At 40.5% G+C, this 71,458-nt stretch overlaps 5 protein-coding genes across 6 annotated transcripts; 3 read left to right on the top strand and 2 right to left on the bottom strand.

Annotated features, from left to right (window-relative positions):
- The first annotated feature begins 3,847 nt into the window (after positions 1 to 3,847).
- On the top strand, positions 3,848 to 5,303 carry LOC122044290 (mannose/glucose-specific lectin-like). Its single transcript, XM_042604801.1, has 4 exons — positions 3,848 to 3,979; positions 4,666 to 4,766; positions 4,875 to 4,989; positions 5,064 to 5,303. The coding sequence occupies exons 1-4, from the start codon at positions 3,848 to 3,850 to the stop codon at positions 5,301 to 5,303; spliced, it is 588 nt and encodes a 195-aa protein (XP_042460735.1).
- Positions 5,304 to 26,066: 20,763 nt separating this feature from the next.
- Positions 26,067 to 27,159, top strand: LOC122040308 (horcolin-like). The gene is made up of 2 exons (XM_042599634.1): positions 26,067 to 26,535; positions 26,607 to 27,159. The coding sequence occupies exons 1-2, from the start codon at positions 26,268 to 26,270 to the stop codon at positions 27,044 to 27,046; spliced, it is 708 nt and encodes a 235-aa protein (XP_042455568.1). The 5' UTR covers positions 26,067 to 26,267; the 3' UTR covers positions 27,047 to 27,159.
- A 30,724-nt stretch (positions 27,160 to 57,883) lies between these two features.
- On the top strand, positions 57,884 to 60,380 carry LOC122043409 (L-type lectin-domain containing receptor kinase SIT2-like). The gene has a single exon (XM_042604003.1). It carries the CDS (start codon positions 58,124 to 58,126, stop codon positions 60,158 to 60,160), a length of 2,037 nt encoding a protein of 678 aa, XP_042459937.1. The 5' UTR covers positions 57,884 to 58,123; the 3' UTR covers positions 60,161 to 60,380.
- Positions 60,240 to 64,562, bottom strand: LOC122043410 (ribosome biogenesis regulatory protein homolog). Of its 2 annotated transcripts, none has more exons than XM_042604005.1 (9): positions 64,376 to 64,562; positions 64,178 to 64,309; positions 63,838 to 63,988; positions 62,987 to 63,038; positions 62,742 to 62,870; positions 61,559 to 61,676; positions 60,930 to 61,116; positions 60,719 to 60,832; positions 60,240 to 60,619 (listed from the first exon to the last, which is right to left on the bottom strand). In XM_042604005.1, the coding sequence occupies exons 2-9, from the start codon at positions 64,261 to 64,263 to the stop codon at positions 60,491 to 60,493; spliced, it is 966 nt and encodes a 321-aa protein (XP_042459939.1). In that variant the 5' UTR covers positions 64,264 to 64,309; positions 64,376 to 64,562; the 3' UTR covers positions 60,240 to 60,490. The 2 variants fall into 2 exon arrangements, with proteins under 2 accessions (XP_042459939.1, XP_042459938.1); XM_042604004.1 differs by having other exon boundaries at positions 64,178 to 64,300.
- Positions 64,563 to 67,684: 3,122 nt separating this feature from the next.
- On the bottom strand, positions 67,685 to 71,239 carry LOC122043408 (receptor protein-tyrosine kinase CEPR1-like). The gene is made up of 2 exons (XM_042604002.1): positions 68,389 to 71,239; positions 67,685 to 68,291 (listed from the first exon to the last, which is right to left on the bottom strand). Exons 1-2 carry the CDS (start codon positions 70,940 to 70,942, stop codon positions 67,915 to 67,917), a joined length of 2,931 nt encoding a protein of 976 aa, XP_042459936.1. The 5' UTR covers positions 70,943 to 71,239; the 3' UTR covers positions 67,685 to 67,914.
- Positions 71,240 to 71,458: the final 219 nt, after the last annotated feature.

The raw sequence follows: 71,458 nt of genomic DNA, 5'->3' as shown, positions 1-71,458 counted from the left end.
AACTGACAAACTGACTACATGCAGACAATGAAATGGAAAATACTAGAATAACAAAATGCATAAACAATGCAAACTATGCAATACAATAATGAATTTAATGAACTATGTAAAAACTGTCTCCATAACTATTCTTGAGCATCTCTGAACAACAGTTTAAACTTTATTAAATAAACTTTGAAAATTGTCTCAAGTCTACCAATCTGGAAGTCAAAGGAAAAGGGAGAATGAAAACAAAGAGCAAAGTGGAGATAAGAAAAAGGTGCATGAAAAATATTATTAAAGACGGCAAAATCATTTACCATTATCTTTTTCGTGTCATTTGTCTTTTATTCCCTTCTTAATTAATTTCATCCGTTCCCGGCCCTTAACTTCTCATTTTCCAACATTTCACATATTATTATCTTATTTTATCCGACAACCCAATATAATTTATTGAGTGGGTGAATGACATACAATATACTCATCCAAGATATGCCATATAAATAAAGGTGAACAACATACATTCCACCTAATACAAACACAAACTTGTATAAATGAAAATCTTAAGGTGAGCGACCCACAACCCACTCGAGAAAAATGCATTATATAGGTGAGTAAACGACCTGCAATCCACTCATAACGAAAATACAGTTTTATATATATATATATACCCAAAGGTGATGTATCGTATATATAAGAAGTGAATGATCCACAATCAACCCAATAAGAAATAATAAAGCATGTGAATGCACATATACAAACACATACATAGGGTGAATAGGATGAATGACCCGCAATCCATCTGAAAATGGCTCACATAAAAATAGGATGCATGACACGTAATCCATCCCGTAAAGTGTCTCACATAAAAATAGGATGAACGATCCGTAATTCACCCAATAAGGGAAATCATCTCCAATTGGCCGAAGCCGATGAACGCTTGAAAAACTTCAAAAGCCTTCTTTGTACGCGGAGCAAACTGCTCTATTATTTTCTAAATTTATTATATTCTTAATTTAATATAATTAATCCCATAACTTTTCATAGATTATATAACTAAATTTCACAACACACAAAGTCCTTGCCTTGTTTACTCAATTAAAGGATAGAAATCTTCCTACGAGTATCAAGCCAAAGTTCTCTCATATTATTCATTTATTTGTGATTGCTTTGTCATGAGCAAGTATGTTGATTTGTCATCTAGAATTTTCATGATATTCTAAATTTCAACAAAGGGATCGTACCCTAATGTTCCTTAGGTTCTTTAAATTTTATGCTACTCAATATTTTTTAATAGAGTATCGATGAGAAGATAACAAATAAAGTATAAGGAGAACAACAATTATAAGGGTATCATCAAGCAATAGAAGTAATTAATAAATTTCTCCTAATCCAAGATGTAATTTAATATAAAAGAATCTGTTCTAAATTTCCTTCTAATTTAGATCTAATTAGATTCTCAAGGAAACTATTAATTGATCACAAGTTGCATTAAGTAAAGAGGTAAGCAAACATGTATATTATTCTGCTTTTTGTTTCCCTAAATCCCTAAACGAGCATATATTATTTCTTCTCCATAGCTGTGATTTCAGGTTTAATCATGCACAAGACAGCAGCGACAAGAGCGACGACAAAAGGTTTGAGGGGAGAATAGGTGGGATTGATGAAGACTTAGGATTTGGGTTGAGTTTTAAAAAGAGGTGGAAGAAAACGGTTGACGAATAAGAAGTTCAAGAGCAGATGGGATCTTTGGTCCGCAATTTACAGATCAAAAATTAACAGGTGGAGTCCATCAAAATTAACCAATTCATATAGAGAACCATCTTTTAGTCCGTAAATTATGCACCAGAAAATTTGTCCTCATTGGAGAGAGGTGTGTTTTCATCTCACTTTTGTGAAAAAGTCCAATAAATTTTGGAATTTATAACTAGAACCTTTTCACTTTAATTTTTTTCAATGGTATAACATATGTTGTGTAAGCTGAGTTATAAGAATTTGAGAGCTAGTGAAGGATTTCCATATGCAACAATTGAGAAAAATCTACACAACACTTGTTTTCAAAATGTGGTTGCATCGCAATAGGTAAATATTAGAATTGCTGCTAATTCTGATTTTACAAATGAGATGCCCCTTCCCGCCTGTTCCAAGACATTTGGAGGGGAAGTAAATCATGGTAATCAAACAATGTCTCTTTACATGGGAAGAATTTTATTCTCTAGAAGATTATTTTTTGGAGATTCGACACCTATTTTTACGTGGCAATCTACTAGAGTACTAACTCGGCTACATGTGGGGACAAATCTTCAGCTATCAAGACAATACTTGGCTTGATTATTTGTGTATCTCTCCTTAATTTCTTCTCATTATTATTTAGTTGTTTCATTTGAAAACACTATATATAAACAAAGAGAAGGAGAGTGTACAAGAAAAATAAAAATAATGTTATGGTAGTTGATACAGTGTGTCATGGGTAGCCCTAAAAATAATGTGAGGTCGATAGTAAAGAAGATATGACAATCAAAATTAAGATGAGATGATAGTCAAAATCGAGGAGGTAGTCAGGGTATACGTAGTTGGACAGAACACTCCTCAGCTCCTAACATACAACCGGTCATCTCCAATGTAGGCCGGAGCTTCGGGACTTACCTCCCAACCTCTCATATACAAGTCTCTCAACATATAGCTTGTTGGCCTCAGCGTCGGTCGAGCATCTAGAACTCAGTTCCTCATACCTCAGGGGCAAGGCCCCAACATGTAGTCAGTCAACCCAAAGTGCCGATCAGACCTTTCGAGAATCAGCTCCCTACTCTTCAGGGGCAAGAGCCCTAGCATGTGGTTTTTCGGCCCAAAGTGTCGGTCGAATTTTCGAGACTCACACTGCAAAAAAAAATAAGTGTTTTTGAATCGATCTTTTTGAAGCGTTTGAATAACCGCATCGAATGAGTAAAGGTTTAGAAGCGGTTACGTACTTTCCGCTGCAATAGATCTTCCATAGAAGCGGTTATGATATACCGCTTCTATTTAGCACATTTAAATATGGTTTTACATTTTGCTTCTAAAATAATAATCCTTTTGAAGTAGTTGAAACCACTCCTAAAAGTAATAGGTTTTATTTTAAACAAATATAAATAGAAGAGTTCATGCTCATTTAGACATTAACAACTCACTTATTTCATTGCTTCAAGCGCAAGTCTTCCAATATACATCCAGTTGGTCCCAGCGCCTGTCGGACCTTTGGGACTTAGCTCCCCACCTCTCCTATACAAGTTTTTCAGCATATAGACAATTGGCCTTAAAGCCGATCGGACATCTAGACCTCGGTTCCTCACGCCTCAAGGGCAAGACCCTCAGTTGTGGTCAATCGGCCTAAAGTATCGGTCGGACCTTCCAGGACTTAACTCCCCACTCTTCAAAGGCAAGGCTCCCAACATGTGGTCGATCAGCTCAAAGTGCTAGTCAGACCTTCCGAAACTCAGCTCTCCACTCTTCAAGGGCAAGCCTCCCAGAATATAGCCAGTCGGCCACATCACCCACCAGACCTTTGGGATTTAGCTCTTTAATTCTCCTGCACAAGTATCTCAGTATATAGCCGGTCGGCCTTAGCGCCGGTCAGACATTAGGAGCTCGGTTCCTCACACCTCAAGGCCAAGGCGCCCAACATGTGGTCAGTCGGCCCAAAGTGCCGGTCAGACCTTCCGAAACTCAACTCTCCACTTCTCATGTGTCAATCTCCTAGCATACAACTAGTAGGCTACAGGGTAAGTCGAATTTCTTCCAGGAGACAGCAGTGTCAAAGAATCATAACAACTTGTCAGAGAATAATAGTTATTCGTCAGAGAATATTCTACTACTCTGACATATGCACGCAATGGAACCTTCCTTTGAGGGTGGTCGTACTTTTGCTTTTACTCGATATATTCTGATACCAGACATTCTCCGACGCCTCATTATTGCAGAGGTTATAAGGGTCAGTATAAATGGAATCCTCTCCGTGGGCCAAGTACGCTCACTTAAGCTATGTTACGCATGATAATACATGCACACACACGCATTTGCATTAATGTTCTACTATTCATTTCTTCGCCATTTTTTTGTCACGGTTCTGACTTGAGTGTCGAAGTATCTGCGCTAGGGACTCTCTCACTGGTTCTCGCTTTAACGTTTCCATTTGCTCTCTTTGTGATGTGCGCAGAAAGGATTGCTCGGCATCCTCTTCTTCCGGCTTAGAGTCTTTTCATGGTCACCAACATATCACATACTCAGCTCGCATCTTTTCTGATTTCAGAGATGATCAGTAGTATTGAATAGGTTAATAATAATTACTCTCTAATAGTTTTATCATATTTTTCCAGTGATTCCAGTGGATCATATGACTTCTCCGATCTATCCGAATAATTCAACTCTTTCATATCTGTAATTCGTTCGGTTGAGGAAAGAAAAATTAATAAAAGAAATAGAAGAAAAAAGGAATGGATTCAAGTTTTTTTCGATTCAAATGGATTGCGTTGACTCTGTTTATCTAATTGAATACAATGAAATGGACAGCCCTATCAACTATCTGATTTTTAAAAACACTTATGACTGATTAAATTAATCACCGCAATGATAGAGCTCTTCTTCTCCCTTCTTCTCTCTGGATCTCTTAGTTGAGATTATTATCTGCACGCAACACAATCTGTCCCTCAGCCTTGTCAATCCTCCACTGCCGGCGAAGCCTCTATTGGCCAGCCAGCCATGGTTGGCCCTAGTCTGAATTTCAACGTGGACGTCAACAAGTGCTTCAGCGGGTAACGGAAATCCAGAAGGCGGTCCAAAGCCGGCATCAAGATTGGGCCATGGGGAACCCCTGGAGCCTGCAGCTTTGACATTGCTGCATCTGCCTCCCAAATTACAAGGGTCAGACTCCACACAGGAACCGTCGTCGATAGCCTGGAGGTCTCCTACCTTGTCGACAGGAAAAACATTGAAACACGTCGACTAGGCGGCGACGGCGGTGGCTCTCATTACACGGTACGTAAAAAGTACGTCGCCAACACTCTCTATGGATTGTAAACATCGATCGTTATATCGAATCGATCTTGCAGTTCGAACTACAGCCTGGCGAATATATCAACTTGATGGTTGGGTCCGTCAATGATTTGAACGGCGAAACTTGCATTGCTAAGCTCGGATTCGCAACCAATTTCGGGAACACGCATGGGCCTTTTGGGGCGGCCGGTGGAAAGGAGTTCTCTGTTCCGGTCGTCGACGGTCGAATTGTCGGATTCTTTGGCCAGTACGACAAGTATCTGAAGGCGATCGGAGTCTATTTGGCTCCTAATTGATTAATTGGCCACTCTATGCATTCAGTATTTCAGAATCTGATCATCCATTAACTCTGTCTTCTTCACTTTGCTTCATCGTGGCGTTGACTTCAGAAAATTTGATAGTTTTCAGTAATGGATGTGTTGTTGTTTTCATTTGCTCTTGTAAATCGCCTTATTTTTCATGAGTTCTAATTCTATTTTTCGACGAGACAGGAGATGGTCAATTTTCAAAAATCTGTCTGAGTATATTTTGCATTCATGAAAATGCTGAAGACGATCTTTGTCAAAGGGTAAAAACGAAGGAAGAATTAAGAAGGGCTAGTGTTAGATTTCGAATTATTGTATCCTATTTAATTTCTTCAATGTTGTAAATTACGTTTTTAAAAGTTGAAGGAGTGATTTGGTGAATTATCCCTCGAATAACCATTTTCTGCACCAAGGCGTGTTATCTTTTAACAAATAGAGATTTTCTTTTTCCAAAAAGAAAGTGAATCTTGATCTCAGTTTTTGCAAAACTACATATGTTCGTATCTATTTCTAAACTCAATCGAATTGGAAGTTTTCAAGTGATCATGTTGACTTCTCCAATCAATCTAGACAATTAAAATTTTCCAGCTATTGTCGTGCATAATTCTACTCCCTTTAACTTCTCAACTCATTCATTGGTAAAAGATGAATATGCTATGGTGGCAAAATACGAATATAATCATTTTTATCTCAATTTTATCGAGATTTGAACCTTAAACCTCAGGATGACAACACATCAATACATCATGCGCTAGCCACTAGATCATCCGAGGAGACAACTCAACTCATTCATCATGCATAAATTCTTGATTGCTGTCCCCTCGGGGCGGTGCGATAGTTAAGACATGGGGAGTTGCCACATGAAGTCGTGGGGTCGAAATTCAGCGTGACCGAGCATAACCTCCCCCATGTCTTGGCCATTTGCACTAATGGCTAGTAGCCACCCGTGATTTACCTCCTCCGTGTTGGCCTAGGGACGAGTTGGCGGGGGCGCTGGGGGCGAACGAATCGCCTTTTGCCACATAAATTCTTGATTGCTGAGTCAAGACAATATCAATCTTGTTCGACTTTTGTGTTTCTTAATTAATGGTACTCCTCTAAAATCAAACGGGAAAAGAGGAGGAAACAACAATAGAAACATAAATAAAAGAAAAAAAGTGAAGACCTCTTCTTCTTCTTTTTCCTGGAACATAACTTTTGACTGATTCCACCAAATGATAGACTTCTTCTTCTTCCTGAAAACCACTTACGATTGACTAAACCAATCATGGAAATGATAGACCTCTTCTTCTCCTTCTCTTAATTAGTTTCATCTTTGTCTCTGTCTCTTCAGTCTACAAAAGAAGCAAATATGGATCTGCATGCCACAATCTGTCCCTCAGCCTGCAGTTAGCTAGCTAGTTAGCCATGGTTGGCCCCAGCTTAAATCTCAACGTAGACGTCAATAAGTGCTTCAGCGGGTTATGGAAATCCTGGCGTCGGCCCAACACCGACGTCGAGAGGTTGAAGAAACAGATGGAAAAGCTGAAAGCCAAACGGAACGACATCAAAAGCAAGATCGAAGAAGCCAAGCGCGGGAGCAACCTCGCAACTGCCGAAGCCAAGCAGTGGCAGCGTGACCTGGAATCACTGGAAGACCAAGTAGCTGCCATCTTTGAGGATTTCACACGCATCAGTGAGCATCGATTTTATTGGGCAAAAGAAGCATAAAATACCTCGGGTGAATAGTATGCGAGGGGTCTTTTGAAACTTTGAAGCGGCCTTAAGTACTGTTTATGAAAGACACTTTCGAGAGTTTAGAAGATACCTTCTATCAGATAAAATCAAACTTCATCGACGATAAGAGGTAAATTATTTGGGATCAGATTTTATACATTGAAGGTGCTTTCAATACTATGGCAAGCGCCTTCCATGCTCAATGAAAGAGTTTCTCGACCAAGACTTTTTACACATTACTTATACGATTTACTGTACGTCCGTTTGAAGTTCCAACTGCTCCGGCTTTTTACTGTTGCTTCAAAGAAGTCATTTTGCCACCGAATTACTTTTTCGAGTCATCTGATCATATCCAGCAGACCAATAGTCACACATGAGCATGCCCTAAATTGTTGGTACCTTTAAATAGTATTGCTATTTTTATACTACTGTTTTAAAAGGGAAGTGTAGATTGTTACATTGTCCCTATCTTTGTATTTGATTACCGCTTCTGGCGATTATGAAAGAGATGTCTAGTAAATTATCCAGCGATAAGTCCACGATACTTAAGTCTTGGAGTATGCATCATCGAAGATTCCGAACAAAGTAAAACCGACCGAGTCTTTTTTTTTGTATTCTTTTAAGTTTAGACTTTCCACTGTGATTTTACTTTAAATTTGTAAAATAACTTTATTTTCAAAAAAATACGTGATTCACCTCCCCCCTTTCACGTGCTCACGATCCAACAAGTAGGTCTAGAATTTTACTCTTACTACTATACTTTCAACCACTTGTTGGCTATTGCAACTTATTATTTTACCTACTTTTGATTCCAGAAAATTGATTACTTGTTGTCTTTTTTTTTTTTTTTTTTTTTTTTTTAATTTTCTATGTTTAAGTGTGCTATTCATTCAAATTTTAATTCAAAAGCCTCTTCCGTATTTGATACTTTTGCTTATGTGGTTTTTGAAGTTTTATTTGAAATGCAAGTTAGCTTCTTTAAACTGGTGTTAGTTGATAAGATTGAGTAGTGCTTTGCAAGGATAGTGCCTTAGAGGTGATTAATGAGGTTGGATAGCATTTAGAACCATCTTTTAATCTTTTATTTGATACTATTTGCTTACTATATGATATAGTTTTGTTTATAATATTATAAGATTATTTCTTGGCTTAATTTAGAGTTCATGGGGTATTGTGTTTGTCAATGTTAAGCTTTTTTAGTTTGTGATTTAAATTAATCAATGTGTAGTAACAACATCAGCAAGCCTTTTGTATTGTCTTATATTCCATTTTGTTATCCATACTTAGAGATTTTAGGATTCAAATTGGAAGATATTTACTTAAATATTTTTTCACACTAACCTAATGTTCATTGATTTGTGATACCTATTGCTTCGGAGCCAAAAGAATTTTTATGAATAGACTCGTTGATTCGTTAGCATTGACAACTAATTATGGATTAATCAGAGATGAACATTGATGTTGATCATGACTTTTTTACCATCTCAATTTATTTGTATTAAAAATTTTGATATTGTAAGACTTACTCGTTTCATATTTTAATTTGCTATATTGTCTCAACAAACTTGGTTGATTAATTAATCTTTACAAGAAAAGTAATTCATCTCATGAGTTTGAAGACAAGGTAGGGCAAAGGGGAAGAAATTGAAGACATCAATAGGATGGAGGAAGAAATAATTGAAAGTAAAAATAATTGGAATTCGTTATCACAAAAAGTAAGCATAGGGAAGAAAAGTTTATCAAGGAAGATAGGCAAAGAGAAAAAAATCTAAAATGATTCAAGAGATAAAAATATAAATTATTTATATCTAGGAGGGAGTGATCCTCGGTGAGCATCAAGATGATTCAAATATTTAAAATAAAATTAGAAATAGAATTTGTATTTAAAATTATTTTCATTTGGTGAACTTAAATTTATAAATTATTTTTAAAATTAAAGATGAAATATTTATCTCAAAATTAGTAATGAAATTTTTGACTAACGGATTTCTAATACAGGATATTTTGTCTGCATACATGCATGCCTGCATGATATCACTTTGTGTGGGATAATAGATTTATTCAATGTAACATTGAGCACAAAAGAATAAAAGTGATCTTACCTAGAGAGGATTGAATTGGCTAATACATATATAGCAGAGTAGTTACTAAATAATAAACAATCTTGACAAAGTCAAAAAAAAAAAAAAAAATCTCTCCTCCATATTACTCAATTATAACTTTTTAATTTATCTTCTCACAGATGGTTTTGAGAGCGGTCGTATGAAATAGTAGTGACAGATTCCACCTTTTGCTACTATCGTTGTATTACACTTATTGTGGAAAAAGTTACTACTAACTACTATCCTATGGATGAAAGAGATTGCATTACTTGGAAGAATCTGATAAGAAAAATAGACGAGTCGAGGACACGAGGAGGATAAAAAATAAATTTTTCACACACTTTCATTGATCATACATATCCTATTTATAGGCCAATATAGCACATATTAAAAAAAATTCACCAACTCCACTAACAACACAACATTAACCACTATCCTCCACCACTAACTTAACTTGCCAACTCATTAACCCACTGTCATCACATTACATCCATTACCCTATTATTTCTCTCCACTAACTCAATTAAAACATGTCCACTAACACACTAATTTTATCAACAATCCCTCCCTTAAACTGGTATTCTAAATGTAATAATTAGTTTAAAAAGAGTCAAACTTTTAAACTCCATGTAGAAACACCAAGTAGCTTTATGAGCTTTTGAAATGTAGCAAATTTGAGAGGCTTGGTTAGTATATCAGCAATTTGATCCTCGCTTCTACAGTAAATAAGATTAATGACTTCATCATTTGTGAGACTTCTCAAGAAATGATACCTCACATCTGTGTGTTTACTTCGACCATGTAGCACTGGATTTTTAGAAAGTTTTATTGTCGAACTATTGTCACAATAAATCGGAATAGATCCATCATCTTTGAAATATAATTCTGTAAGAATCTTCTTTACCCAAATAGCTTGACAAACACAAGATGTTGCAGTAACAAACTCAGCTTCCGTGGATGATGATGTAACGATTGATTATTTTTTCGAAGACCATAAAATAGTTTCTGTACCCAACATGAAAATGTACCCAGATGTACTTTTTCGATCATCTAGATCTCCTGCATAATCACTGTCTGTAAAACCAAATAGATATGACTTTTCTTTTTTATAAAACAACTCAAACTCTTTAGTACCTTGCAAGTATCGAAAAGTTCTCTTTGCAACTAAGAGATGCATTTCTGTAGCACAATGCATGTATCTAATAATCATACTTACAACATGCATAATATCATGTCTTGTCGCTGTCAAATACATTAAACTTCCCACTATCTGTTTCTAAAGTGTGGCATCAACTTTCTTCCCTCCAATATCTTTATGTAACTTCACTCCAAACTCAGAAGGAGTATTTACAAGATTGCAATCTTTCATTTGAAACCTGTCCAGAATTTCTTGCACATATCTTCTTTGAGAAATAAAAATTTCAACAGAAACTTACACCACTTCAATACTAAGGAAATAATGCATCATACCAAGATCAGACATTTCAAATTCTTTCATCATAAATTTTTAAAATTTTCCAAATATAGATGTATTATTTCTAGTGTAAATTAAGTCATCTACATATAAACAAACTATCAATATTTTTTCTCAATCATCAATGTTAATAAAAAGAGTATGTTCATAAGAGCATTTTTGAAAGCCTTCCTTCATAAAATAAGTTTCTATACGATTATACCAAGCTCGTGGGGCTTATTTTAATCCATATAGAACTTTCTTTAATCTATAAATTTTATGCTCATTACCAAATTTCACATAGCCTGGAGTTTGATCGATAAATACCTCTTCTTTCAAATCTCCATGGAGGAATACTGATTTTACATCCAATTGAAAGATAGGCCATGAATTTTGTGCTGCCATCGCTATCACCACTCTGATTGTATCATGTCTTGCTACAGGAGCAAAAACTTCCTTATAGTCAACACCAAACTCTTGTTTATAACCCTTCACCACCAAGTGTGCTTTGTACTTGTCAATCTCATCATGTTCATTTAGCTTTGTCTTGTAAACCCACTTTACACCAATAGTCTTTTGCCCTTTAGGAAGATCACATAACTCCTATGTATTATTTTTTTTCAATTGTTGTAATTTTATCATCCATAGCTTTTCTCCATTTTAATTCTTTAACAGCCACTTCAAAGATAGTGGGGTCACAATCTGAAAACAAAACAAAATGTGTAAGAGGATCATCACTTTGATCAATTCCAATCACCTCATAATCAAACATCCATGTTGGTTTTCTTCAAACACATTGTGGCCTTTGTGATTCTGCTTCAACCAAACTTTGATCTGCTATAGGAATATTTTGAGAGACTTCCTCATGTTGCTCATCCTCCATAGGCTGTTGTACTTTCTCATCATCATTAAAATCAACAGGGTTAATTTTTTTAACGTTATTTTGATTCCATGGCCAAGTGTCTTTTTCATCAAAAATAACATCACGACTTATAATGATTTTCTTAGTGCAGGGATTCTATAATCTATAAGCTTTTGATGTATTACTCATACTAAGAAAAATGCTTTTTTCACCTATGTTGTCTAGCTTCTTTCTCCTTTCATCTGGAATATGAGCATAAGCGATGCACCCAAAAATTCGAAAATGATCAACAGTCGATTTTTTCCCACTCCGGGCTTCCTCCAGTATCATGTTTTGAATAGATAATGTAGGACTTCTATTCAACATATGGATGCTCCAATTAACTGCTTCTGGCCAAAAACTTTTAGGAATATCACTTGTCGTCAGAAGACTTCACACCATATTCATAATAGTGCGGTTCTTCCTCTCGCATACACCATTCTGTTGAGGTGTGTAAGTTGTTGTAGGTTGTCTCTTGATTCCATGATTCTCACAAAAATTTGCAAATTCATGTGAGTTATATTCTCCACCACAATCTATACGCAGAACTTTAATAGAGTTGTCAATTTCTTTCTCGACGAGTACTTTATAATTTTTGAAAGTTGTAAAGGCTTCAGATTTTTCTTAATTATGTATCTTTTACCTCCATTAGAATGCGGTGTTATTGGTCCGCAAATATCTGAATGAATAAGCTCCAATGTCGCCTTTGCTCTCCAAGATTTTCCTTGTGGGAATTGATTACGGTGTTATTTGCTAATAGCACATTCTTCACAAACTTGAGAAGGAGTTGTAATTTGAGGAAGACCGATCACCATATTCTTCTGTTTTAGTGTTTTCAATCCACCAAACTTTAGAAGCCCGTAGTGAAAGTGTCATAACCATGCCTTATCATCAAATTTTGCTGAAAAACATGAATGTGGTGCAATATGAAGATAAAGCAAAAACATACGATTTGCTGTCATATTAACTTGCGCAATTAAGCACAACTTTGCATCTCAAATCCGACAAACTCCTTTAATAGAAATTTCATATCCTTTTTCTTGTAATTAACCCACACTAAGCAAATTAGGGGGCGTTTGGTTCTTTCCTAGGAATAGGAATCGGAATGGGAATCATTGTATTGTGGAATGGGAATGGGTATGAGCATGGATATCACTTTTAAAAGCAATGTTTGGTTAGTTGTATATCTTCTATCGGAATAAATCAAAGTTTCCTTTTTTACCCTTAAAGGAAAATAAGAGAAAAAATTAGATGTGTGAGAAAGATAAATGTGAGAGAAAAATATGATGAAAGAGAATGATGAGAGAGAAAGTATTATGAGAGAGAAAGTGTGATAAGAAAGAATGAAGAGAGAGAAACTGTGATGAGAGAAAATGAAAAAAGAGAGTGTGATTGGAGAGAGCATGATGAGAGAAAGTATGATATGAGAGAAAGTATGATAGGAGAGGATGAAGAAAGAGAAAATATAGTGAGAAAAATGAGAGAGAGTGTGATGAGAGAGATTGAGGAGAGAGAAAGTATGGTGAGAGAAAAAGAGAACAGTGAATATGATGGAAGAGATTGAGGAGAGAGAAAGTATGATGAGAGAGAAAGTGTGTTGAGGAAAAAAGGAGTAAGTGTGATAAGAGAGATTGAGGAGAGATAAAGTATGATGAGAGAGAAAGTGTGTTGAGGAAAAAAGGAGGAAGTGTGATAAGAGAGATTGAGGAGAGATAAAATATGATGAGAGAGAAAGTGTGATGAGAGAGAAAGTGTGATAAGAGAGATTAAGGAGAGAGAAAGTGTGATGAGAGAGAAAGTGTGATGAGAAAAAAGAGAAAAGAGAGTGTGATGGGAGAGATTGAGGAGAGAGAAAGTGTGATGAGGAACAAAAGAAGGAAGAGAGTGCGATGGAAGAGATTGAGGAGAGAGAAAGTGTAATGAGAAAAAAAGAGGAAAAAGAGTGTGATAGGAGAGATTAAGGAGAGAGAAAGTGTATGATAAAATGATGAGAGAGAAACTATGATGAGAGAGAAAATATAATGAGAGAGAATAAGGAGAGATAAGTGATATGAAAGAAAAAATAAATAAATATATTTTGATATTTGATATTAATGGAAAAAATTTTAGTTTTAAGTCAAGGGTATTTTTGGAATAAGGGAATATTTTGATTGATGAAAATAGGGTAATGGCTCATTGAAGGGGAGGTACATGGGAATGAGTCATTACTCAATTTCAAGGATTCATTCCCTTATTTGTATTCCTATTCCTATAATCCAAACATTAACAATGGAAATCAATGATTCCCATTCCCATTCCCCACTCCTATTACCCTAAACCAAACGCCCCCTTAGTCTTTAAATTTGTCACAAAAAGAACATTAGAGATAATATGGGTAGAGTCTCCTTTTGTTTGTATGGTTACCTTTCCTTTCCTATGACAGAAATTGTAGAGTTGTCGCCAAATTTGACAGAACTGCGAAATGATTCATCTAAGTCTGAAAATGTATCATTTTCTCTACACATGTGATTGCTGCAGCCTATATCTAGATACCATATATTCCATTGAGTTTTCTCTTTCTCATGACATACCATTAAAAGGGACACTTCTTCTTCTTCTTCTGCAAAGTTAGTCTGATCTCCATTTTGTTTCTTCAAATTAGTATAACATTTTGATCTATAATGGTCATACCTATGACATCGGTAATATTCAACATTAGACTTGTCTGTTGACTTTGTTCTATTAGTTGTAGAATAATGGCCTCCACGTCCTTTATCTCTTATTTGAAAATAGCTTTCTTGGTGTTAATTTTGTTGTTGGTTCTCATGATCATTGTTGTTTCTACCTCCTCTTCCTCTTCCTCGTCCTCTGCCTCTTCCTCGTCCTCTATCACTTCTACCATTTGTAGAGTGATTTTCTAATAAAGCATTCAATGCTTGCTCTTCTTTTTCACATTGATTGATTTTCTGCTCATGTACTAATAATGAACTTTGTAATTCATCAATTGAAAGTAGACTTACATCATTTGCTTCTTCAATGGCACAGACAACAAAATTAAATTTGGTGTCATAAATCGAAGAATTTTTTTGACTATAAGAACATCCTCTGTCTTGTCACCAAGGATCCGCATTTTGTTGATGATTGCCATCGTTCTTGAAAAATAATCTGAAACTGATTCTCCTAATTTCATTCAGAGCATTTCGAACTCCGAACGAAGTGCTTGAAGTTATTGCCTCTTAGCTCTTGTTGTACCTTGATACTTCTTTTTCATAGAATCCCAGATATTTTTAGCGGTATTCTTACAGAGAATGGTTTCCAAGATTGAGCGATCAATAGCTTGGAAGAGATAATTCTTTGCTTTAAGATTTTTCAATTGTGCATCTGTTAGCGCAATACCTTCTATCGGTTCTACTACTCCAGAAATCATGACCGTCCAATATTCTTTAGATCTTAAAAAATTCTCCATGAGCATACTCCAATGGTCATAGTGACCATCGAATCGAGGAATGCAAGTTGTACAAAACTTTCAGAAGACATAACTCTCTTCGAAACCTTGCTCTGATACCACTGATAAGAAAAATATCCGAGTCGAGGACACGAGGAGGATAAAAAATAAGTTTTTCACACACTTTCATTGATCATACATATGGTATTTATATGCTAATACATCACATATTAAAAAAATTCACTAACTCCACTAACACCACAACATTAACCACTATCCTCCACCACTAACTCAACTTGTCAACTCATTGACCCACTAACACCACATTACATCCATTACCCTATTATTTCTCTCCACTAACTCAATTAAAACATGCCCATTAACACACTAAGGTGGTGTTTGGTTTAGGGATTTGGAAATGAGGGAATGGGTTCATTCCCAAACCTTATGTTTGGTTGATGGGAATGGAATCAAGATTTTGGAATGAAATCCAAAAACTTGGATATAGATGAAACCCACCCTCTCCCTTGGGTTTTGATGGAATGAGAATGAGAATTAAGTTGTGGACAAAAATACCCTTAGTATATTTATTCAATTTTTCTTTCATTTCACTCTCTCTCCTTGTTCTCTCTCATCATACTTTCTCTCTTCTCATTCTATCATCACACTTTCTTTCTCAATATATTTTCTCTCTTCTCATTCTATCATCACACTTTCCCTCTCAATATATTTTCTCTCTACTCATTCTCTCTCGTCACACAATCTATACCATTTTCTCTCTGTATACTCTCCCATCACACTCTCTCTCCTTATTTTCTATCTCTTCATTTTCTCATTTTTCTCATCATACTTTCTCTCTCTTTATTCTCTTCCATCACACTCTCTCTCCTCATTTTCTCCTTTGTTTATTTTTTCCCATCACACATTCTCTCTCATCACACTTTCTCATCATACTTTCTATCTCCTCAATCTCTCATTATACTTTCTCTCTCTTCATTTTTTTCTCATCACTCTTTCTCTCTCAGCACACTTTCTCTCTCATCATACTTTTTCTTCTCAATATTTCCTATCACGCTCTCTCTCCTCATTTTCTCTCATCACACTTTCCCTCTTTTCATTTTTTCTTATTACACTTTCTTTCTTATCAAACTTTCTCTCTCATCATATGTTTATCTCATATTCAACGTTCTCTCCCATCTTTTTTTTCTCTTATTTTCCTCTAAGGGTAAAAAAGGAAATTTAGGTTCATTCCGATTGAAAATATTCAACTAACCAAATATTATTTTTAAGAATGATACCCAAACTCATACTCATTTCTATTCCATAATACTATGATACTCATTCTCATTCGGATTCCTAAGAGAAAACCAAACACCACCTAATTTTATCAACAGAATCTATTAGAAATCATCGTTCAACAAGATCTAACAGTTGAGAAAATGACGAGGCATCTATGGAGCATAAAATGAACGATGAAGATGTAAAAGAGAAATTCAATGGTTGTTAAGCGTCTTATATATCTTCCTCAACAAAATTTTCCTCGCATCTCTTCGACTTGTGAAGAATTTGTTGGCTCATAGATTAATGATGAGGATGAGTTAGCATGTGGCAAAAGGCGACAGTTCTTCAAGGATGACCCTATATTTTCTTGAAGGAAAATTACAGAGAGCTTCTCCTAGTAATAATAGCGTGTATAAAGGGAGTGAGGTAATCAACGGGGTGAAGAATGAGTTAGCGATATGCTTAATGATGCGGATGCATAATTGAGATACTTGAAGGTAGATTGAAATATTTGATAGCATCTGGATCATCATTACCATTATTATTGACTATTTTAACTATGTTGGTTAAATAAAAGATTCATTTAATTTTATTCTCTCCTAGTTGTCATGTCAAATTAATTAGATGAAATAATTAAAGCCTCGGCATCGAGTGCTATGATGTTAATGAATTGGTGGCGATGTGTAGGACTGTAAACAAGTCAAGTCGAGTCAAGCTTTGGGGTGTTCAAACTTATTTGATAAGATAACCGAGCCGAGCCGAGCCGAGCCGAGCTTAAAATGAACCAAGCTTTTAAAATGAGTGTTCAAACTTGGTTTGGTTTATTTTTTACGAGCTTGAGCTTGTTTGAAGCTTGGCTTGAGCTTGGTTCGTTTAGATGTTATCAAGCTCTCAATTCAAGATTGGCTTGAGCTTGGTTTGAGTTTGGTTCGTTTAGATGTTATCAAGCTCTCAATTCAAGCTTGTTTGATTGCTTGAAACTTTTAATTGTTTGATTGGTTATTAAGATTGATAATTTAAATTTATTTATTTATTTTATTATTTATTTAGTATATTAAAAAGAACTTTATTAATAAATATGGTTCACGAACGTTAACGAGCTGAACACATATATGTTCAAGCTTGTTTGTTTAGCTTAACGAGCTGTTCAAGCTTGTTTGTTTAATAAATCTTATGTATATTGAACGAACATAAACAAGCTCTTACCAAGCCAAACACCAAGCTTGTTCACGAACGCTTGATTCATTTACACCCCTAGCGATGTGACTAAATTTATCCATATAGGGTTAAAGAATTTACCCAAATAAATTATTTTATTTATTTATTTGGATAAATATATAAATGGTAAAAGATTATTAATTAGTTCACCCAGCATTTTCATTAATTTATCTTCAAATTAGTAGGGAAGAAATAAATCATGAATGACTATTCCTTAGATAGTTGAATAATAAATGGAGGAGAATAAATACCCGATTATTAATTAATCTTCATGATAATATTATTCGCGCTACTCAATTATTAATCCTGTGATAAATATACAAATGTAACCATAAATAAAGGAGGGTTAAAAGATATTCTACAAACATGCATGTTATTGTTTCATCGGTAAACCAACTAACTATTGCTGCCAACATATAGCATTGCCCCCATGTGCCTTTCATCCTTGCGCGCACAAGCAAACATTAAATATTTCCATAATGCTTGTATAAAACAATAATTGGCTTGATTATTGGTGTGTCTTCTTAGTTTCTTCTTATTAATATTTAATTGTTTCTTTTAAAGTATTATGTAGCACAAAGAGCGAGAGAGTGAACAACGAAAATAAAAGATAATGTTAATTATGATATATATAGTATTAAATAGGAATTTGATCATAGTGATGCTTGTGGATCATATTGACTTCTAATTGATCCAGAAAATTCTAATTGATTTAATTTATGCGATGATTCTATTCAGAATCTGAATCAGATAAAGACCAATTGAAATGATGTTGACGTTGTTGGAGAAATGACTTTTGCACAACAAACGCAGGTACGTTGGGAAGAGGGACCCCCGCGTGGAGCTCCTTGATAGTGGTGATGAAGTAGCTGGTACTTGAGCTCTACGTACACTCAAACAAGCGCACGGAGTGTTAGAGACCCAAAAACCAGGGAAAAAGTCCCTGACGAAGGCCCTCCGATGCTCAAGTTAGGTACTTTTTTTTCCAAAAGAATAGTGTACAAAAGAGAAAATGTAGAAGACGAGTGCGAGTGTGATAGTGCGCGTACCTGAAAAAGGGAGAGGAGCGCCCTTTTTATATGATGTTGCGTACCTTCTGGAGCCTGACGCGTGTCAGGAAATGTCGGGTGTCAAGGTCTGTTGGAAGAGAGAGGTTGTATGGTGATCTCCTATTGGTGGAAGGAAGGTTCCATTTGCAGAGGATAGCAGACCGCTAGAATATTCCTTGACGCATAGCAGTTATTCCCTGACAAAAGGTTGCGATTCTCTAACAATGTTGTCGCCTAGTGCTTCTTGTTCCGACTAGGTCTGGCTAGGGACCGCCTAGGACGCCTGCTCATAGGTACCATCTGACTTGAGTATTGATAAGGGGGCCAATCTATGGTGGCAAAGAAGTTACAGGTCGGGAACTAGCCTCGACTGTCTCTAACACCACAGATCTCAGCTATGTATGACGCCACAACTCTGAATCTTATCGGGAACGACAGATCTGGTCCTTCGATCAGGTACTAGCCTCGGCTGTGTATGGCGCCACAGACTTGGGAATCTGCCTTATACGGGCTCGCCTCAAAATTAGGCAGCCGATGACATATGGCGATCCAGCTCCCTCCTTCTCCTAACCGTTGAATGCCACATCGTATTGACTTTTTACTATCCTTGATGGCCACGTCCTCTTGACTTTGACCACTCTTGACTATCGCATCCCCCCCCTTTACGCACCATATCACAAGTCTCCCCTCCAAGTCTAGTTGAAGGAGGCTTAAGTCCGACTGACTAGACCCAAACCCCAGTCTCATTTACTTCGCCTTCCTGACCATAAGTGTTGCTCCTTTCCCCTAGGTATTGTAACTCGCATAATCATCCTCTGGTTAGGGGCCAATTTATTTCCTGCTGTGGTTGCTTCCTCTCCTCGCCGTCCTTGAAGGGGGTTGACATCTACTCCCAGGTATGTACTTTCCTTTATCTGACGACACCCAATCATGGCGGCCAACTCTGAGTTGGATGAATGGCAATACCTTCGTCAGCAGCTGGAGCTCATGACCCAACTACATTCTCAAAAGGATACCGCGTTATCTGAGATAATACAAGAGAGGGATCTTCAGTCTTCTCTTCGTAGGTAGCTTGAGGAACTCTGGTTGGCCGCTAAATCACGAACTCATGCTAAGGTGGCTTTGAAACAGAAAGCCTATTCTAATATGGAGAGTTAGGCTCAATTCATACTTTATCTAAAAGGGAAACATACTTCCTCCCTGTCCCTTATGTAGGAAGAAACAAAAATAAAGGACGAGACTATCGACCAGCAACGGCGTGCTCTTGAGTTGATCAAAGCTGAGCTGGAATAGGCTCGCATCTCTCTAGAGAAGGCAAGCCAAGCAGGCCATTGTTGCCCGAGGTGCCGACCTACGGCTAGCTCAGGAAGAGAGTGTTAGGTATTGAGATGATAGCCATGTTTGTATGCTCTTAAGAATGCGATTTTGAGGGATACTTTCCTGTATTTTGTTGAATCTATCTCCAATTGTGCTTCTATCTTCCTTCATGGCCTTTTATTCTTTTCTTATTATAATTCCATAGAGAGGCATTCTGGTATAACCCGTGCTCGGGTGTCTGGGTGAGAGTATAAGGTGAGAGTATAATGCACTAGCCTAGAGACCATTGGCCATGAGAGAAAGCTCACTTATAACTCATGCTAGGGCGAGAGTCTAGATTACCAACTAAAAGGTCATTGGGCGTGAGAGCATGCTCACTTACAACTTGCGCTGAGGCGAGAGTCTGGATTACCGATCGGGAGGTCGTTGGGTGTGAGAGTATGCTCACTTACAACTCGCGCTGGGGTGAGAGTCTGGATTACCAACCGGGAGGTTGTTGGGCGTGAGAGCATACTTACTTAAAACTTGCATTAGGGCGAGAGTTTGGATTACTGACCAGGCGGTCGTTCGGCGTGAGAGCATGCTCACTTATAACTCGCGTTGGGGCGAGAGTCTAGATCTCGACCGAGAGGTTATTGGGCGTGAGACTATGCTCACTTATAACTCGTGTTGGGACAAGAGTCTGGATCACCGATTGGGAGGTCATTGGGAGTGAGAGCATGCTCACTTATAACTCGCACTGGGGCGAGAGTCTAGATCACCAACTGGGAGGTCGTTGGGCATGAGAGCATACTCACTTATAACCTGCGCTGGGGTGAGAGTCTAGAACACCGACTGGGAGGTCGTTGGGCGTGAGAGCATCTCACTTATAACTCGCGCTAGGGCGAGAGTCTAGATTACTGATCGGGTGGTCGTTGGGTGTAAGAACATGCTCACTTATAACTCGCGCTGGGGTGAGAGTTTGGATCCAGACCGAGAGGTCGTTGGGCGTGATAACATGCTCACTTATAACTCACGCTGGGGCGAGAGTCTAGATCTCGACCGAGAGGTCATTGGGTATGAGAGCATGCTCACTTATAACTCACGCTGGGGCGAGAGTCTAGATCTTGACCGAGAGGTCATTGGGAGTGAGAGCATGCTCATTTATTACTCGCGCTGGGGTGAGAGTCTAGATCTCGACCGAGAGGTCGTTAGGCGTGAGAGCATGCTTACTTACAACTCGCGCTAGGGTGAGAGTCTGGATTACCGAGCGGGAGGTTGTTGGGTGTGAGAGCATGTTCACTTATAACTCACGCTGAGGTGAGAGTTTGGATCACTGACTGGGAGGTCGTTGGGTGTGAGCGCATGCTCACTTATAACTGGTGCTAAGGCGAGAGTCTGGATTACCGACCGGGCGGTCGTTCGGCGTGAGAGCATGCTCACTTATAACTCGCGCTGGGATGAGATTCTGGATCCCGACCGAGAGGTCGTTGGGCGTGAGAGAAATACTCACTTATAACTTGCGCTGGGATGAGAGTCTGTATCACCGACTGGGAGGTCGTTGGTCGTGAGAGCATGTTTATTTATAACTCACACTAGGACGAGAGTTTGGATCCCGACCGAGAGGTCGTTGATGGTTGAAGAAAATATGCCTGTGGATTTGAAGCAATTTACATATATAAGGCATTATTTAAATTTGAATCCTAATCTGATTCCGAGGCTGAGATGGAGCACCAAATTTTGATTAACGCTTCCCGCCGCCTCCTGCTTCCTTTCCCAAGGTAGCCGTCTGGAATTATCGATCCTCGAGGCATGTTACTGGTGAGGCCGGATATCACTGTTGCCATATAACCTCTATAATTTCCCTATCCTGTCCATCATAAATGCCACTTCATAGGAAACAAACACGTGTCCTCCCAACTCCTTTTGCCATCATGCCTGACGCATGCTTTTCGCACGTGTCTCGACTGTTGGTACTCTAAGGTAGTTTTGATATGATCAAACAAGTTAAATTAAGTCCTGTTGTATTTAACCCTATGTCTAAATATGCAGGAACTTACGAGCACAGAAAGTTGAGCAAAAGACACAATGTTGCAGAAGAGCACACCGGCTGACGAGAAGGGAGCGTGCGGTGTTTCCGAGGGACGAGAAACTGGAGAGGAAGATTGCTCGGGGAGCAAAAGATGCAGCTAGAGAGAAGGTTGGCATGAGAGAGAGTCGACGGACTCGATACGTCCAAGGGACGAAGCTGCAAAAGAGTAATCTGGCGGACGAGAAGGAAGCATGCAACGATTCCGAGGTATGAGAAGACGGAGCGGAAGCTTGCTCGAGGAGATGATCGAAAATTGGGTTTGGATGAGCTCTATTCCGGATGGCTGAAATCACCCAAGCAAGTGAAACCGGAGCGAAGGACCCGGACCAAATCAAGCAGAGCCGAAACTGGAGGCCCGGAGAGAGTCAACATAATGTTTACTTTCCCTTTCGGGGCGGCTGGAATCATTCTGGCGCCCGAAGCAGTCCGGGGCACCCGAATAAGTCCGGGGCGCCCAGAATCATTATGGCGCCATAGATCTGGGAACTTGCCTTGTGATCCAGGTTATCCGACCAGGAAGTTACAGGTCGGGAACTAGCCTTGATTGTGTATGACGCCATGGCTCTAGATCTTATCGAGAATGATAGATCTGGTCCTTAGATCAGGTACTAGCCTCGGTTGTGTATGGTGCCACAGACCTGGGAATCTACCACATATGGGCCCACCTCGAACTTAGGCGGCCGATGACATATGGCAATCCAGCCCCCTCCTTCTCCTAACCGTTGAATGCCACATCGCATTGACTTTTGACTATCCTTGATGTCCTCTTGATTTTGACGACTCTTGACTATCACGTCCCCATTACGCACCATATCATGCGGTATATAATCCCTCCCGCTTGATCTGCTCAACTCATTCATCATGCATAATAGAAGTAATGTATTGGGGGCGAGCCTATTTGTCTTTTGCCACAATAATAGAATTAATGTTTAATGTTTTTTATTTGACTTTTGTATTTCTTAATCTAAGAGTACTCTTGCATATCTGTAATTCTTTCGGCACGATTGTAGATTCTTAGATTGATTCCTTCACACGTTCCTTTAGTTTGAAGAAATAATAAGAACTAAAGAGAAATTAAGAGGAGGAAAGAACAACAGAAATAGAAATAAAAGAAAAAACTGAAGAGAGGGAAATAAATATATTGTTTGGTTGCAAGTGGTTGTGTTTGAGGAGATTAAAATGCTAGCAATGGAGGAGAAAATCTTTTTATTGATTCAAATGGATCTCATTGACTTTGTTTATGTCATTGGACCAACATTACCAGATTTTAAAAAACACTTATGAGTACTGATTAAACTAATCATGGCAATGATAAAACTCTTCTTCTCCCTGCTCTTAATTTCGTCTTTGTCTCTCTGTCTCTTGAGTCTATAAAAGAGATGTCTCTCGTCCAGCCTTGTCAATCCTCCATCGCCACCAAAGCCTCGATCGGCCTGCAGCTAGTTAGCCATGGTTTGGCCCACTTTAAACTTCAACGTAATCTTCAACAATTGCTTCAGCGGGTTACGGAACTCCGGCGGCAGACACCCCAGAACCGACATCAAGAAGTTGACGACAGAAATGGAAAAGCTGAGAGCTGAACGGAACGATATCAGAAACAAGATCGAAGGTGCCAAGCAGGAGGGAAGACTTGCAACTGCGGAAGCCATGCAGTGGCATCGTGACCTGGACACACTGGAAAGCCAAGTAGCTGCTATCTTTGAGGATTTCACGCGCATCAGTGAGCATTAATTAATTCTCCTATACCTTTCCCTTCTTAATTAAGTAATTAATTATAACTTCACCAATAACCAGTTGAATCGTTAATCCTTCATAATTTCACTCTCCCAACTTCCAACATTTAATGTGAGGTTGATCTTGTTTCTAACGCTAATGACAAATTAAATTCTGATGTTTAGTTTTTCGTGACAACATCAAGATTGGGCCATGGGGAGGCAACGGAGTCAGTAGCTTTGACACCGGTGGATCTGTCTCCAGAATCACAAGGATCAGAGTCCAAGCAGGAAGCATCGTCGATGGTTTGCAGGTCTCCTATGTTAATGTTGACCGGAACAACGTCGAAACACCTCTAGTAGGCGGCAACGGCGGCACCCAACACGTGGTCAGTCAACTCGCCAACATTTTAATTATATCGATTATCATTCCGAGTTTCAACTATATACATCGATCGCATCGATCGATCGATCGATCTTGCAGATTCATCTACAGATTGGTGAATCTATCAACTCGATGCTTGGGATCGTCTGTGAATTTTTCGGCGACACGTGTATCTCTCAACTCGAATTTACCACCAATTTTGGGATGCACTACGGGCCTTTTGGGAGTATTAATGAAGGCAGGAGATTCAATGTTCCGGTGATCAATGGTCGCATTGTTGGATTCTTTGGCAGCTCCACCAGATATCTAAATGAGATCGGAGTCTATTTGGCTTCTAATTAATTGCCCATCTATTCAATTACTCTCGTTCGCAAGGCAAGTCTGCAGGTCACCCTAAGAACTCAGTTCATTCCGTCATGCATAATAGAGTGCTTATTTTTATTTTATTTTTTAAAAAAATTGACTTTTGTATTTTTAATCCGATGGTACTCTTCAAAATATATAATTCTTTTGCTGTAAAAAAATTGATGAACAAGGTAATATTGAATCTGCGGATCGGTTTGATTCCATAGAAACTTGCACCTCTTTTGGGCAAGAGGTGGCAAGGCATTCCTTGTTCCAGCTGTGGACAGTTGTTGCAGTATTTTAAAAGTTGATGATTATGAATTGTGTCCCATATCATGGTTGTTGGATTTGAATCGTATATATATTTAGTCTTTCAAGTTGATTAATTTTGAGCTCATCAATTTGGTCTTATAAATATTTTTTTTATCAATTATCAAAATAATTTTGAAAGTACTTGTAGTGAACAGTCTAGAAATTTAACATCATAAATTTATCATCCCGTAAAAAAAATATATTCTATAATACATCGTAATACTTGGCAGAATCATGTTACTCACTGTAGCCCGTGGGTATTGTTGTTGAGCTTAAAGTTACGTATAATGGATCATTCCCCAGTACCTCGCATAACGAGAGCTTCATGCACCGAATTGTCTTTTTTAAAAATATATATATAACATTTTCTTTTTTCTTTCTTCGTTAAACTGTTCATTCTCGCTGAAACTGCTCGTCATGCTCATTACATGCACCTCCTTGCCCGACCGCCGACCGCCGACCGCCTACCCACTGTTCTCCTACATTTTTTTCTCTTGCACTTTTTTCACTCGTTCTCCTCTCCTTGTCGAAACCGCTCGTTCGTGTGCCAATCGCGCCTGAATCATCGTAGGCCACTCGTCGACCGCCCGCCCATCGCGCCTACCTCGCTGGGATTCATGCCGAATCACTTCCAAAATTTGACCAAAATCTAGCTACGATAGAGGTCGCTAGCATGGCAACCGGATCACGGCTAGATTCCAGCTGTAATCCGGCCGCGAACTGACCAAGGTTTGGTAGCGACCAAATTTTGGTCGTGATCACGTTGGATCACTGTTGAAATCCAACAATGATTTAACCGGATCTCGGTCAGAATCTATGTCGCGATCCTCCAAGGGTTCACCTCTCCCCCAAACTATAGTAGTTAGGATGGATTCAAGCGATCGGAGGCCGTTGGGTGTGGGTATATATATATATATATATATATATATATATATATATATATATATATATATATATAACCAAGATAACTCAGTTATGTGGCAATAAGCCAAGTTATAAGAGTTTGTAACTCTCTTTAGAGCGAAGAATTTCCATGTGCATCAATTGAGAAAGAGTTGCATACCATCTTGTTTTTCAAATGTGGCTCACTGTCTTGGTCAAACTGCTCTGTTTTAACCGCGGGGTTCACAATCAGTTGGTTTAAGGCGGTTAGTCAATCTTACTTTTAAGATTATTATCCGAGATATATGAAAAATAATGAATTACAAGAATCTATCAAGATGGTAGATGGTTTTAAGGTGCTGCTGAACTTAAGTTGAGAAGGCTGAGCTTTTTGAATGACTATGCTGTTGGGCTGACAAGGACTTAAATAGGATCAGAAATAAAAGAAAAAACTATACGGGAAAATAGGAGGAAAGAACAACGATAAAAATAGAAATAAAAGACAAAGTGAAGACAAAGGACATAACTTTTGACTATTCAACCAAACATACTAATGATAGACTTCTTTTTCCCTCTTCCTGGAAAACACTTATGATTGACCAATAAATCAATCATAGAAATGATAGACCGCTCCTTCTCCTTCTCTCTAGTTCATCTAATTTGTCTCTGTCTCTTCAGTCTACAAAAGAAGGAAATATTGATCTGCATGCCACAATCTGTCCCTCAGCCTTGTGAATCCTCAGTCGCCACCAAAGCCCTCGGCCTGCAGTTAGCTAGCTAGTTAGCCATGGTTGGCCCCAGCTTAAATCTCAACGTAGACGTCAACAAGTGCTTCAGCGGGTTATGGAAATCCTGGCGTCGGCCCAACACCGACGTCGAGAGGTTGAAGAAAGAGATGGAAAAGCTGAAAGCTAAACGGAACGACATCAAAAGCAAGATCGAAGAAGCCAAGCGCGGCAGCAACCTCGCAACTGCCGAAGCCAAGCAGTGGCAGCGTGACCTGGAATCACTGGAAGACCAAGTGGCTGCCATCTTTGAGGATTTCACACGCATCAGTGAGCATCGATTCTTCTTAATTAGTTTAATTTCACAATTAAATGACAAATTATTAAACCCTGGCGTTTAGCTTTTCATGATAACATCAAAATTGGGGCATGGGGAGGCAGCGGAGAACAGAGATTTGACATCGGTGGATCTGCCTTCCAAATCACAAGGGTCAGACTCCACGCAGGAATAGTCGTCGACAGTTTGGAGGTCTCCTACGTCGACGATCGTAATAAAGTCGCGACGAGCAGAGCAGGCGGCAGTGGTGGTAAATTCCACGAGTTTGAACTGCGGGCTGGTGAATATATCAACTCGATGGTTGGGTCCGTCCGTGAATACAACGGCGAAACTTGTATCACTCAGCTGGAATTCAGGACCAATTTGGGGAAGCAGCATGGGCCTTTTGGAGCAGCAGGTAGCAACAGATTCACAGTTCCGGTCAAGGATGGCCGCATTGTTGGATTCTTTGGCCGGTACACCAAATATGTAAATAAGATCGGAGTCTATTTAGCTCCTAATTAACTGCCCACACAAAAGTTTCTTATGAAAAAAAAAAAAGTGAAATTGTAATTGAGTGCATTAGCTTGATATAAAATTCTCTAGATAATTTTATCCGAAAAAGAAATTTCTATTAAGAAGTTTGGGCCTTTAATCTCCCCCCACCCGCAATCATGCCGCAACACCCAACTGCTTTCTCGCCATTTGCGCCATCTAGCCTCCGTCGTCTCCCTCGTTGCAGGTCGTCATCGTGTTCTCCGGAGGAAGTTCGAAGTGTTGGAGCCTCCGATCCTCTTCTGGTCCTCCAAAAATGGAATTGTTTTTACGCAAGTCTTTCCTAAATCCATGTATATTTAGCCTTGTTTCAATGTTCATGAATCATGTGCTAATAATCCCTTTGCATTCAAGATCTTTCCTTTGGCGGCTAACACACACTCTTAGGCATGGCATCTTCCTGCTCTTCTTTAGCCTTCCACTTGGCATCCCAAATCTAACTGTCGCCGTCTCCATTGCCTGTGATTCTCACCGAGGGTGGCTCCTCAAACTAGACCTATCAATCACTTTCTCCCCGTCTCCCATGTTGGATAAAAGAAATATGAATGGATAAAAGGTGGAAAAGGAAATAGATTTCATTGTCAATGAGACTTTAGTCCCATATTGAGAGTTTTATGACATGTTGGTTAGTTTATATTGATTCACGTGCATTGAGAATGTGAACAAATGGATGTAAATCAATTATTCGCCTAGACACATGAATTTCTAGAGCACGGGTTATCACCGATCTGAGTGCACAATTATGTTAGAAACAAGAGAAATTAGTGCGAGATTTACTTAGACCCTGATTCAATATCTATAGATGACTGCAAACCACAATTTTATCAATTGGCAACATAAAATGTAAGATCTTTTAGGTGTTTTGCAGCTGAAAAATACTAAATATAGCTTTTTCTATTGTAATATTTGATCTGATATGTTTATGCAATGTCTGGAAGTATCTTGATGCCAAACCCTCAAGTACATAAATTATTTGTTCTTCTCAATGGCATTGGTTCTTAAAACATCTCTAATACACAACACTGAATCATCATCATTTGAATTTGTGGCTTCTTCCTCTTTATTCATCATCAGCATTTTTTTTTATCTCCGCTTTGGAATCATCTGACATGTCATGTAAGAAAAAAATCTTCCAACTCTCAAAATTCATCCAAATATGATCTTTACTTTTATAATAAGAGACTCTTGAAATTCATTCAATAAGATCTTTACTTCTATAACTAGGATCAACAATTTATTATCATATGAAATCTTTTCACTATTGTGTTAGAAATATTGACTAAGCATAATTTTTTTAAGGAGATTTTTTTCTTCTAATAGAAATTATCCCATTTGAAATCAGTGGAAGCTGAATTACCAATGAGGTGGTTGGAATGTAGACTAAGTCACCATGACCCGGAGGAAGAAGGTAAGTTGCCTTCTAGGTTAATTGAATCGCTGAACTCCTAAGAAAGAGCCAGGAACATGGAGCCAAGAATCCCAGAAAGTCCCCGATCAACAATGCCTTGGCTAGTGGGGGCGGGACTTTTTATAACTGGAAAGAGGGAGATATCACATCTGTGACGGTCAAAGGAAATGGTGTGCTTCTGACATAATGTCATTTCCTGATATGGAAGATGCCCCATCGTTGTATTAGGATATCACATTAATCATATCTAGTGTTGTATAAGATCTCATGGGATCACGCTACGTCCACCATATTGTTCCACGTGTCACATCAATCCATGTGTCACTGAGCAGCTGAATATCTGGACCTAGGAGAGGCATCGAATTGGAGTGGAGGTGAGCCAGAGCATCTAAGCGACAGGGCTGATTAGACATAAGCTAGATATCTAGTCGGGGAGTTGTGCCCCTAGAGTTTTTTATCGAGGAGCTGAACCCCTGAAGTATCCGCTCAGGGAGCTAGAGAAGACGACATGCCAAGAGCTAGTGGTAGTGGCTCAAAGGTAGAAACATGATAGTGGCTCGAAGGTTAGACTGCTCAAAAGCCAGAACACAACAGTAGCTCAAAGGTCTGATGGCTCGAAGGTCGGAACATAGCAGCGACTATGGGCTCTAGGAATCGGATCGATTGCAGAGGTGAAGTACAATGAAAGTGCACAACAATGATCACTCGGAAGCTCGATTAGCGACGAAAACGTACGATAACACGGATCTAAAGCTGGATCGATGTCAGAAGCTATCATACAATAATGGCGACGATGACGTATGAAGCTGAAAGAGCTAGATCCGTGAAGGAGAGGGAGAGGGGTCGGAGCCCTGCTGAGGTGGCGATCGGCTATGGCGGTTGCACCGGTGTTGGCTAGCACAAATGGAAAGAGGGCGGCAACCTAAGGGAGAGAAGAAGCTCAGATGCTGAAGGCAACGTGGTCAACGACGGGGGAGACGTCTTAGAGGCCTGAGGCGGTGACAAAACTCAGTGATGATGATGGAGTGATGATGCAGGCCAAAGGCAGCAACGAGGTGGAGAGGGGGGTTATTGAAGCAATTAACCTTCAAAATTTTGATGTCTGACAATATATTTAATGGAGTTTGGTTAAGGTTGACCTACGCAAGTGAGAAGTCTAGTCAGGTTTAGGTTGACCAAATGACTGGCAAGTGGTGAGTAATCTACCAAATGACTGCAAAGGTGAGTAGCCTACTGAGTGATTAGCAAGTCCAAGCAGGTCAAGGTGACCTGATGATTAGCAAGAGGAAAATTGTAGGGGATGTAACCCTAGGTAATGAGAAATCTTGGAGGAGTGAACTTCAAACAAAAGTCCTAGCGAATGAAGCTAGTGTTGGGACCGAAATGTAGCTAGAGGAGGGGGGTGAATAGCTCTTCGCGATCTTGTGCTCTTTGTTGCTTTGTTTCTTCGATGATGTGCAGCGAAAAATACAAGAAACAACAACTATAATGCTAACACAAGAGATTTACTTGGTTTCTACCTCAAGAAGAGGTGACTAATCCAAGGATCCACACACTCACGCACCCTCCACTATGAAATCACTCCTTTATGGTAACTACCGAAAGCAGAGAAGCCTTACAACACTCTCAATACAAGAAGAAAGCAAGGGAAGACAAATACAAGAAATATCTTACAAGATATGCAATGAAAACCCTAACCCTAGCTTCTTCTTCTTGTTGTAGATCCGCCTCTTGACTTGGAAATGCCTCCAAGAACCTTCAAGATCTGGCGGTGAGAGCTCTATAGAGAAGCTGTGGAATCGCTGTGGAGCAGAGATGGAAGTCGTACCAAAGACACGCTCGCCAACGGCTTTATCTGCGCCAACGGTCGAATCCCAATCGATTGGATTGCTCCCAATCGATTGGGGAGGCTTTGGATCGATCGGTCGATTGATCCAGAGCGCCTCTGTACTCTCTGGAATCGCCCTGAATCGATTACCCGATCGATTCAAGGCTTCTCGAGCGATTTCCAGCGCTCCAATCGATCGACCGATAGATTGGAGGTTTCAATCGATCAACTGATCGATTTAGAAGCTTACTGTTCGCTAGAAACTCTCCCAATCAATTGACCAATTGATTGGGGAAGTTTTGATCGATTACCCAATTGATCCAGATGTTTTCTACACGAAATCGCATCAACCAATTGATTGACCAATCGATTGAACCCCCCAATTGATTGGCCAATCAATTGAAACCCAGAAAACTATGTAGAGCTTGAAATTAGCTTTGTTTTGCATATGAGATCACCTCATTCCGATATCCAAGTCAAAAGTTATGGCCTTCGGAAGTTTACTACGTCCGAACTTCCTAGTTCCATGCCAACTCCCTATTGGACTTACGACTGCTAAGAGTTCGGTCAACTTTTGACTCATCTAGATATTTTCTCCTCGCGCCAAGTGTTTGGTCAACCTTAACCCACTTGGACTTACCATCTCATGCCAAGTGTTTGGTTCTCCATGACCCACTTGAACTTCCTTCTATCAGATGTTCGGTCATCCTTGACCCATATGGATTTACTCTTGCCAAGTATCCGGTCAATCCTTTGACCTACTTGGACTTCCAAACACTAGGTGTCCAGTCAACCTTGACCCACCTAGATTTCCACATGTCTGACTTCACTCACCAGGTCTTTCAATCTGCCTAGTTTCACTCACTAGGACTTCCCATCTGCCTGGCTTCACTCACCAGGACTTTCACCTAGCTTCAACCACTAGAATTTTCACCTGGCTTCACTCACCAGGATTTTCCAACTGCCTAGCTTCACTCACTAGGTCTTTCACCTAGCTTCACTCACCATGATTTTTCTTTATGCCTAGCTTCACTCACTAGGACTTCCTAGTCAAGTATCCGGTTAATCTTGACCTACTTGACTCTTCTTCAAACTCAGACTGGTCAAACCCTAACCAGAGGGGAATTGCACCAGCAATCTCCCCAATCGGATGATTACACCTCTAATCTCCACGTATTATCTGTATTGTCAAACATCGAAATTCAAACATAGAGACTCAAGCTTGAGCCAACTCAAGCTTAGTCAATCAGGTCAACCTTGACCCAGGGATATTGCACCAATAGCTAGGCCCTAGTGCATGAAGGTAGGTGGTGAAAGCCCTAGTAAGTGAAGTCAGGTAATGGAAAATCATAGGGGGAGGTAACCCTAGGTAATGAGTAGTCTTGGAGGAGTGAACTTCAAGCATGTGAGACCAAATGGTTTCTAGTCGACTACGTGCGATGGATCGAACCAGTGAATTTTGGTAAACCTAAGTATAATTTTACCAACACTATGTTGCATTACTTTTTTTGTTGTTGTACTAATTTAGTAATACAGGAAAAGTCTTAGTGGATCGGTCGATCCGATGATGAACAATTAAAGTCCAAACTGTAGGACCATTAGACCGGCTAGAAGGGGGGTTGAATAGCCTGTAAACACAAAAACAAAACCAACCCTTCTCGAACTCTTAAACTAACACTTATAAAATAAAGTAAGCAGAAAGTAAATCATAAAAATGAGGCACACGATATTTACTTGGTTACAACCGGAGAGGTTGTTAATCCAAGGTAAATGTAGTACTAAATCCTCCTTCAAGCGGAGAAGCCTCGTACAACAATGAAGCGCAGAAATAGAAGTTTAACTCTAAACTAAAGCACACATGTGTTGGAATTACAATTCGTGAGTTCGTTAAAAAGCTTCTAGACCAAGGCTATATTTATAGCATTGGTCAGAGCGCCTAGAAGGGTTCCGGGCGCCTTGGGGGGATAAAAATTTATCCCCCAACGTTCAGATCGTGAAAGACTCGATCTTGTCAAAGATGAACCTCCGGGCGCCCGAACCTGAAAGTCAACTCAGGTTGACTTTTTGGTCCGGGCTCTTTGCTCCGGTTCAGCTCACCTTTGGTCCGGGTCCTCCGCTCTGGATCTGCTCGCTTGGGTGATCTCTGCTATCCGGAAAAGGGCTCACCCGAACCTAAGTTTCGGTATTCTCGAGCGGACTTCCGCTCCGGCTTCTCGTCCCTCGGAATCGCCGCATGCTTCCTTCTCGTCCGCCAACGTACTCATCCGCAGTCTTCATCCCTCGGTCCCACCCCGTGCTAACCTTCTCGCTAGCTGCGTCTCTTGCTCCTCGAGCAATCTTCCGCTCCGGCTTTCATCCCTCAGAATCACCGCACGTTTCCTTCTCATCAGCCGATGTACTCTTCCACAGCGCCTCGTCCCTTGGACGCACCGCGTGCTGCCCTTCTCGCTAGCTGCGTCTTCTGCTCGAGTACCTATGCTCCTAAGCTCCTGCACACTTAGACACAAGGTTAGAAACACATAGGACCTAACTTAACTTGTTGATCACACCAAAACAACCTTGGGGTTCCAACAATCTCCCCCTTTTTGATGTGATCAACCCAAGTTAAGCTAGGGTAAAAATAGACATGAAAATTAAACACATTATATTGCAATAGCGTGCAACAGGATAGAAAAATTAAATTTCAAAAAAATTTCAATTTCCTATTTTCTACCTCCCCCTAGACTTATACTTTTTCTTCTCCCCCTTTGATCACATAAAAAATTGGGGTTGCAAGAAAAATATAAGGGTTGACACTTAGAAAAATATAAAAATCTATTTCAATGATTTTCTGGAAATCATTTCTAAGTCAAGGAAAATTTCCAAGTTAAAAATAACTTTTGAAAAAATTCTAAGTTTTTGCAATCAAAATTAAGAACTTTCTAAGCAGAAAACTTTATGTAAGAAAAATATTTTGAGACAATTTAGAAGAGAATAAAAAAAAATTCTAAGCATTTATTATTATTTTTTTTAATTCTAATACTTTTATCAGAAAGTTTTAAATTTCTATTTTAATTTATTATAATTTCTCAAATCACACTTTTTCAGATTTAAAGCGACCAATATTAAACATGTAAAAAATTGTATCATGTTAATTTCTATTATTAGTTTGTCAAGATTCTTTAATCGACAAGCTATTTCTTTTAACTTAATATTTTTTGTTATATTTTGAATTTCTAATTCACAAAAATATTTTGATAATATAAATTCTAACTTGATAAAGTTTTTTGACAATATTTCTACTTTGCAAAATTCGTTCGACAAAATATTTTGTAATTTGAAAATTTTATTCGACAGAAAATTTTCTAATCCGAAAAACTCTTTCGATGATTCAATTTCTAATTCGCAAAATTCTTTCGGCGACTTTTCAATTGATTTAACTAATTATTCAGAAGGTAGAGACCATACCTAACTTACCTTGTCAGCAGTTGATTCTCCCCCTGCCGAGTTGTTTTCTTCCGAAGTCTCTCCCCCTTCATCGATGCTCATCTAGGATGAGCTTTCTGTAGCTTCGGGATGGAGTTCAGTTGTCTCGGCAGTTTCCTCATTCTCGGACTGTTCTGACGGTGACTTGGTGTCCATCGAGGAGTTGGATTCGACTTCAGCTTGTACTTCGTAGATCTTCAAGAACTTTTTCCAAAGTTCTTTTGCGCTTTTGTATTTTTCGACTCTGTCGAGATCTTCATTTGGTATTATGCTTAGCAGGTGAAATTCGGCCCGAGTGTTTGCCATACTCTCCTCACGTTGCTTCTCGGTCCAGAGATATTTCTTGATTTCTTCTCCATTTGTTGTCTTTGGTGCTTCATAACCAAATTTCATTATTAAAGAAATACCAAAATCTGTGTTTAGATATACCTCTATTTGTTGCTTCCATAAAGAAAACTCCCCTTCGAATGTTGGTAGATAGATGCTATCTCCGGCCATCGTTTTGTTGTTTCAGATGGCGGTTAGTCCTTCTGAGGTGTCTCAGCTCTGATACCACTTGTAGGACCATTGGGCCTGCTAGAAGGGGGGGGGGGGGGGGGGGTTGAATAGCCTGTAAACACAAAAACAAAACCAACCCTTCTCGAACTCTTAAACTAACACTTATAAAATAAAGTAAGCAGAAAGTAAATCATAAAAATGAGGCACACGATATTTATTTGGTTACAACCGGGGAGATTGTTAATTCAAGGCAAATGTAGTACCAAATACTCCTTCAGGCGGAGAAGCTTCGTACAACAATGAAGCGCAGAAACAGAAGCTTAACTCTAAACTAAAGCACACGAGTGTTGGAATTACAATTCGTGAGTTTGTTAAAAAGCTTCTGGACCAAGGCTATATTTATAGCCTTGGTCGGGGCGCCTGGAAGGGTTCTGGGCGCCCTGGGGGGATAAAACTTTATCCCCCAACATTCAGATCGCGAAAGACTCGATCTGGTCAAAGATGAACCTCCAGGCGCTCGGAATGGTTCCGGGCGCCCGGACTTGAAAGAGGTTGACTTTTTGGTCCGGGCTCTCTGCTCCGGTTTAGCTCGCCTTTGGTCCGGGTCCTCTGCTCTGGATCTGCTCACTTGGGTGATTTCTGTCATCCGAAAAAGGGCTCACCCGAACCCAAGTTCCAGTCTTCTCGAGCGGGCTTCCGCTCCGGTTTCTCGTCCCTCGGAATCGCCACGTGTTTCCTTCTCGTCCGCCAGCGTACTCATCCGCAGTCTTCATCCCTTGTGTTGGACCCCGTGATAGTTTTGATGTGATCAACCAATTTAGTTAGGTCCTGCTGTGTTTGATCCCTGTGTCTGAGTGTGCAGGAGCTTAGGAGCACAGGAAGTCGAGCGGAAGACGCAGCTAGCGAGAAGGACGGCACGGGAAGGGAGTCGACTGGCTCGGTGCGTCCGAAGGACGAGAGAGCTGCGGAAGAGTACTCCGGTGGGCGTGAAGAGCGTGTGTGGCGTTCGAGGAACGTTAAGCCGGGACGGAAGGCTGCTCAAGGAGAAGGCCGGGAATTGGGTTCGGGTGAGCCCTATTCCGGTTGGCCGCAATCACCCAAAAGAACGGAGCTTCGGAAGCCAAAGCGAAGAAGAAAATGAGTCAAAAGAAGCTGGAAATTACTGTAGCAGAAAGTTATTGTAGTAGAAGTTACTGTAGCTTGAAGGCGCCTTAAACAAGCTTGAAGGCGCCCTTGAAGGCGCCTTCAAGCCTGTTCAAGGCGCCTTGAGCAGGCCAGTTTGACCGTTTGCGCTGCGGATAAAGTTTTATCCGCAGATCGAGTTGGAGGCGCCTTGAACCCTGTTGCAGGCGCCTTGGACTCTTGGGATAAGATTTCCAGGGCCTATATAAAGGCCCCTGGAGCTAGGAATTGAAGAACAACTTTGACAATCAACTCTGCACTTAATTCCTAGCAATAGTTCTGAGCCGTTAGTGTGTAAAAGGCTTCTCCGCTTTTAGCAAAGGAGATTCTTCTAGTGCGCTTTTTCATCGCCCTGGATTAACAACCTCCTTGGTTGTAACCAGGTTAATTGCTGAGTTTCTTTTTACTTATGTTAATTTAATTGTTATTAATTTACTATTGCTTTTCTGAGTTGAAATCCGAGGAGGGCAGTTTTACTTTTTGTTTACAGCAATTCACCCCCCTCTTGCCGGCCTCCGCTGCACCAACAAGTGGTATCAGAGCCAGACCTCTCAGAAGGACTAATCGCCGACTGACGCACAATGATCAAGACGATGGCTGGAGCAAACATCCATCCCCCGAAGTTCGACGGAGACTTCGCGACGTGGAAGCGCAAAATGGAGGTATTTTTTAAAACCGAATTTGACATTCTGTTAATAAAAAAATATGGCTATGCAGTTCCGAAAGATAAGGAGGAAAATACCTGGACGAAAAAGGAGCAAGCAGATTTCGTCGCCAACGGAAAGGCTGAGCTCCACCTACTCAGCGTTCTACCGCCGCAAGAGGTAAATCGGATCGGAAGCTACGATTCCGTGAAAGATCTCTGGGAAAAATTCCTGGAGCTTCACGAAGGTACTTCCGAAACGAAGCTAGCGAAGCGTGACATCCTCCGGAACCAGTTAACGAACCTCCGGATGAACCAAGGCGAGAAGGTAGCGCAACTCCAAGCGAGAATCAAGGAGCTGATAACGCAACTAACGAACCTTGGAGAAGAGGTAACCAACCGGGATTCCATTCGATACGCGCTCAATGCCTTCCCGAGAACTCCAGAGTGGGCCTCCTTAGTAGATGCATACTACATCTCTAAGGACCTCGAGGTAAGTACGTTAGAATAGTTATTTTCGACTTTTGAACTTCACGAATCTCGAGTTTCAGAGCCAAATGGAGTAGAGAAGACCGGTCAGAACATAGCTCTAAAGGAAAAGTAAACGGTTCAGACTCCGAAGCCTCAGTCGACGAATCCGAAACGGCACTACTGGTAAGACGCTTCTGTTGGTCCCTTTGGAGGCCGGCAAGAGGGGAGGGGTGAATTGCCCTATAAAATAAAACCAAAAACCCTTCTCGGATATTCAACTAACTTAAAAGAACTTGTAATTAAAATGGCAGAGACTAATTAAGACAGAAAGTAGACACAGAGGAATTACTTGGTTTGCAATCAGAGGATTGCTAATCCAAGGCAAAGAAGGCGCACTAATTGATTCTCCTCTAGGCGGAGTAGCCTCTTACAGCGTTGAAAGCACAGAAAGAAATAACACAAATGAAAGCACTGGATTACAAGTAATTGTTCTTAATTGATAATTGCTTCTGAACCAAGGCTATATTTATAGCCTTGGTCGGGGCACCAGGAAGGGTTCCGGGCGCCCTGGGGGGGATAAATTTTATCCCCCAACGGTCGGATCGAGTCAAAACTCGATCCTGTTGAAAAGTCGATTCCGGGCGCCCGGAAGGGTTCCGATCGCCCCGGTCGGTTCCGGGCGCCCGGAGCCCTAAGGTCAACATAAGTTGACTTTTCGACTCCGGTTCAGCTCGTCTCGATCCAGCTCATCTCAGTCCGGGTCTGTTCGCTCCGGCTCCGTTTGCTTGGGTGATCTTGGCCTTCCGGAATAGGGCTCACCCGAACCCATGTTCCGGCCTTCTCCTCTAGCAGCCTTCCTTCCCGGTTTCTCGTCCCTCGAACGCCGCGCACGTTCTTCTCGTCCGCCGGTGTACTCTTCCGCGGTCACCTCGTCCCTCGGACGCACCGAGCCCGTCGGCTCTCTCCCCGTGCCGTCCTTCTCGTTAGCCGCGTCTTCCGCTCGACTTCCTGTGTTCCTAAGCTCCTGCACACTTAGACACAAGGGTTAAACAAACGCAGGACCTAACTTAGCTTGTTTGATCACATCAAAACACCTTGGGGTTCCAACAATCTCCCCCTTTTTGATGTGAGCAACCCAAGTTAAGTTAGGGTAACCATATGCAAATAAAAATGATTTATATTCCAATAAGTTTAATATTTTTCAATTGAAAAATTATAGTACCTCCCCCTAGACTTAACATTCTTCTCCCCCTTTGATCACATTAAAAATAGGGGTTCTTTAAACAAGTCTAAGGTAAACAAAATTTTAAGTGAATTTTCATAAAAATTCTAAGTCAATATTCAGAAAATTTTTAAGTTATTTTTCATAAAAGATTTCTAAGACAATTTTCAAAGGAAAATGTATAAGACAATATTCATAGAAAAATTTCTAAGTTAATATCTAAGTCAATAATTTTCAGAAATTTTCTAAGTAAAAAAAAAATTATTTTCCAAAAAATTGTTTTTTTTAATTATAAATTAATTTTAAATATTTTTCTAACATAAATTGAATAACTCTTTTAAAGCATTAGGTAAATTAAATTAATGTTTTTTCAGTTAGTCAATTAAACTTTTCATTTCGATACTTGGCTTCCAGGTTGTGGCGAGGCACTAGGCCTTCTTGGTTATTGGAGCAACAACCACTTCCTTAGACAAAGCCTCATAATGAAATTAGTCGTTTAATTTCCTTGCTGAAAATGCTAAGTCTAAATTTAAATTAAATGGGTTTTTGGAACCCAGTAGAGGTTCCTACCTACAGGGTTAACCAAGTATTTCCTAGGTACATAGATTTTTGATATATTTCTAATTTGACTTTGATGAAATCTATAATACCAATTTAAACCTCTATAATTTCTAAAAGTAGAAATATTTGAACTTTTATATTTTTTCAATCTTTCTATTTCTTCTTTTAGTTTTTCATTTTCAATTTTCAATTTATCAAAATCCTCTATAAGACATGATTTTGCTAAAATTCTTTTTGTTTCCAAAATTTCATTTTTTAATTTGATATTTTCATTTTCTAATTTATACATGGATTTAGTCATTGCCTTAATGCCAGAATAAAGTTGATCAGGGGGTAAGAGGCATACCTCACTTACCATATCAGACTTGAAGCCTGAATCTCCCCCTGCTTCGCTGCCTTCATCTGAGGTCGCTCCCCCTTCATCGATGCTAGGTTCTGATGAGTTTTGCCCTTCGTAACTTGCCATCAGCGCTATCCCAGCATATTCTTGAGCTTCTGATTCGGATGAAGAAGTGTCGTCCCAAGTTGCTTTTAGGTTGTGTTTCTTGGGTGTCTTCATTTTAACCTTCTTGAGTTCTGGGCATTCTTCCCTTAGGTGTCCCTCCTTCTGACACTGGTAGCACCGTACCTTTCTTCTACCTTTTTGATTCTTTTGATTCTTTTGATTCTGCATTTTAAATTTATTAGATCTAAAAAACTTTTTAAAGTTTCTTACCATGTACGCTTCTTGATCGTCTTCGGATTCTGACTCGGGTTCATCCTTGTTGGTTGCGTTCAGCGCCATAGTCTGGGTTGTGTCCTTTGATATCTCTGCATATCTAGTTTCGTGTAATTCAAGTGTAGAAAACAACTCTTCTAAAGTACTTACCTCCAAGTCTTTTGAGATGTAGTAAGCATCGACGATTGATGTCCACTCCGGAGTTCTTGGAAACGCGTTGAGTGCGTAGCGTATAGTGTCCCGGTTTGTTACCTTTTCACCAAGGTTTTCGAGACCAGTAACTAGTTCTTGTAGACCGGCTACTTTCTCACCTTTCTCCAGACTGATGTTCATCAGTTTGTTGCGGAGGATGTCCCTTCTAGCGAGCTTTGCTTCGGACGTGCCTTCGTGGAGTTCCAAGAACTTCTCCCAAAGTTCTTTGGCAGAAAAATAATTTCCGATGCGGTTGACCTCTTGAGGCGGTAACACGCTCAGCAGGTGATGTTCCGCACGGCTGTTTGCTACCGACTCATTCTGCTCCTTCTTTGTCCAATCGCTCTCTTTCTTTTCTTTTCCATCTTTATCTATTGGAGCTACAAAATCATATTTCATAATAAACCGAATTTCAAAATCTGTTTTTAGGAATACCTCCATACGACGCTTCTAGTCTGCGAAGTTCCCCTAGAATTTTGGTGAAACAATGCTTGGTCCGGCCATCTTTGTTGCTTCGATCGGCGGTTAGTCCTCCTGAAGCGCCTTGCTCTGATACCACTTGTTGGTCCCTTTGGAGGCCGGCAAGAGGGGAGGGGTGAATTTCCCTATAAAATAAAACCAAAAACCCTTCTCGGATATTCAACTAACTTAAAAGAACTTGTAATTAAAATGGCAGAGACTAATTAAGACAAAAAGTAGACACAGAGGAATTACTTGGTTTGCAATCAGAGGATTGCTAATCCAAGGCAAAGAAAGCGCACTAATTGATTCTCCTCTGGGCGAAGTAGCCTCTTACAGCGTTGAAAGCACAGAAAGAAATAACACAAATGAAAGCATTGGATTACAAGTAGTTGTTCTTAATTGATAATTGCTTCTGGACCAAGGCTATATTTATAGCCTTGGTCGGGGCGCCTGGAAGGGTTCCGGGCGCCCTGGGGGGGGATAAATTTTATCCCCCAATGGTCGGATCGAGTCAAAACTCGATCCTATTGAAAAGTCGATTCCGGGCACCCCGGTCGGTTCCGGGCGCCCGGAGCCCTAAGGTCAACATAAGTTGACTTTTCGACTCCGGTTCAGCTCGTCTCGATCCAGCTGATCTCGGTCCGGCTCCGTTTGCTTGGGTGATCTTGGCCTTCCGGAATAGGGCTCACCCGAACCCATGTTCCGACCTTCTCCTCGAGCAGCCTTCCTTCCCGGTTTCTCGTCCCTCGAACGCCGCGCACGTTCTTCTCATCCGCCGGTGTACTCTTCCGCGGTCACCTCGTCCCTCTGACGCACTGAGCCTGTCCGCTCTCTCCCCGTGCCGTCCTTCTCGTTAGCCGCGTCTTCCGCTCGACTTCCTGTGTTCCTAAGCTCCTGCACACTTAGACACAAGGGTTAAACAAACGCAGGACCTAACTTAGCTTGTTTGATCACATCAAAACACCTTGGGGTTCCAACAGCTTCAATAAGTTTTTCAGCACTAATAAATTTAAATCGCAGAAGCATCATCGAAAGAAGAGGACGGTTCGTTGCTACAACTACAATGAAGAAGGGCACATCAAGGAGGACTGCCCAAAGTTGAAAAGAAAGGAGAAAGAAAAGGAAAAGCGAAAATACAAGAAACCAGAACCCTCCAAGCACAAGAATCTGAAGGCTACTTGGTCAGATTCGTCAACCTCTGAGTCGGACATCGAAGAATTCTCAGGGTTAGCGCTATTGGTGAACCATCAACCGGAAGAAGACTCAAGCTCAGAGATGAGCATCGATGAAGGGGGAGGAACATCAGAAGAAGAAAGCAGCAGTGAAGGGGGAGCGTCACCAGATCAAGTAAGTAAGGTACGCAATCTAACCCCTTCTCAGTCTTTTCGATTTATTAAATCGCTTTCTAAAGACTTATTCGAAGTAGAAAAAGAAAATAAAGAATTAAAAATGAAATTAGCAAAAGCATGTCCACTTGAAATGTATGATAGTGTAAAATCATAAAATGATAAATTAAAATTAAAAATTGAAAAACTGAAATCTGCTGCATGCTTAAATCAATTTCCAAATTCAAAATTAAGACTTTATGGAAAATTGAACTGGTTCATTAGAAACCATCAGGGTCAACTTAGAAGAAAACCCAAAAATTATGTACCCCCTAAGTATCTGAATAATCATGTAGGTAGGAACCTCTATTGGGTTCCAAAATCTGTGCTTAATTAATTTTTCAAAAAATTAAAAGCTTACAGTGAGAAAATTAAACATTGAAATTCTTTATGGAAGCTTTGTCTAAGGAAGTGGTTGTTGCTCCAATAGCCAAGAAGGCCTAGTGCCTCGCCACGACCTGGAAGCTAAAATATTGAAAGAAAATGTTTAATTAACTTTCTAAAAAAGCATTAAAAAAATTAAATAATGCTTTGAAAGTTTATCAAATATTTGTTAAAATAAACAAAAATTCCTTAGAAATTTTTTAAAAATTCTAACTTAATTTTTTTTGGGTTAGAAATTTTCTTCTGGAAAATTCTAAAAGATCATTCACTTGACCTAGGAATTTTTTTTGGGAACATTTGAACATTTACTTAGGATTTTTTTTACTTAAATTTTTTTTTGGAAAATTGGTTTTAACTTAGCATTTTTTTTAAAAAAACAAAAAAAAAATCCATTTTTTTACTTAGAAAATTTTCAAAAACTTCAATCTTACTTGAGAATTCTTAAAACCCCATTTTTGCTGTGATCAAAGGGAGAGAGAAAAGTACAAGTTTAGGGGGAGTTAGAAAAATTTAAAATTTCTGTTATTATTTTTATAAAAAGTGTTGCAATTTTACTAATTGTAAAAATTATGCTAAACTTGTTAGTTTAGTAATTTTTTCTTTAAAATTACTCTTTATGTCTATTTTAAATCATAACTTGAACTTGGGTTGATGCACATCAAAAAAGGGGAGATTGTTGGACCCCGTGATAGTTTTGATGTGATCAACCAAGTTAGTTAGGTCCTGCTGTGTTTGATCCCTGTGTCTGAGTGTGCAGGAGCTTAGGAGCACAAGAAGTCGAGCGGAAGACGCAGCTAGCGAGAAGGACGGCACGGGAAGGGAGCCGACGGGCTCGGTGCGTCCGAAGGACGAGAGAACTGCGGAAGAGTACTCCGGTGGGCGTGAAGAGCGTGCGCGGCGTTCGAGGGACGTTAAGCCGGGATGGAAGGCTGCTCGAGGAGAAGGCCGGGAATTGGGTTCGGGTGAGCCCTATTCCGGTTGGCCGCAATCACCCAAAAGAACGGAGCTTCGGAAGCCAAAGCGAAGAAGAAAAGGAGTCAAAAGAAGCTGAAAATTACTGTAGCAGAAAGTTACTGTAGCTTGAAGGCGCCTTAAACAAGCTTGAAGGAGCCCTTGAAGGCGCCTTGAGTAGGCCAGTTTGACCGTTTGCGCTGCGGATAAAGTTTTATCCGCAGATCGAGTTGGAGGCGCCTTGAACCCTATTGGAGGTGCCTTGGACTCTCGGGATAAGATTTCCAGGACCTATATAAAGGCGCCTGGAGCTAGGAATTGAAGAACAACTTTGACAATCAACTCTGTACTTAATTCCTAGCAATAGTTCTGAGCCGTTAGTGTGTAAAAGGCTTCTCCGCCTTCAGCAAAGGAGATTCTTCTAGTGCGCTTATTCATCGCCCTGGATTAACAACCTCCTTGGTTGTAACCAGGTTAATTGCTGAGTTTCTTTTTCTTCTGTTAATTTAATTGTTATTAATTTACTATTGCTTTTCTGAGTTGAAATCCGAGGAGGGTAGTTTTACTTTTTGTTTACAGCAATTCACCCCCTCTTGCCGGCCTCCATTGCACCAACACCTTGGTCGCACCCCGTGCCAACCTTCTCACTAGCTGCATCTCTTGCTCCACGAACAATCTTCCACTCCGACTTTCATCCCTCGGAACCACCACACGCTTCCTTCTCGTCCGCCGGTGTACTCTTCCGTAGCGCCTCATCCCTCGGACGCACCGCGTGCCGTCCTTCTTGCTAGCTGCATCTTCCACTCGAGTACCTGTGCTCCTAAGCTCCTGCACACTTAGACATAAGGTTAGAAACACACAAGACCTAACTTAACTTATTGATCACACTAAAACAACCTTGGGGTTCCAACACAAATAGATTTAGAGGACCCGATGTTTGATAGGTAAGTTGAGGTAAGCTCTTAGAGAGAGTACAGTGAGGTCTTATTCCAGTAGAGACAAACCTTAGGCGATGATCCAACCAGAGAAACTGACGGAGGTTTCTAAGTTGAGATCATGGCAGTCATGACAGTCATTACAGTCTTATTCATGTATTAATTTATCTGTCTAACTCTGTTTTGCATGGTCACTATTATTATTATTATGCTAACTTTATTTTACAAATAAAATGAAGTTTCAGGTTGACCAAGGATTCAGTTGACCGAACTAGAGGTTTTGGTGACCGATCAGTCCAGATTGGGATAGATCAGAATAAAGCTCGTAATCTTGGTATCACAGCATGATCAAGCGACTAATACATTTAATCAATCGACCAATACATGTTTGGTAACCATAGAAGCCAAGAAAGGAAGTCATTTTCTATCGACTGATCAACAGGATTAGTCAACCTATATAAATAAGGAAAGACAGGCAGGCCGATTCGAATCACAACAAACAAGGAAAGGCTTAGAGTTCAGTCGACGGATAGAGTGTTTCGTTGACCGAACGTATCAATCGACGGAACGATTTTTCAGTCGATCGAACCGTGACTATAAAAGAAGACCTCGAGCTCCAAGCCAACAACAACTCTGACCTCTGATTCATTCTGCTTCTATCACGACTGTTAGTGCAAGCGTCGACACTTTTCCTTCAAGAAGTTCTCCAATAACTACGCTCAATCTTCTATTAGTTTTGTTAGTGACTTATTTTTATCTTGTACTTATTCTTTAAAGATAGTAGAATTATTACTATCATCATATCATTCTTGTACCATTAACTATAGTCTCTCGTCTAATGGGGAGAGGAGAAGAGAAGCAACTCGTTGATATTTCCATACACCCAACCCAATATCCACACTGCTATTTTTTATATGTTAAGCTCTAGACGGAACATTCTCTTATTAAACCCTAACAACTCATCAATATTAACGAACTGGTTTAATGGGTTCTCCACATTCAATAATTTAAACCCACAATTAACAATGCATGAAATCACTTTATGAGGTGTAATTTTTAATAACAATAATGTGTGTTATCAATTAACATGTGAGTCCATCCAATGGAAATTTAATCTAGCAAATCTCCATTTAGACTATATGTGATACTATATATAACTCAGAATTGTTGGGATCAAAATGTAGCTAGAGGGGGGGGTGAATAGCTCATCGCGTGCTAGGTGCTCGACGTTGTTGTTTCTTCAAAGATGTGCAGCGGAAATACAAGAAACAGATCACACAACGCTAACAAGGTTGGTTTACTTGGTATCCACCTCGCAAGAGGTGACTAGTCCAAGGATCCACACCTACTCACGCACCCTCCACTATGAATATCACTCCTTTATGGTAACTACCAAAGGCGGAGAAGCCCTACAATACTCTCAATACAAGAAGAAGAAAGAGAAATACAAGATAAGCAAAAGCTTACAAGATGTATAGTAAAAACCCTAACCCTAACTTCTCTTCTTGGCTTTGATCCACCTCTTGACTTGGAAAACCTCCAAGATCATTCAAGAACTGGCGATCTGAGCTTGTAGAGCGTTGTGGAGGAGCTGGCGAGATATCTGAGATGAATCGGTGAAGAACTACTGCAGCCATCGCATGCCTGCAGCTCAAATACGACGCAACGGTCGGATCCTGATCGATTTGAAAGCTCTCAATCGATCGGGGAGGCTTTGGATCAATCCACGGATCGATCCAGAGTGCCTCTGTGCTCTGGAAAACCGCCTGGATCGATCCACGGATCGATCCAGCGCTTATCACACGAACCAGCAGCGTCCCAATCGATCAGCTGATCGATTGGAACCTCTGGATCGATCCACTGATCGATCTAGAGGCTCTCTGTTTGCTGGAAAAGACCTGGATTGATCCACTGATCGATCCAGAGGCTTTCTGTTCGCTAGGAAAAGCCTGGATCGATCCACTGATCGATCCAGCTCCTGGATCCATCCACTGATCCATCCAGCTCTTGGTTTTTGCCCAAAACCAAGTCCCAAGCTTCTCAAACCAACATTCAGTCAACCTTGACTTGTTGGTATATCATGCCTAGCATCTGGTCACTCCCTTGACCTGCCAGGACTCCCCACCGAGTGTCCGGTCAATCCCTTTGACCCACTTGGACTTTTCTCTTCGTGCCAAGTATCCGGTCACTACCTTGACCTACTTGGACTTCCACCAGATGTCTGGTCAATCTTGACACATCTGGATTTCCCCATGCCCGGCTTCACTTACCGGTACTTCCAATCTGCCTAGCTTCACTTACTAGGACTTCTCTTCTGCCTGGCTTCACTCACCAGGTCTTTCACCTAGCTTCACTCACTAGGATTTTCAATCTGCCTAGCTTCACTCACTAGGACTTCTCTTCTGCCTGGCTTCACTCACCAGGTCTTTCACTTAGCTTCACTCACTAGGATTTTCAATCTGCCTAGTTTCACTCACTAGGACTTCTCTTCTGCCTGGCTTCACTCACCAGGTCTTTCACCTAGCTTCACTCACTAGGATTTTCACCTGACTTCACTCACCAGGATTTTCTTCTGCCTAACATCCCAGTTAGGACTTCCCAGTCAAGTATCCGGTCATCCTTGACCTACTTGACTCTTCTTCAATCAACCTTGCATTGTCAAACATCGAAACTCAAACCAAGACTCAAGCTTGGTCAACCAGGTCAACCTTGACCTGAGGGATGTTGCACCAACAATCTCCTCCTTTTTTATGTTTGACAATATCAACACTATCACTTACACTACCACATGTAAGTTAGGCTAATCCCATAGCCTAAACCTTCTTCATGCCTCTAGGTAATGAATACATAAGTTAAGCCCTTCATTCTCCCCCTAAGAGGGCAGACTCCCTCTAGGTAATGAAAGTCTAACTTACTCCCTTTCATTCTCCCCTATTGGCACACATCAAACCATGTCCCATTTTTGGGTACATATCAACAACCTCACTTGTTGAAAACTCTCCCCCTGAAGAGTTGCTCATCGTTGTTCACAACTTCACTCGTTGTGATCAAACACAATAATGAAGGTCTCATACCCTTCATTATCCTTAACCCTACATTCTCCCCCAATGTAGGTGAATGCCCATCCTTGAGCATTATCCACTTGAAACCACTTGAACAATGAGGATATCCACTCCCCATTAAGGTTCAAACGCTCAACCTTGAGCATGTTCTTAACGGAAGGTTAACCACCTTCCATGGTTCATGAAAAATAATTTTCATGTCTTTAAAGAGTCCCTCCCCTAAAGACATGGTGATAACTTCTGTCATTGCACCAACAATGACTTGGAATCCCTAAAACTTTAGGAAACCCAATTTTAGAAGTTTTGAGGTTCAGATATTCAAAATTTGAAACAAACCTCAACCTAAACTTCAACTTAGCCTTTCTTAACCAATCCATCCTTGTTTTCCACACTAAAACACCTTTTTTATGTATAAAAATATATTTTCAGGGGTTTGGAATGGTTACCTAGACTAAAATATGTTCAAAGATGCTGAGATCAGATCTTCCCAGCCAAAATCAGCATCTTCAATCGATTGGAGTTGGGTTCCAATCGATTGAACCCTGCTGAATCGATCCACTGATCGATTCAGTCTTCTTGGATCGATCGGCTGATCGATCCAGCGAGCTTCTGCTCCCGAGAAATACCTTCTCAATCGATCGGCTGATCGATTGAGGCACTCAAATCGATCCACTGATCGATTGAAAGCCTGAAATTACTGAAATTCAATTTCAGCCAATTTCAGAAACCCCTAGAAAATTCTACAAAATTCTAAAAATCGTAAAAATTTGTGTAGACATTATTTAGGGTATAATTTATCATGGAAAAATAGTTTTTTATGAAAATACATCATATTTTCAAAGATTGACACAAACTTGAGAGCTGTAAAAACTTTAGTGTTTTCTTCAAGTTTGTGTCTAACTATTCAATGGTAATTACTGTCAAAAGATAGCCTTCACCAAGGTTTTCCAAAATTATTTTAAAACATTTTCAAAACCAATATCCCACCATATTCCTTGGGCTTAATGCACATGACTTGTACATTAGCTTTCCCAATGATGGGAAAACACATAACTATGTGTTTTGATGAACCTAAAACTCAAAAGAATGCACTAAATCAACATCTTGAGTTTTGTTCATCTTCCTAACATCTCACTCGTATCTATTGTGCACTAAAACACATACAAGTCACCTTATAGTCCTTGTGAGATGTGAGATTTTGGTTTTGCCCTATTCTAGGGATTATGCATATCTATCTATGCATTTTAGAGATATTGGACATCCACCTAGGATGTCACTTGTCAATAAGTGTTGTTAAATGTCATTTGTCCTTAATTACAAGGAATTAAACTTAATGCATGATTATGTTATGGCATACAACAAAAAGAAATAATTTTCAAAATAAAATATCCTATAACTACATGATGTATGAATGTCATGACATGATATTTTTGGATTTTTCATAATAAATCATGAATGCAAAACACAAAACTAAATATGATGTCATGGCATATAATGGGCAAACAATCATGGCAAAGTTTAGCATAAATAATAATATACCTAGATTACCTATCTAAGTATCCGTAACCACTTAGCTAACTCAAAATATACCACTTGTGTTAACTTAAAACGTTAAACCTAGATTGCCCTAAGTGCTTCAAAGAAATGTCAAAACCTAAATTGACATTTCTATTTCTCTTGATTTGTTTATGCCACTTAAAATTAAGCATATCCTCAAATGTTGGCATGTTCCATTTTTCCTCAAGAGTAATCACATAAATCAAGACACGGATTGCCTTAAATTTCTAAGAGAATACCAAACTCCTAACTTGGTATTTCTCTAGGTTTTCCCAAATTATGTCATTTAAGATAAAATCAATTTTTCCACCATTAGGCACATTTTACTCTTTCAAGGAGTAGATAATAATTCCATTTCATTTTCAAAGGTTAACAAAAACCTTGAACATTCTCCTTGAGTGTCAATTTCCTCAAAGTTGGGTTAACTACCCTTCTAATCGGAGTTGACACTCTCTAACCCATCTATGAGGTAGAGAAGATGCTCCTAGGAACCCAATACCTATTGGTGCTCCTTGGATGCTCTAGGTACTCACTAGCGATAACTTCCCTAGATACCTTCCTAGTGACCTTGTTGGGCTTCTTAGAAGCCTTGGTCACATTTTCTAGGTCAAATCTAGGAATAGTCTCCCTTGTGACCTTGTTAGTGACTTTCTTAGACTTCTGAGAAGTCTTAGTCACTTTGGTTGCAAAGATACTTCTAGGGATATCTTCCCTTTTATCTTTGACTTGACCTCTAGGCTTAGGGTTTGTTCCATAACTATATGGAACCCTATGGTAAGAGGGCACATCCTTCTTAGCCTTGGGTTTGTGCCCCAAACCTCTATGGCCATTAGATGACCTTTATGCTCCTAGACCTAGACTATGCTCATTTTGCCCTAATAGGATATTTTCCAGTCTTTTTAGGGTCTTTTCTAAATTTTCAAGTCTTGACTTCAAGACTTGATTTTCCCTCACTAAGTCCTTAGTATTTGATTTTTCATTTGATCCATGAGCATTTTTATTCTTGGGCTTGTATCTATTATCCTTAGTGTTCTTGCCCAAATGTCTATCTACCTTCCTAACCTTAGATTGGGTAGTCTTGGCATGTAGGGCCACATGTTTTTCCTTAATGCCCTCATGCTTTTTATTCTTATGGTAAATTATATTAAAATGATAAAAATTAGAACTATCATGCTTTTTACCATAACGTAAAGGGGTAGGCTCAATAAATTTTACCTTCTTCTTTACCTTGGAGGCTCCCCCTTGACTAGTGCCTCCTTGAGCCTTGACCATCTTCTTCCCCTTGGGGCATTGACTTCGGTAATGCCCTTTTTGTTGACACAAGAAGCACATAATGTGCTCCTTGCTCTTCTTTGTATTGGGGATGGTCTCCTTGGGCTTCACCTTACCCTTTTGTGCCACTTGGCCCTTCTTCTTGGCCAATTTAGGGCATTTACTTTTGTAATGCTCATGTTCCCTACATTCAAAGCATATGATATGATTTTTATCATTAATTGAAATGTTTGTACCTTTGCTTGTAGGGGTGGCATCTTCTCCTTTTGATCCGGAGGTAGAAGCTTCCTCTTGATCCGAAGATATTCCTCCATTCGATTTTGCTAGACTTGCGAAGGTGGAAGTTTCTTCATCCTCATCTTCTCTTGACCCGGATTTGGAGGATTCTTCTTGATCTTGATCCGGTGTCAATGAAGATTGCTCCCCCTCAATCCTAGAGGTGGAGGCTTCACCTTCTTCTTCATCCTCTTGTACATGAAACAAGGAATATGCTCCTTCCTTGCTCTTTTGATTGCACTCCTTTGAGGATGAAGCTTCTTGTGTTGGAGGATCTTGCGGCCAGCTTGAAGGGGGGTTGGATAGACGGCGCCCCCAAATCCTTGCTTCCTATGATGTTAGCGTAGTGGAATACAAACAAACACAAATAGAAAGCTAAACACTAAATACAAGAATGGAAATGCAAACCGCTAACACGTTCGTTTACGTGGTTCGGAGATAACTTGCTCCTACTCCATAGCGTGTCCGTAAGGTGGACGATCCCTCAATCCGTCGGTGGATTAGTCCCCGGTAAACTCTGGCTAGCTCAACCTCCTTGTGGGTGGAGAAACCTCACCACAACACTCTCCAAAACACTTGGACATAAGGGAACCTTTGAGCACTTAGTGACTACTAATTAGGCTTTAACCAAGTCTAATTTTGTCGCCTTGGCCGGCCATACCAAGCTCCTTCTTATAGAGCTTGGAACAAATCAGAACCTAATTTGCCCGTTACCAGTCGACTGGTCCATGCACCAGTCGACTGGTGCCAGCCCAACGGCTATCTCAACGGCTCTCTGCTACAGTGCATCAGTCGACTGGTCCATACACCAGTCGACTGCTACAGTAACTGTTACAGTGCGCTACAGTAACTGTTGCAGTACCGCTACAGTAAAACCCTAAAACTAGGATTTTACTCCGAGTACAATCTCTCATGCACTCGTACCCTCACGACTCATTTGACTCTTCTTTGCAGCCTTGACCTCTTGCCTTCAAACCTACTTCCTTTGGCTCTCGTCCCTCGGATGCATCCAAGCCCGCGGCTCGTCCCCAATGTCATCCTTCGCGTATGCCTCGAAGTCGCTTCCCTCGGCCCTTGTCCTTACTGCCTTGTCCACGGTCCCTCGGATGCTCCATCCTTCACCAGACCCGAAGCCGTCAACCTGAGTCACATGTGTCACCTGTAGTCCTGCACAACTCAAGTACACATATCAAATAATGAGGGTAATCCTAACTTAAACCCTTTGCCCAAACACCAAAACACATGGTCCCGCGGACCATTGGGATTGCTCCAACATCTTGGACTTCCTCTTCTTCGAAAGTTGAGCATCTCTCAACTTCGGAGTCCCCCTCTTGATCTTGCTCCAATGAGTCGCCCTCTTTGGATTCCTCTTGATTTGGTACAGTGGAGGGTTCTTCATGGATTGTTGCCAATTTGCTCCAAAGCTCCTTGGCATCGTTGAATTCTCCAATTTGAGCCAAAATGTGGCTAGGCAATAAGTTGACCAAAAGCTTGGTCACTTTATCATTTGCCTAGCTCCTTTGAATTTGATCTAAGCTCCATTTGCTTTTCTTGAGAAGCTTGCCCTTTGAGTTTGTTGGAGCTTTAAAGCCTTCCATTAGAGCAAACCATTGCTCTATCTCCATCATAAGAAAATTTTCTATTCTTGATTTCCAAGAATCAAAGCTTGTGGATGTATACGGTGGAGCCACCCTTGTGTCAAATCCAAGTCCATCTTGGAATTGCATCTTGAAGTTAAGCTTCTTGAAATCTTTGACTTTTGATGAATTTGCTCCAACTTCTTCACCCTCTAGCTTTGTTTGTTTTGTTTGCCCCTTCCGACGATGATTCCGGTGAAGAGCAACCTTGCTCTGATACCACTTGTTGAGACCAAAATATAGCTAGAGGGGGGGTGAATAGCTCGTTGCGTGCTAGGTGCTCGACGTTGTTGTTTCTTCAAAGATGTGCAGCGGAAATACAAGAAACAAATCACACAACGCTAACAAGGTTGGTTTACTTGTATCCACCTCACAAGAGGTGACTAGTCCAAGGATCCACACCTACTCACGCACCCTCCACTATGAATATCACTCCTTTATGGTAACTACCAAAGGCGGAGAAGCCCTACAATACTCTCAATACAAAAAGAAGAAAGGGAAATACAAGATAAGCAAAAGCTTACAAGATGTACAGTAAAAACCATAACCCTAACTTCTCTTCTTGGCTTTGATCCGCCTCTTGACTTGGAAAACCTCCAAGATCCTTCAAGAACTGGCGATCTGAGCTTGTAGAGCGTTGTGGAGGAGCTGGCGAGAGATCTGAGATGAATCGGTGAAGAACTACTGCAGCCATCGCACGCCTGCAGCTCAAATACGACGCAACGGTCGGATCCCGATCGATTCGAAAGCTCCCAATTGATCGAGGAGGCTTTGGATTATCGCGCGAACCAGCAGCGTCCCAATCGATCAGCTGGTCGATTGGAACCTCTGGATCGATCCACTGATCGATCTAGAGGCTCTCTGTTTGCTGGAAAAGACCTGGATCGATCCACTGATCGATCCAGAGGCTTTCTGTTCGCTAGGAAAAGCCTGGATTGATCCACTGATCGATCCAGCTCCTGGATCCATCCACTGATCCATCCAGCTCTTGGTTTTTGCCCAAAACCAAGTCCCAAGCTTCTCAAACCAACATTCAGTCAACCTTGACTTGTTGGTATATCATGCCTAGCATCTGGTCACTCCCTTGACCTGCCAGGACTCCCCACCGAGTGTCCGGTCAATCCCTTTGACCCACTTGGACTTTTCTCTTCGTGCCAAGTATCCGGTCACTCCCTTGACCTACTTGGACTTCCACCAGATGTCTGGTCAATCTTGACACATCTGGATTTCCCCATGCCCGGCTTCACTTACCGGTACTTCCAATCTGCCTAGCTTCACTTACTAGGACTTCTCTTCTGCCTGGCTTCACTCACCAGGTCTTTGACCTAGCTTCACTCATTAGGATTTTCAATCTGCCTAGCTTCACTCACTAGGACTTCTCTTCTGCCTGGCTTCACTCACCAGGTCTTTCACCTAGCTTCACTCACTAGGATTTTCAATCTGCCTAGCTTCACTCATTAGGACTTCTCTTCTGCCTGGCTTCACTCACCAGGTCTTTCACCTAGCTTCACTCACTAGGATTTTCACCTGGCTTCACTCACCAGGATTTTCTTCTGCCTAACATCCCAGTTAGGACTTCCCAGTCAAGTATCCGGTCATCCTTGACCTACTTGACTCTTCTTCAATCAACCTTGCATTGTCAAACATCGAAACATAAACCAAGACTCAAGCTTGATCAACCAGGTCAACCTTGACCTGAGGGATGTTGCATCAACAAGAATATCTTAGTTGAGTTCAACATATTAAACTTTATGAGTCAAATACCCTTTTAAAAAATTTGATCCATTAATTCCATCAGTACAAAACTAAACAAATTAGAGTTATCTCACTTGTAACAAGACCCAACCGTACTAACTTTATTAATGACATAGATCTGATATAGATGTGTAGCATGAGAAAGACATGAAATGTGATATGTGCATGTTTATTCTCAACTGGTCCTTATGACCCAAAAACGTCCAAATCATTTTATTAGTACTTTATGCTAAACCATACTAATAAATCATGATTTCAACCTTATGACTCAAAAATAGAATCCTACATCATATTTACAAGTACCATATACAAATCGCAATAGTAAATCTTGATGTTTTTATTTCAGAGAGTCAAAACTTTATATACATGTATCACTAATCCTTAGTATGTACAATAAGCCAAAAGATGTGTTCGTTAATATAGAGCATTATATCAAATACAAAAAGATTCCCACTAAATGGATACTTCATCAAAAAGAATCCTCATATTCAGCACATATTGATTAAATACCTTAGATGACAAACCCTTGATGAGCAGATCCAATAGCATGGAATTTGTCCTTATATGCTCTATTATAACCTAATCACTCTACACTCTTTCTTTAACGTTCAAAAACTTTATATTGACGTGTTTAGACTTTGACGAACTGTGATTATTCTTGGAGTGTAATTCTAACTTTATTATCACATATCATCAATAGTTTATCAATGACTCCAATGATCTATAATCATGTGATGAGATTTGATAGACATTCTGTAATTAGATGTAGAGCCCGTCGGGTTGGCTTACCCCGCCAAACATTTTAAACGGGTTGGGCTAGAATTTTATTAACCCAAGCCCGCCGCGGGCCGACCCGCCTAGGCTCGCGACTCGCGCGGGTCAGCCCGCGACGGGCTTGGGTTGGCCCGTGGGTTAAGAAACATATGTAAACTAAGTTTTATGTCAATTTATTATCTTTCTTTATTATAATTTTAAAAAAATAGTATTTTTCATCCAACATAAGTACTATTTTGTATCCATTTATATTTAAAATACATGTTTATAGATACATTTGATTGATGAGACATTTTCGAAGTAAAATGTTAAAAATATAAAACATTTTTTAATTTTTTAAAATTTTGAAGGGCCCATGGGTTGGCCTGCCAAACCCGCAACTCGCCTTGGATTGGGTTGGGTTGGAAATTTCCCAACCCCCTAAGTTGATCGGTCGGCCCGCCTCGCCCCACCAAATGGTTGGCCCGCCACAAGCCGACCTGCCCCACCATGGGTTGGCCCGTCTGACAGCTCTAGTTGGATGCTTTATAACAAGCTATGAACTCTGTCTCGATCTTGGAAGTGGCTATAAGTGTCTATTTGACGCTCTTTCATAATATAGCCCTTTATACTAATATGAAGACATTTGTTGAGGTGGACCTCTTACTATCCAAGTATTCAGTAAATTTGGAGTCTAAATATCCAATGATCTCCATATGACTTAATCTCTAATAAGTAAGCATGGAGTTCTTTGTTCTTTGAAAATATCCAAAATGCTAAACCCTCTTTATAGTATTCTAATGCTCTAGTCCAGAGATATTCAAATATCTGTCTAATATTCCCACTATATACGTAAGTTTCGGATGCGTACATACTTGAACATACATCAAACTCCTTACTACCAATACATAAAGGAATTATTGCATTTCTTTAATTTTAAGTTCAAGACATGAATATTGTTGTAAAATAAATCTATTACCTTTGATATAGGCGTGTTGCTAGGAGTACAATTTTGCATGTCATATTGAATGAACACCTTTTCAATATAGGCATTTTACGAAAGTCGAAATGTACCCCTTTAACGATCATGATAAATTGTATGCTTAAAATAAAAGATGTTTCACCAAGATCTTTTATTTCAAATTCATATGATAAAAATGACTTAAGTTTTTAAGAGACTTTTATCATTATTAGCTAGCAAAATATCATCCATATATAAAAAGAGTATAATAAATTTGCTCTCAATGAACTTGATAAACAAACATTGATCAACAGAGTTCTACTTAAAATCATTTGAAGTAATTGCTTTATCAAACTGTTGGTACCATTAACGAGATGTTTGCTTAATACCATAAATGGACTTACTCTATATACAAGGTGCTTTGAATCTTTCCATTCAAATTTCTATGGTTAATCCATATGTATAGTTTTCTCAATATTTCCATTAAGAAATACAGTCTTAACGTTCATTTTGTGTAACTCCATGTCATAATAAGTTGCAAATGTTATGATTACCCTAAAAAAATCTTTTGTTGAAACTGGGGAAAAAAAACTCTTGGTAAATAATGTCCTCATTTTGAGTGAATCCTTTAGCAACAAGACAAGTCTTATACATTTTGACATTGCCTTAGGAATCTAATTTGGTTTTCAATATCCATTTACAACAAGCATGTTTCACTTCTTCAGACAATTTAACATATTCTCATATGTCATTATCTACCATGGACTTGATATTTTCCCTCATGGTTACAATCTAGTTTTTCAAATTATGGCATTATTTGACTTCTTGTAAAAATGTGAGATTGTTTTTCAACCCTATGTCAAACTCATACTTTTGGAGATATAATGATATCATGTGATATTGTGATGCAAGACCAACTAAATATGCTTGAACTTCAAAGGGCATAACTTTTGACTCAAGACTCGAAATCAGACTCAGCATTTAATAGAGATCTACATTTAAATGGGGAACCCATAACCGCTAACTTTAGGTCTCAAAATCCACCATTTAGGCCCTCATCCGAGCCTCCGAAGATTATTTTTATATTTTTAGTAATTTCTATTTCTATGGTATTTAGGGTAATTTTGGTATTTCTAGTATATATAGGTTAAGGTTTGTCTATATCAGCATCCTGTTTTGGTAATTTCAATTTTTGTTAAGAAATTTTCTTTTGTAGAAGGATCTATTTTCTTTCTCTACAATATAGGAATTAAAGTTCATATATTAGAATTTCTTTTCTTTCTTAGTCTTAAGGTGCAGAGTCTATATAAATACTTGTTTAGTTGTATGAGGATTCATCCTCTATAATAACAAAGTTTCCTTTTTTTGTTGGAAAACGATGAGTTTCTCTTTGTTTTGGAGGTTCCTCTTTCTACATTCTCCTCGATTTCGTCTTCTTGTTAGCCCACAGGATAATCGCTATATTGGCCGGCATCATATTATAGACTTCCTTTCCATAATGATTCTTCTTAGTGATGTACTTAAGGTGGTTATTGGAGGTATGTTAAACAATAGAAAGAAATACCTTTATTTGAGGTGACATACTCTCTATTTGTATTGAAAGTAACATGGAAATATCTTGGTCTACTACCTCTATCAATTATATAGCTCTGAATGTAAAGTAACATGGAAATATCTTGGTCCTTTCCATGCGCCTATGGTCTGTGTACCTGCATGAACTTTCCTATATATCCGTGGAGCCGGCACAAGGAGAGCCGTTAAGGTAGCAGATCTACCTTTTTTATATAGCTCTGAATGTATATGGAATGACTATCAGTCCACTATCAACTATAATAGTAGTTACCATAGTAAATAGTTAATGCTCTTCTCAAATGATAATTGCATAACTTTAACGCTCCATCATTTTCAATAAATTTGTTATTACCTATCTCAAAACCAACTTACTTGAGGGGTTATAAAATTTGAAGTCCTTTGACATTTTAGATAATCTCACAAAATGACTTTAAGAGTTCTTGAGTTTAGTTTTCTTTTGTTAAATCTATAGGACCTAGCCTGAGCTAGATAACCTCAAATATGTACGTCTAATATAGTAATATTAGGCTTTATACCTGTTCACAGTTCATATGAGATTTTTTTTTTTTGTTATCTTACTAGACACTTTGTTGAGTAAGTACATTGTAGTTTTGAATATCTCATCCCATAAATACTCTAGTAAAGAAGAAAATGTCATCATACTTCTTACCGTGTATTTTAAGATTTGATTTCATTGCTCAGCTATGTCATTCTAATGAAGGGTATTAGGAATGGTATATTGAGTCACGATCTCACACTAGATAAGATATTCTACACATGATCGAGAACGTTGTTTACTTAATCTATTAGATTTACCATAATATTCACGATCACTATCCGATCTTACGATTTTAATCTTTTTGTCTAATTGATTTTCAACTTCAGCTTTGAAAAGAAACAAGTTAGGTCATGATTTTTTTTACTTTTGTACTTTATGTCCTAAAGTCTCAATCACTGCAAGTTGTTTATCCTTATTTTTAATACTTGTATTTCCTTTTTTTTTCTCGAATTCTAAGATAAGGATGCAAAGTGAGCCTTCCTTTTTTTTTCCTCGAATTCTGAGATAAGAATGTAAAATGAGTCTTATAAGATATATCATGCCTCAATCTCTTTTCTTTCTATACACACTGAGTTATAAACTCATTTAGTATCAACTTTTCGTTTTAGAAGTTATAATTTATTTTGAAGTGAGTGGACTATGTAGATAAAGAGATTAAGACCGGCTAAGTTTACAAGAACACTTTAGAATATTTCAAACTTTAGTGTTTTTAGTCTTGTAACTAAATTTGATATATCTATTATTATGTACTCTAATGCTATCCTTCTCATTGTACCCTATTAACTCTAATTTTGTAAGAAATGTAGTAGTTTTGACTTTTTCGCTTAAAAATCTATTTGCTAATTCCTTTGTGAAGGTCGTAACATTCTCATTCTCAATTATTTGAACCTCAAATAAATTCTGAAATTGATATCTTCGTGATCACGAGACTCGTACGATTTGATTCTAATGTGATCTCATGAATCTTTAGGTGAGAAACATCTATCGACACAGGAGGAGAATTGTTGACCTCCCTCTCCATGCCCTCACATGAAGTATAAAGCATGAAGTCTGAACGCCAGACTGAAATTGCAGAGGGCATTTGGTTGGTACAATTACTTGGCCTCTTCCGATCGGAAGTAGTCGATTAATAGATTACAATTCGGTCAAAAATCCAATTTAAATCAATAGATAAATCTTCCTTCACTATGAGATGTCATTAAATTAAATTAGAACCTGCAAATCGACCTACCTCATTGATGTTGATGTTCTCCAATTTCTTTCTTTCTTTCCTTCCACGAAAGGCAACGTGGAGTTACATTTGTCTTGCATTTTGCTCCAAAGATTGAAACTCGCACCATGTGTCAGAGCACTTTCCTCCTCCGCCGCCGCCTCCTCCTCCTCCTCCTGTTGCTCCACCGCCGTCTCTCAGCTGGAATCGCCACCGGCGCTGAAGATGACTTTACCTTCAATGGATTCCGGGGGGCGAACCTCACGCTCGACGGCACCGCCACGATTACTCCCGGCGGCCTCTTGAAGCTCACCAACAACACGAGGCAGATGAAAGGCCACGCCTTCTACCCGTCGCCGATTCAATTCCGAGCTCCCCTTAACGGCTCCGTCGTCTCCTTCTCCGCCACTTTCGCCTTTGCCACGATCCTCAAAGACAGGTACATCGGCGGCAACGGGCTCGCCCTCGTGATCTCCCGCTCCGACAACTTCTCCGGCGCCTTGGGGAGTCAGTACTTGGGCCTCTTCAATCCCAACAACAACGGCAACGCCACCAACCACGTCTTCGCCGTCGAGCTCGACACCATCTACAATCCTGATGTCCAGGATATCGACGACAACCACGTCGGGATCGACATCAACGGCGTGGCGTCCAACGTTTCCGTCCCCGCCGGCTACTTCTCCGACGATACTGGTGTTTTCCAGAACTTGAGCCTTGTCGGCGAGCAAGTCATGCAAGCGTGGGTGGAATATGATGCAGAGAGCTTGCAGCTTAATGTTACCTTGGCTCGAGTTCCAATGGCGAAGCCGAGAAGGCCGCTGTTATCGACGACGATCGATCTTTCGTCGGTGTTCTTGGGTTCCATGTTCATCGGATTCTCTGCTTCCACTGGTTCGTATCAAACTGCTCATTATGTCCTCGGCTGGAGCTTCAAGATCAACGGCACGGCGCGAGCTCTCGACTACTCGTTGCTCCCGTCTCTCCCTCGGACCAAATCCAATCACAGATCCAGGCTTTTGGCGATCGGAATTTCACTGACTTCCGCCGGAATTGTTTTGGCGATCGCCGGCGTCGTGGCGTTGGTGGTGAAACGAAGGATCAAGTACGCGGAGCTTCTGGAGGACTGGGAAAGGGAATACGGCCCTCACCGGTTCTCCTACAAGGACCTGTTCGATGCCACCGGCGGCTTCACAGAGGAAAATTCGCTTGGCTACGGCGGTTTCGGCAGGGTATACCGGGGAATTTTGCCGAGGGCCAAAGTGGAAGTGGCAGTGAAGAAGGTGTCTCACGAGTCAAGGCAGGGGATGAAGGAGTTCATCGCAGAGATCGTTAGCCTCGGCCGTCTCCGGCACCGGAACCTCGTCCGGTTGCTGGGCTACTGCCGGCGAAAGGGGGAGCTCCTCTTGGTCTACGACTACATGCCCAATGGTAGCCTCGACAAGTTTCTGTACGATCAGTTCCGGCCATCTCTCGATTGGGCGTCGAGGTTTAAGATCATCAAAGGCGTGGCGTCAGGCCTGCTCTATCTCCACGAGGACTGGGAGCAGATGGTGATCCACAGGGACGTCAAGGCCAGCAATGTAATGCTCGACGGCGAGATGAAGGGAAGATTAGGCGACTTTGGGTTGGCGAGGCTTTACGACCATGGCTCCGATCCGCAAACCACCCACATAGTTGGAACCATGGGCTACCTCGCGCCGGAGATGATGCGGACAGGGCGGGCATCGGCTGCGACCGACGTGTTCGCCTTCGGGACCTTCCTTTTGGAGGTTGCGTGCGGGCGGAGACCGGTGGATTGGGTCGCCGATGTCGACGAACTCGTGCTGTTGGAATGGGTGCTGGAGAATTGGCGGAAGGGGTCAATACTTCAGACAATGGATACCAAGTTGGGGAAGGAGTTTGTGGCGGAGGAGGTGGAGCTGGTGCTGAAGCTTGGGCTGCTCTGCTCGCATCCGCTGCCCGCGGCGAGGCCAACTATGCGTCGAGTCGTCGAGTATTTGGATGGGAGCTCGCCGCTGCCGGAGCTGACAGCAACTTACTTGAGCTTCAAAAAGATAGCACTGCTGCACAGTAGGAGTTTTAAGGATTATATGTCACAGTATCCATCGTCGTCTTCAGTGGCTTCGGCACCTCCAATCACCGGAGTTCGACAGCACATGACATAACCTGGAAAGAAAAACATAATCAAATTATGTTTAGCATTTTTTTTTTATTTTTTTTGTGTCGGTGTTAACAACGATACGATTGGCTGAATAGTTATCATAAGAATAGAGACCCCCATTCTTGTTCTAAAGGTTCACTCACAAATGCTCAAGCAAACTAGAACACTAAACTATAGTTCACCAGCTCTTCAGTTTCTGGGGCAAACTGTACTAAATAATGGAACACGGTTTTGACAAACTAGTTGAACAAAATTCGAGGATACATTAAGGAGTATAGCCAAGACGGAGAGTAATTTTCGATAACAAGAGTTGATAAACTAATGCTGTAGCAATTTAGTGTTTCTTTGATGATTTCTTGAGAGACTGCTTTTTGGGCTTAAGCTTGCTGGCTGTAGAAGATCTCTCTCTATCCTTTTCCATCTTTCGTTTCTTTTCCTTCTTCACGTTGAAGATTGTAACAGCCTGTTCCATAATGGACATAATGAGGTGGTGTTTTTGCCACTCGATGTAAACAAAAACTACAAGCTGAATCTCTTTGTTTAAACATGAATTGAATCTTGCCTTTTTGACGTCGAGTATGTCATTAGAGCTTCTAGACATCAGCTGCTCAAGAATTTTGGCTGTTTGCTTCTGCTCTTGCGAACTCATCCCCTTGCCTTCGACGACAGGGAGAAACTATATGCACAAAAGAAAGCAATTATTAAGGAAACAGTTTGCAAGATGAAATGGATAAGCTAGAAAATAAGAACTGGAGGTTACTCTTACTACCCACCTTCCGATGCTTCCCAGCATGCTTGAGAGGTTTTTCTCCTGGAAGCTTTCGGTCAAATTTCCCACCACTTGCTGTTGCTGTTGCTGCCATCCCAGCTACATTTTCAAGTTCTTCTTTGCTCGATTTTCGTGGCACATCTGTACGAGTTCCTGTTATGGGCAATGCTGTTGCAGCCAGTTGTATGTGACTGCAACGGAAATTGTGTTACTAGAAGATCAGAAGGTAATTTTTGAGTCTGACAACATTTAAAGTTCTTCTGGGTAACTAATTTCATACATGGGAGAAAGCAAACAAACATGTATAGGAAGAGTTGCCTAGGATTTATGGTACATGTTTGATGCTAGTCAATAGTACTACAAAACAACTTGTGAATGCTCCAATGCTAGCAATCCATGAACAGAAAATATAACATGATACCCATAACTATAGAAGCTCGCAGGTCTGAATAATCCATCTCAACTATTTAGTGTTGGCACCATAGAGTTTTTCCAGCTATTGAAAGGATTTGTAAGATATGTAGCATAACCAATACAAAAAATATGGATGGCGTTTGTCAGTAGGAAAAGTAGTTATTTCCTTGTGTACTCATAGCACCAGAGTTAAAAAGGTAGAACAAGAACAAAGATAACCTTGGAAGGGCACCAGCTTTTGCAGCTTGCTTAAGGTTTCCCAACCGATTCTTCTCTTGTTTTTCAACTCGTTTCTTCTTTTCAGCCTTTCTTTTGCTAAACGGATCTTCTCCTGGCTCTGCAAAAAATAGCAATAGATAAATCAAACGAAGGAAAAAAAGAATAACCATGCTAGAATAACCATATTCGAATTCCATTCAAACAATATGAGACATGAAACACTCATAGCTGGCTGTTAAACAAGACACATAAACAGTTGAAATGACTAGCACTCATAACACACACCACCACTATAGGACAATGGAGGCAAAGTGGTAAACAAATATAGAAAGGATAGTCCGGTGCACAAACCTCCCACTAATAAATCTCGAGAAAGAGTCTATTGTACGCAATCTTATCATTCATTGCAAGGGGTGGTTTCCGCAATTCGAACCCATGACCACCAAGTCATATGGCAGTAACTTTACAATTGCACCAAAGTTCCCCTTCAAAAAAACAAAAAGGCAGCCCGTGCACGAAGGTCCCACCATGCGGGGTCCCGAGGAAGGATTCATTATACACAGTCTTACCTTACTTTTTGCAAGAGGTTGTTTCCAGGATTCGAACTCATGACTTTTAGGTCACAAAGTAACAACTTTACCGTTGCGCCATATAGCTATATGGAAATTAGGATTGAATTTTTTTTTTTTCAAAAATGGAGCAAAGAGTTGGAGCTGAGATATTGGATTTTGAGTCTCATTAGATGGCTTTGTTCGATCTTGGGACTGCTTTCAGTGTTGAATAACCCACACACACTATATTTTCATTTCAGTTCCAATGAACTTCACTTTGGACTTCTTTTGGGTTCCAAAAGCCAAGCTAGATGCTTCTTGTATATTATAAATGGAAAAACACATCTATATATTTCCATTTCAATTAAATGGCAATGTCTACACATGAACTAAATATGTACTTTGGTACCTTGACTACTACCATAAGACTGATTTAGGCATTGATTTATTTCCAGACTTCTTAGTACGGAAAAACGTATCTTTTCTCCTTTTACTATTATATTGTGAAATCAAATTAATCTCAAAAATAATTTTCCCCAAGATTGTAAATCAATTAGCACATATAGATAATAAAAGGTAAAAAAACAAAATGATGCCAACTTTAAATCAAATACAATCAAATGAACCATTACCATCTGTCAATTTGGCCTCGATGATTGGTATATCTTTATCATCATTTACCCGATCATAACCATGAAGCCTTTTCCAAGCACCAGTTTGTTCATCAAAAGCACGCTTCCCTTTCTTCCGCGGCTTTATACCTGCAAAATGAAAGATAGTGATATTCAATTGCATCTTGTAATCAAGAAAAAACATACATAAATATTTAAAACTGAATCAGATTACTTTAGGACATCAAGTGTCTAGTACAACTAACCTTTCGTTTTAGCAAACAATTCCCACTTCGTAGGAGGCTTGGGTTTCGGGAACTGAAAAGAAATAGAAACTCAGTCAGCGTTATCAAGAATATATAAAACAAACAAGAATAAAAATTGTCAAAGAATGATATAGGAAACTGCTGGAAGAAAATGCAAGGATAATAGAACAATATCCATTTGCGATGACATGAAAATTGAGTATCATAAATCATTTGAATGAAGCTCTTTGCAAATGAATTTACAGTATCAGTTATTCTAATTCCTTGCTCAAGAAAAAAGAAAGCAACAAAGAAACTTAAAACTGTGTAATTTCCATAAGAAGGAACTGGCGCTTCACTTAGGTCAATGCAACCCATATCCTGAGCTGGTGTGAACAAAAAATAAAATAATATTCACAAACTGATAAGAAACTTGGGCTAGTTACCATAGACATGTTACAATTAAAAAAGTATGAACACTAACCAAATGGTTACAAGGAATCAAAGCAGAACAGACTGCAAAATCAAGACTCCATGCATTCAAACACCAAAAATTGGAGAAATAAAAAAGTTGCCAAATTCAATAAGTCAAGCAATGTGTGTGCCTGTCAATCGTAGACTCATGCACCTATGCACTTGATCACTGAAGATTTATTAGTTCCCAGGTCTGGGAACTTGAATTACTAGCCATTTTCATGGCTACAAGATCTATTTTACTTTTCTCTTTATAATAAAGGACATTGCACATTACCAGAAGTTAAGAAATAAATACTGTTACATGTTCTTCTAATTACAACAAAATACAATAAATTTGACAATAACTCATAAGTGACCAAATATCAGGATTGATGAACACAGAAGAAAAAACATACATGTTTTTCCCTGGGAAGCTTGGTTGTGGGCTGCGGCAAACGAACGATGGGACCATCACGATCCTCAGTCGATGGAAGTGCAAAAAGAACATTGGCTATGGCTTGGACTAGCTCCGTGCCTTTCTCTAGACACGCCTTGGTTAGCTCCTCCCTAATCATTACAGCGAAGGAAAATACAGAAGCTCACATATATAGTTCAACACCACTCAATCTCTAAAAATCCCAAGATTTTAGTACAGCCAAACTCCCAAATTAAAAATACAATTGCAGATTGCACCGAGTAAGAAAAAAAAAAGTCCGATTCACGCTCAGAAGTAACAAAAAGAGATGTGTTACGAACCGAGAAGAGGGGATGGATTCGAAATGGTGAGCGGGATCAAATGCCATAAGGTTTCCCAAGTCGACCTGAAACTTCTCCGACTCCATCACGAAGGTGCGACGGGTAGGAAGAGAAGGTTGTTCTCTGATACAACTGAAGCAATATTAGGCCTCTATCCAAATTGAAGGAAAATATTCAATTTGCATCCGAATGACTCACCCCTCTTCTCCCGTTGCGGAAGACGGTCGCTGCCGGTGATGAGAAGGGTTTAAGCCCTTCGAATCTATAGTCTTTCCGGAGAGCGACGGAGCTCCGCTGCGGTCGGCCGACGCTTCTGCGAAGGAGACGATAGCGGCGGCGGTGTCGACGGCTGCTGCTCTCGAAATAGTCGGGAGCGTAAATGAAATTGGGTTAGGTTATGGTTATTGATCTCAATCCAAATCGAACCGGTTCAAGCATCCCACCAAATCTCAATAAATCGAACCCGGTTCAGGCTCAGCTTGAGCTCACAGTACTCCAGAATTGAGTTCAGATTGAGGTTTTGGTTTGGCTCAATCTCAATAGCCAGTGGTTTGCTCGTGAGCCCTTAATTCAATTAATAATCGAACTAAAATCGAACGATAATTTTACTAAAACTAAATTAACCAAATGGAAGTAAAAAACCGGCGGGATCGCACTTAGAATCGGCAGCGCTACGTCTGCTAGCGCCGCGATAAATTTTGGCCATGAAACGACCGGATTCCGGGCGCCATCTGACCGGAATCCAGCCAAGATTCGGCCGGAATCCGACAGTGATCCGGTTGTGATCCGACCGAGGGGTGATCCGCCAACGTCATGTGAATACCAGCAGCGACTAACGGGAGAGGTGGAGAAATGGTTGTCCGACTACGGTAGTGATTTTTCCTTTTATTTATTTTTTTTTTTTTGCTTACGTGGCACGTCCAGCTCATCATAGCCGTGCCAAATCGCAGGGACAAAACCGTAGACAAGCGGTATATTATATATATATATATATATCAAGGTCCACCCTGAGACATGTCACCAGGGGAGATGGCCAAGGGCCCCCGATTTTTAGGGGCCCCTAATTTTGACATGCATATTATATATACTTAGATTGTTTTAATAAAAAATTTAAAAATATATTTGATTGAATTATTTCAATAAAGGTCCAAAAATATATATATTGTTGAATTATTTTAATAAAGGTCCCAAAAAATATATTTTCTATTAAAATTTAAGAAAACAATCTAAAAAAGAAAAGAAAGAACAAAAAGAAGAAAGGTAAACGACCCTTTTTTCCCCTTTTTCCAAGATTTTATTTATTATACAATTCGTTCTTCATTAATTTATTTACAGAAGTTATAAGACTCTAAAGAGTAAAGTATGAATCTTGAACGTTAATTTCCTCCTTTCTTCTCTTTTGAATCTCTTCTAATTAAATTAGAAAAGTTTATTAATTTTAATTTCATCAACATCATCATTCATCAATACACAAACTTACAACGTAAGTTACCTACTTATCTATATTTTTTCTTATTGTCAATTTTTAATATTGTATTGGAGTCAATATTTTATAATTTTTCTTACCGATTTAAAAGAATTTAAATAAATCATCCAATTTTAATTATCATATAATAAATTATATCGATTGCTTCAAGCACAAACCAGACTTTATTGTTCTTTGACTATTATTTTCACTGCTCGTGTTTATTTTATTGTTAGCTTTGTTGCTGATTATGTGTGTTTTATGTTTACATTTGAAATTTGTAATACAAACATATTTCTAAAAAAATATCAATCTTGGAATTAGAAAAGAAATAAAAGAAAAAGAGTGGAACAGATTATTAAAACTCACAAAGGTGTTATTTGTAAGTTTTTTAAAGCTAAATCTTCAATTGAAAATTAAGTTGATGAATTGCAAGAAGAAAGTCAAGAAGAACTAAATGATCATGTAACAAATGAGCAGTAATCGAGTAATCAAGAAGAATTAAATAATCATGCAATCAATGAGCGAGAAGAATTGAGAGAAAATAATTATCATAATCATGCAACAGCAAGAAGAATTGGGATAAAATGATGATAATGATTTGAATGTAAATGGTTTGATAATTTTATGTATCGAAAATGAGGTGTTAGAAAAACTTAATTTTGAAGACCTTATTGATGACTTTGCTTCTCAAAATCCTAGAAGATATAGATATTTTCAACGATTATTTTATACTTATTTTTTTTTTATTTGTAGGTATTACACTTTTGGAGAAACTTAGAAAACATATTTTGTATGGTGTTCATTTTTTGAAAAAACTTGAGAAATAAATTTTGCATGGAGTTTACCATATTTTAAATGAAATATATTGATTTTCAAGTTTTTCTATTAAACTATATTCAAATTGTATGTTAGTAAATTTTTTTTCGAGATCACTTTTCTCTTTTCGCCCAAGGGCTCCTAAAAGCCAGGGTCAGCCCTGATATATATTTATTGTGAGTCTAAACCCTCATGTAGGATCGAAAAAAATTTAAATATCTCCACAATTGCATGATATTGTCCACTTTGAACCTAAGCCCTCATAATTTTGCTCTTAAGCTCTATCCAAAAGGTCTCATGCCAATGGAGATTTTTTTCCTCTTATAAACCCATAATTTTTCTCATGTGTTTTCAATATGGGACTATGTTTGCAACCTTGTAACCCTAAATTAAATATAAAACATTAAACAAACAGGTTACAGAGAGCGACGGAGCGCGGTCAGCTAACGCTGCTGCGAAGGATATGATTGCGGCAACAAAATAGTCCGAAGCGTAAATGGAATAAGGTTCGCATCGATTAGGTTATGGTTATCGATCTCAAATTCTCAATCCAAATCAAACCGGTTCAAGCCTTCCACCAAATCTCAATAAATCGAACCCGGTTCAGGCTCAGCTCAAGCTCAGAGTACTCTAGAATCGAGTTCAACCTCAGATTGAGGTTTTGGTTGGCTCAATCTTAATAGTTTGGCCGAGAGCTGTGGTTTGCTCGTGAGCCCATTGACCATTTTATCGAAGATCATAAGTGTCCATATCTATAGGAATTGACCAATTCTTGCATTATTGATCAAACTCCACTCATTCAGAGAGAAATCAATGGCACTATGCACGGTGGAACTTAGCTAACAAACAAGTGCCACACATCTACTCTCACCGTCCTACCCTTTCATCCTCACCAATCGCAAGAATTGCCGACAAGCTCGCCACAAATTCGCATAGTCGCGGTTAAAGGAAAGTTATTCCGTCCGATTTTGATCAAATTCCATATCTAGTAAACACAGAAAAGTATCTTTACTCTCGTGCAATCTACTCGTCCGGAGCCTACAAAGCCAAAGGAACTTTTTTTGCTTTCCCTTCCTCTCAAATTGAGACAAAGCCCTATATATGGTGATACCTTTTGCATTAGAATGATGGAGGAACAAATCAACAGTACACCCTACTTTTTGGCATATTCTTTGAGATCACCCTCATAAAACAAAAGCCAAATTAGCCAAAAGGCACCAATATGATAAGAAGAAGAGAATACTCTTTTTCGACAAAAACAGTGATTGATATGTACATGAAGGTCCACCTCTCAGAGGCACCAGATGCTGCGTGAGGACAAAGCTGACTAATGTAAGCACAAAGCAGGAACCTTTCCAGTTCTAAATGCTCCTATCTTTTAAACTATAAGTGGAGTGATTAAACTATGGTATTAGTTGTATGTAGTAGCTAAAGATAGGCCTTAGTTGGGTCGTTAGCCTTTGCGGTGACGAGGTTCGACTAGCTTGAAGGGCGGTCCGTTTGCGTCCGGCTTGCAAGGATGAGCCTCGGTGAGGAGCTGGATGACCTCGTTCATCGTCGGACGCAGGGATGGGTTGCTGTAAGTGCAGCGGATGGCGATGCGGAGGAACTGGATCATTTCCTCCTTGAGGGGGTTCCATGCCAGCTGCTTGTCTAGCACCTCGTCTATGCATTCCTTGGTGCTCATCTTGCTCGAAACCCAGTGGATGATATCGCGGTTCTCTCCGAACTCTGCCTCGACTGGTTTCTTCCCGGTAACCAGCTCCATTAGAACGACTCCGAAGCTATAGACATCGCATTTCGTGGTAGCTTTGAACGAATAAGCGTACTCTGCAATAGCCAATGAAACGGTTTTCAAGGGGTGAAATGTAATTTTTGTAAATTCCGGAAGATAAGTGTCAAATTCGTAACGAACTAGAGTTTTCACCTGGCGCCAAGTAACCGTAAGTACCGGCAATAACCGTCGTGGAAGTCTCCCTGTTTCCGCCGGCCTGCAAAACCTTGGCGATGCCGAAATCCGCCACCTTGGGCTCGAAATCGGCGTCGAGGAGGATGTTGGAACTCTTGATGTCTCGGTGGACGATCGGGAAGAGCAGGTCGTGGTGGAGGTAGGCGATCCCCTGCGCGATCCCCAGCGCGATCTTGTGTCTGGTGTTCCATTCCAATAAGCTCTTCCCCTGGTGCAGAGCGTCCCACAGGTTGCCGTTGGGCATGTACTCGTACACCAGCAGCTTACTGTCTACGCCGGAGAAGCAGCAGTAGAGCTTCACGATGTTCTTGTGGCGGATGCTCCCCAGCGTCTCCACCTCCGTCCTCAGCTCCCTGTCCAGGCTCCCCTGCTGCTCCTCCTTCGCTGTCACCGGGTCCTTCGTCTTCCTGCTCCACAGCTTCTTCACCGCCACCCACTCCCCGTTGCTCAGCTCGATCTTGTATACCGTCCCCGACCCACCGTGCCCGATGATGTTCTTCTCGATCAGCGATTCGACTATCTCATGCTGCTCGAAGCTCAGCTTGTGGAAGCTAGTGATGTCATAGGAGAACGACGACGAAGAGGAAAACGCATCTTGTTTCATCAAGACGCTCTTTTTACCGAGCCAGCGTTTCACCAGAAGGAGCACGACGAAGATAGCAAGAATCGCGGAGACGCCTACAATCCACATGTTGTTGAGCCGCCGCCGGAAGTTCCGCCGAGGGCAGAGCGTGAAAACAGGGTCGGTCAAGTTGACGTGGAACGGCAAGCAAAGCAGGGGATTCCCGGCCACCCCGTCGATGAGGCCCTGCTTGATGAGAGGGAACGGGATCGGCCCCGAGAGCTGGTTATTGGAGAAATCTAATGAGTTTGGAAGAAGCTCGCAGAGGCTGTCTGGGATTTTTCCGGTGAGGTGGTTGTTGGAGAGGTTGAGGACGTTGAGAGATTTCAACGAGGACAAGGATTCGGGAATGGAGGAGTCGAATTTGTTCCCCTGTAAAGAAAGTTGGTTGAGCAAAGTTAAATGCCCAAGCTCGGCAGGAATTGGCCCGGAGAGGAGGTTGTTGCTGAGATCGATCTTGACTAAACTTGTCGCCAGTCCGATCTCCGGCGGGAGGACGCCGGAGATTTTGTTATTCGGCAGGAAAAGCGCAGTCAAGTTTTTGGAATTGCCGATGGATTTGGCAATGATGCCTTCGAAGCTGTTGAATCCGAGGTCGATGATGGAGGCGTGGGGAAGCCCGAAGAGGGACTCCGGAACCCTACCGCTGAGGTTGTTGTCGTTGACTCGGAAACGGAGCAGAGAATTACATTCTCCGTAGCTCGCCGGAAGTTCGCCGGAGAAGTTGTTCCTCACCACGAGAATGTAGAGCAGCTGGCGCTGAGCGCAGACGTAGCGTGGGAGTGGACCAGAGAGAAGATTCTCCGACACTTCCAACACGATCAAGTTGGAGTACCGGCCGAGGTCGACTGGAAGCTCGCCGGTGAGTTTGTTGCCGTAGATAGACAGGATCGTCAAAGCAGAGGAGTTTCCGAGAACTTGGGGGATTTCTCCAGTGAGGTTGTTGGTGTAGACTTGGAGGACCTGGAGGCCAGGGATGCCGCAGAGGCTTGCCGGTATGCTTCCGACTAAGTGATTATCCGACATGTCGATGTCGATCAGGCTCGTCAAGTTTCCGAGCTCGTGGGGAATCTCGCCAGTGAGCTTGTTGTAGTAGAGCTCCAGCAGCTGGAGTTTCTGGAGTCTCCCCAACGTCGCCGGAATATTCCCCACGAGGAAGTTCCCAGAGAGCTCGAGGTCAGTGAGCGACGTCATATTGCCGATCCACGGCGGGATCTTCCCCCGCATGCTCGTCGTCGAGAGGATCAACACTTTAAGATTCGTAAAGCCGGCGATTGCCTCCGGCAGCTTCCACACCTCGAACCCCGGGTTCTCGTTGAAGTTGACATACTCGAGGAGGGAGAGGTTGGCCAGAGCGGCGACGGGGAACTCACCGGTGAAGTAATTGTTGGAGAGATCGAGAGCTAGGAGGGAAGACCGGAGAGGGGACAGATCAGGGACGCCGCCGGTGATGCGGGCGTGGGTGAGGTTGAGCTCCTCCAAGAAGGAGCAGTCGGTGAGGTCGCCGGGAAACCCGTTACGGATCTCGTTGTAGCCGAGGCGGAGGGCGCGGAGGGCCGGGAGGGCGGAGCATACACCCGCAGGGAAGTCGCCGGCGAGAAACCACGAGGACAGGTCAATCAACACGACGTCACCAGCGCTGTCACAGCCTAGGCCGGGGAGGTTGCAATAGGAATAATTAGCGCGGGAGTCAAGGTCGTTAAAGCGGTTGAAGTCCCAGCGCGCCATGGAGGGGCCTTTGAAGGACTTCTTGAGGAGGGAGAGGAAGTTGAATTGGGCGGCCGCAGAGTCAGTAGCCGCGGCGACCGCAGAGTCAGTAGCCGCGGCGGCCGCGAGAGGGAGGAGGAAGAGGAGGAGAAAGGAGAGGGGAAGAAGGAAAGATGAGACCATGGCGAGGAGAAGAAGAGTGTTATTGTTGTTGTGGTGTGGGGTTTGTGGTGCGGTTTCAGGGGGGGTTGAGAATGTTTAAGTATGTGGAGAATAGGGAATCAAGGCACTAAGAAGCTAATGATATAAAGGAGGTGCATGAGGAGAAGATATGCATGTCTTTTCTCAACAAAAGGAGCTTTAGGGTTTATGCTCTCTGAATTTGATGGTTACCCTTTAGCCCTACAAATGCGATTCACATTCTTGTCTAGCTAGTGATTGAGTGAGTGAGAGGTCTTCATGGTTGGATTAGGCTTGGACGACTCTTGTGGAAGGATGTAATTGGGCTTTAATTTTTGAGGTTCTGTCTACTCACTAGTCATGGATAGGGTTTCTAGGAGTTGTGCTAAGTGAAGGTCGAACTTGATCAATCATTGATCGGTAGCTCGAGTTGAACATAGGTTGCTTTGGAGGAGTTTGAGGTCTTTTCACCTCAACTAAGTTGGGTCTATAGATTGGTCCGACTTGGTTCTATTCTTT

Source organism: Zingiber officinale, chromosome 2A (genome assembly GCF_018446385.1).
Source record: "Zingiber officinale cultivar Zhangliang chromosome 2A, Zo_v1.1, whole genome shotgun sequence".
NCBI lineage: Eukaryota > Viridiplantae > Streptophyta > Magnoliopsida > Zingiberales > Zingiberaceae > Zingiber > Zingiber officinale.
Note: the sequence above shows the minus strand (reverse complement) of the source record. Positions and strands in the feature narration are given on the sequence as shown.

Excerpts from the sequence above, each read along its gene's own strand:
- LOC122044290 (XM_042604801.1), top strand. The coding sequence starts at position 3,848 with ATGGAACCTTCCTTTGAGGGTGGTCGTACTTTTGCTTTTACTCGATAT. Across the intron at positions 4,767-4,874 it reads GTCAACAAGTGCTTCAGCGG|GGTCAGACTCCACACAGGAA; the intron begins GTAACGGAAATC and ends CCAAATTACAAG. Across the intron at positions 4,990-5,063 it reads GCGGTGGCTCTCATTACACG|TTCGAACTACAGCCTGGCGA; the intron begins GTACGTAAAAAG and ends TCGATCTTGCAG.
- LOC122040308 (XM_042599634.1), top strand. The coding sequence starts at position 26,268 with ATGGTTGGCCCCAGCTTAAATCTCAACGTAGACGTCAACAAGTGCTTC. Across the intron at positions 26,536-26,606 it reads TGAGGATTTCACACGCATCA|CTTTTCATGATAACATCAAA; the intron begins GTGAGCATCGAT and ends CCTGGCGTTTAG.
- LOC122043409 (XM_042604003.1), top strand. The coding sequence starts at position 58,124 with ATGTGTCAGAGCACTTTCCTCCTCCGCCGCCGCCTCCTCCTCCTCCTC.
- LOC122043410 (XM_042604005.1), bottom strand. The coding sequence starts at position 64,263 with ATGGAGTCGGAGAAGTTTCAGGTCGACTTGGGAAACCTTATGGCATTT. Across the intron at positions 62,871-62,986 it reads ATTGTTTGCTAAAACGAAAG|GTATAAAGCCGCGGAAGAAA; the intron begins GTTAGTTGTACT and ends TTCATTTTGCAG. Across the intron at positions 61,117-61,558 it reads AAAGCTGGTGCCCTTCCAAG|TCACATACAACTGGCTGCAA; the intron begins GTTATCTTTGTT and ends TTTCCGTTGCAG.
- LOC122043408 (XM_042604002.1), bottom strand. The coding sequence starts at position 70,942 with ATGGTCTCATCTTTCCTTCTTCCCCTCTCCTTTCTCCTCCTCTTCCTC. Across the intron at positions 68,292-68,388 it reads TTACGGTTACTTGGCGCCAG|AGTACGCTTATTCGTTCAAA; the intron begins GTGAAAACTCTA and ends TGGCTATTGCAG.